This window comes from Camellia sinensis, chromosome 10, assembly GCF_055761805.1.
Source record: "Camellia sinensis isolate YWXY chromosome 10, ASM5576180v1, whole genome shotgun sequence".
Lineage (NCBI taxonomy): Eukaryota > Viridiplantae > Streptophyta > Magnoliopsida > Ericales > Theaceae > Camellia > Camellia sinensis.
Genome location: NC_138970.1, coordinates 162,948,189 through 163,020,277, shown reverse-complemented (window position 1 = coordinate 163,020,277; position 72,089 = coordinate 162,948,189). Strand labels below are relative to the sequence as shown.

At 38.8% G+C, this 72,089-nt stretch overlaps 1 protein-coding gene, 1 long non-coding RNA gene and 1 other non-coding gene across 3 annotated transcripts; 2 read left to right on the top strand and 1 right to left on the bottom strand.

The window, feature by feature from the left end:
• Positions 1-12,412: 12,412 nt before the first annotated feature.
• LOC145801810 (small nucleolar RNA U49) lies at positions 12,413-12,478 on the top strand. The gene has a single exon (XR_014343460.1). It is a non-coding gene; the product is annotated as a small nucleolar RNA U49 (small nucleolar RNA).
• A 20,120-nt stretch (positions 12,479-32,598) lies between these two features.
• On the top strand, positions 32,599-63,881 carry LOC114272737 (uncharacterized). Its single transcript, XR_014342838.1, has 4 exons — positions 32,599-32,982; positions 62,136-62,246; positions 63,515-63,654; positions 63,737-63,881. It is a non-coding gene; the product is annotated as an uncharacterized LOC114272737 (long non-coding RNA).
• A 5,513-nt stretch (positions 63,882-69,394) lies between these two features.
• Positions 69,395-71,820, bottom strand: LOC114272730 (replication factor C subunit 5-like). Its single transcript, XM_082890573.1, has 4 exons — positions 71,641-71,820; positions 70,959-71,038; positions 70,723-70,836; positions 69,395-69,461 (listed from the first exon to the last, which is right to left on the bottom strand). The coding sequence occupies exons 1-4, from the start codon at positions 71,818-71,820 to the stop codon at positions 69,395-69,397; spliced, it is 441 nt and encodes a 146-aa protein (XP_082746699.1).
• Between the last annotated feature and the right edge of the window lie 269 nt (positions 71,821-72,089).

The following is a 72,089-nucleotide window of genomic DNA, read 5'->3' as shown; positions in this document are numbered from 1 at the left end:
TCATTACAGAAAAGCTTCGAAGGATAACAGCATATTTTCAAGGCAAAGCCAATGATTCACCTTAGCAAATTGTTACACATGCTAAATAACCATCTTTGAAGGTGGTATAGAGGACCAAAATCATCATTCGAAGGTCAAAAGTGCTGACAAATGACAAATTACATCTTTGGAAATACTCAGCACAGCTTCGAAGGTTCATAACCATCACTATTTTTTCTTCGAAGCTGTTGTTGATGCAAGATGAAGTGCTTTGAAGCTTACAAAATTACAGTAAAAAGGGATTTCGAAGCAACTTTTGGCCAACATTGAAGATTCACAACCACCAATATATTTCTTCGAAGCTGTTGTTAATGCAATACAGAGTGCTTTGAAGCTTAAAAAATTATGGCAAAAGGGCTTTCGAAGCAACTTTTGGCCAATATTGTGGTTATTCAAATTTTGTATATTCTGGTTCACACATAATTAATGAAAATATTAATTTTATGCTTTGAACCAATTATTAATTCTCTGAAGACACCAAAACCGTTGTTCTTCAAACCAATTTTTGTAGAATACTAGTTACATTTTCATGTAACAAATGCCTATAAAAATGTTTATCAGTAAAGCCACTAATTATCATGCTAAAATAGGCATTATTTGACAATTAATCAATTGTCATTTTACATAAATTTGAAAGGAGGTACACATTTCGAAAGCCTTTTCGTTTCATGTTACATTTCGAAGGTGTTTATTGATGACAAAACCACCATTCAAAAGTCACGTATGTTACTAAAGGATCAAAGTTGTCATTCGAGAGTGCTCACGACATCCCTTCGAACCAAATCCAAATAGTTGGATTAACAACCCTCACATATTCTTAATAACATGTTTCGAAGTGTCTTGGGACATGCTTCGAAGGTAACCACAAAACTAAATGGTGATGGTTTTATGGATCAACTAATAACTATAATTTTGGCCCAATATATTACAATAACAAAATATTATTTGTTAGCCATTCCATCAAAGTTAACGTTTGATGTGATCCACAAATCTAAAATGGATTTTGAATAACAAAAATTATGGTATAGTGTGATCATGAAAATTCATACTTTTTGACATTTTGAAAAATGTCAAAAATTTTGAATTCATGAACAGTGACTTGTTCATTCTTCTTGACCATGTTTGGTTTAAAAACATGACTTTCGCCGAATTGATCTTCATAATTATTTAGCAAAGTGGGTTGTTTTTCCATGTTAACCATTAATGACTTATGAAAATCCCCAATAGGTATTCTATTTTCATGACTTGACTCTTTAAAAATTAGTTTTTGGACAACTTGAGCCATGCATGGAATATTATTCTTAGCCAAATTTGGCTCAAGAACGTGCTCTTTCGTTATGTTAATTTCATAATTTGGCTCATTTAACGAGGGCACTTGAACCCCCCAATCCATTGATGAAATTAACTCTTTACTTTTGCTATTTTTAACCATGAAATTTTTTTGAAAAATTTCACCAATTCCGGCCATTAAAGCCTCAGTTAAAGACTTGGTAGTGAGAGTTGATAACTCATCATTCCATTGGCGAATTTTCATATCAAGTCGATGAATTTCTTCAATTAAATTGTGTCTTTTTTCTTCCACCAAATAATATTATAAGGGATGAAAGTTTATTTCATTAAGAAAATAGATCTCTTCTTGAAGACCCAAAATTTTTTGTTTACGCCAATAGATTTCATCTAGGCTATTTGAAATGGACAAATCTAATTCATTTTTCATTTCTTACACTTGACGTCTCACTGGGCGTGCCAAAAATATATGTTGGCTTTTTGACTTTCAAAAGTTAGTATTGTAATTTTAAGCGTACCAGTAAGGATCAATCAGTCCTTACAGAAGATTAATTGTTAACCAATTATCAGACGATTGTGTTTTAGTTCTTTTAGCCTCAATGAAGAGGACTTTTACTGATGGCTTATTTAGGAGAATTTTGTGAAGCCCCTGAAAAATGTTTTCTCTTTAAAAACCCTAATGTTTAAATTATTTTCTTAAAGCCCTTAGTTACTTGAATTATTTCGAATCTTGTCGGTTAGCATTTTTTTTTTTTATCAAAACTGGAATATCCTAGCTAGATTAGGTTCCTTAGACTAATTTAATTAAATTCTACATAAGTAAGGTTCCAGTACATGAATTTAACTTCAAGCCCTCACTTCTTTATTTAAATTCAAAATTTCCCCAAAACTAGTACATGTACCTTATACTATAAGTACCATCAATTAATTGAGATCTATATAAATATATACATTGAGGAATGTGCTCCTAGTACCTAGATTGATTAAAAAAAAAAAATGGCCCCATCACCCTTCCCAATGGCCGGCCACCCTAGAGAGAAGTGAGAAGCCTATTTTCAAGATTTATAATCATGGTATTCTAGAAATCAAAAACAAAAAACTATTCAACTAGGAATTAACTAGGTGTTGTCTAATCCCAAGGTTAAGCTCCCTAATCACTCCTAATTTATTGAACTTCCCAAGGTTAAGCTCCCTAATCACTCCTAATTTGTTGAACTCCGAGTAAATCCTACCTTGTCTATTCAATTCCAACTAGTGGGCTTCTATGTCATTTTACACCAAATTTGCCTATAAATATCATCACTCCCTAGCATGGCAACCACAAGCATCACACTCACACACACTTTCGGCTAGAGGAAGAGGAAGGGAGAAGAGAGCCATCTTGTTCAAAACTTAGCAAGTAAGCCACAACACAACTTTTTCTTTCATTTTCCTTTTTCAAATACATGTTCTTAAGGGTTCTAAATATTGTTTTCAGATGTGTCATTGATATATGTTAGTTAGCATGTTTTCATCATAAAAGAGATGAAAATTTTCCCTTATGCTGTGTTTGGTTGGGGGATTTGGAGAGGGATTTGGAAAGGGAAAGGAAAAAGGTGTGTGAAACTAGGTGAAATGTAGGTATATTTTTTTCACATTTCACCTACCTTTCCCATTTCCCTTTCCAATTCCCTCCTCAAATCCCTTAACCAAACACAGCATTAGTGGATCCCTTTTCCCATAAATCTTCTTGTTTTGGGCATTGTACCTTAGAATCTGTTTTTGCAGCCCACTTTCAAAAATTCTAGAAAAATGTATAAAATTATTCTGGACCTTTATTTTATGTCAAAATCCTCCTTAGGGAGTTAGCTTTAAACTAAAATTAGTTTCATGGAAAAACAGTGAGCGATTTGCAAGAAAATCAAATTTTCGTAACGATCGACGAATTTGGACAGCGCTGGAGTGTTTTCTAAATAACTTAAGATCTAGAAAAGCTATTCCATTTCTGAAAAATGTTCTAGAAACTAGATTAGATTCTCTACGAACCATAGGAAGGCCGAGTCCAGTAAAAATTCTAAAATAGCCCTTCTATTCTAATCCTTATGTGATATCAAATCTGGAAATCTTGTTATGCATAGGTGTTTTATGCTCTTGTATTCATAAAAATGTTTATTAGCGTATGATCATATCTTGGCATGATGTTGTACATATTATGGTTATGTTTTTATTCTCTTTCATCTTAATGATGCATGCTTATGTGGATATTATTATCTTGTTAAGATTGGTTTAATCTTGTTTTAAAACATTTAACTCAATGGGAAACTTAAATGGGATGGTATTGGGTTTTCGAACACTTGAGTAATGATGATAATGTGTGATGTGTGGATTGTTGGGATGCGTTCCCTACTTGGAAGTTAAAGTCTTGCGCAAGTGGTTTTCAGAACCCTTGAACGGAACGGTTGTATTCGGACCCTAGGTGGTTTGGTGTGAGGAGGGATTTGGGTAAGGCCCATTATTACCGACTCTTTTGAGGCCCTGCGGTTGGCGCTACGCGGTATATAACCGATGGTAGGCATCCAAGGTTAGTTCTACAACAAAGAAGCAAAAGATGGGGGCATACCGAATAATTCGAATCCAATTCTTGTGGTTGGGAGGATGAAATCTCTTTGGGGATTTCTAGTTTACTAACATATAACTTGTAACCCTTTGTTTATCTATTTTGAGTATCGTGCTTTACTACTTGTTGTTATTTGAGATTGTGTATTGGACTGGAAAAAAAGACGAGGTGTGTGTGTGTTTACTGGGCATTCAAAGCTCACGGCGTATTATGCCAGGTGATGAAAATGAACTTATAGCTAGAGACGATGAGCCTGAAACCTTCGAAGACTTTTGGTTATCTTAGTAAAGTTAGAAATTTCCTTTGATGTTTTGTAAGACTCATGTGAAAATTTAAATTTTCTTGGAATGTAATGTAATGGAACAAGCTTTTGAATTAAGGATATATTCGTGGTTGTTATGTATTTATATTTTACTTATATGTATGAACTTTATCGTTGCTTATGAGACCTTGCGTCAATGCCTTTTAAGATCTGTAAAAAGGGTAGTGCGCTGCCTAAGAAAACCGGACTTAGAAGGGAGGCTAGTTTGACTCTTCCAGTGAACTGGGATCTTACTGGTTATTGACCACAGGACTCATTCGTGATTCTTCCTTGACTACAACCAATAGTGTAGAATCGGGGTCACAACTTAGTATCAGAGCCTAGGTTCAACCCTTAACCCGTGCAACCCAATATGCGACTCTAGAGGCCCTTACCTCTTTATCACACTATTATATTTAAAGAAGACTAAGAAATAAAAAAAAAAAAATTCCACCTTAGGATGTCAGCAGGAGATTATCCAGGATGCGGCGTCAGTCTCGACTCGTGGGGTACTTCCCGTATGCAAGGAAGGAGGGCCATGTCTGTTAGCCCCTGCTTTAGCCGCCGATGCTGTACAAGTGTCGCCGAGGAAATGATTAGAACTTAGATATGCAAGGTGGAAACAGAGCACTCCCACTATATGAGGGAGCAGAAAAGGTCCCTGGTGCGGCACCACCTACAATTTTTGAGTCGGGCAGCGAAGAAGGCGGTCCAAAAAGAGCAAGATGATCAGAGGATGGACTCCTTGATACACCGAGCTTTGACCACCATAACATACCACCGACCACCAACTCAGGTTGAAAGCTACGCATCCTGTTATCAGGGGCCAGGCAACAATCAACCAATGACTATGGAGCAGCCACCAGAATAGCAAGGAGCAACCCCAGCCTACCCTATAGAGGTGTCATCTGAACATAATTCCCCCTCACCAATGTACACCCCCTACTCTCCGGACCAAGCTATTAACTCCGCTGATGAAGACCCAGAAGAAGACTTTGATTGGTCGGGAAACGAGAACTAGTTCGAGGAATAGTAAAACTAGACTTTTGTAAGATCCGTTGATAGGGATCCTTAGAATAAGATAACTTGAACTTTGTAATGCGTCGATGCCCTTGGAATGTAACTCCGATTTAGGAGCCCTTTTGTAATGATGCCTATTATAAGATATGAATGATTTGTTGATCTATGTTGTTGACTGTTACTTGTTTTAGTACACCCTAAGGAAACTGAACCTTCATTTCAAATTTAAGAGTAAGATTATCTAAAACTGGAAACCAACTCACCACGTGCCATGAACAGAATGGTGGACACGCGAGCTAATAGCTATACCGAAACCAACAACAACGCACAGAACTGCCCCAGAAACCAACACAGACCTGTCCCCACAAGGGCTGACATTCCCAATAATCTAGGACATCAAATTTTGGAGGAATTAGGGCAATTAAGGAACCATCGGCAGAATGAGAGGACTCGACTCTTTTTTGAGTTTCGAAAGCAGAGGCCCCCAAAGTTCACAGGTGTACCAGACCCAAAGGTAGCTGAAAATTGGCTTCGGCAGATAGAGAAAATGCTAGACACCATGGGCATAACCAAGGCCATTGATAGAATAGCTTTGGTAGTAGTCGAGCTTGATGAGGAGGCTGACCACTGGTGGGAGTTAATCAAGAATATTCATGACATGGCGAGCCTATCATGGAACCAGTTCAGGGAACTGTTCCTAAATAAATATTTTCCAAGTACGGTCCGCCGAGAACGAGTCAAGGAATTCCAAAACCTGGAACAAGGAAATATGACCGTGACCTAGTATGCTGCAAAATTTGAAGAGTTAGCCCGTTACGCAACTAGATATGTAGCAAATGATGAAGAGAAAGCAAGGATGTTCGAGTGGGGGTTGGACCTTACAATCAGGGGAAGAGTTCTTCCGCAACGACTCCCCTCATATGCCGAGGTGTTGGAAACGGCATTAGAGTCTGAAAGGGAAGTAACCGATGCTAGAAAGGCTTGGAACAAGAGGAGAGGGAGTCAGACGTCTATTGGACCTCAGAGGAACCAGAAAGGAAACATGACCCCAAAGCCCTACTCTAGACCACAACCACGACAGCAACCGCAGCAACAGATCCAGAAAGGAGGCTATCAACAAAGGCCGACGAGACAAATCCAGTGCTTTCATTGCCAACAATTAGGGCACAAAAAGAGCGAATGCCCCTAACTCCCTCCATCTGGGTACCAAGGAGGAGGTTCCGGAGCAAATGCCCAGGCATTAGATAGGCAGAAGCCTTGGACGAACAAGATAGGATCGACCGGGCAGCAGCACTAGAAGAGTGGGGAAACTCAGAACGTCAAGACCAGTGGCAACCAGAAGGCAACCGGCATAATCTTTGCCTTGCAAGAGGAGGAAGCAGACCCATCTGTAATTGAGGGTAATTTAGTGCTATACAATTCTTGGGTGCATGTTTTATTTGATACTGGTGCATCACATTCTTTTATATCCTCTGCTTGTGCTAAGTCATTAGAACTTACATGTGAACCTTTAGAAACTGCCTTAAATGTAATGTCACTTATGGGAGGATGCGTTCTTATAGGATTGATCTGTACGGACTGTAAGATAGGAATGTCGAACCTACTCTTAACGTGCGACCTTTGTGTCATGGAAATGTCGGACTTCGATATCATTTTGGGCATGGACTAGTTGTCTGCCCACTGAGCAGTGATCAATTGTCATCAGAGGAAAGTGGTAGCTCACACGCAAGATGGAACTCGTTTTCAGTTTAAGGGGGATAGACAAGAACCCATGGCTTCAACAAAACATAGGATGTAGTGGTGCGATCAAATGGCGGGTAGGATAGCAAGTCTAATTTTAAATAAGGAGGACCAAGGAGAATTAGAACTTCTGCGCATATTATGTGAATATGCAAATGTATTTCCAACGGAGTTACCGGGTTTGCCACCAACCCGGGAAATAGACTTGAGCATCGAGCTACAACTTGGAACTACCCCAATATCCATGGCCCCGTATCGTATGACACCAGCATAACTACGAGAATTGAAGACACAACTACAGGAATTACTCGAGAGAGGATTCATTAGGCCAAGTACTTCGCCATGGGGAGCATGCGTGTTGTTTGCTAAAAAGAAGGATGGGTCATTGAGGCTATGCATTGATTATCGTCAACTTAATCGAGTCACGATTAAAAACCGGTACCCACTCCCAAGGATTGATGACCTTTTTGATCAACTTAGAGGCTTAAGGTGCTATTCAAAGATCGATCTCAGGTCAGGTTACCATCAACTACGAGTCAAGGAGGAGGATGTACCAAAAACTGCCTTTCGTACTAGATATGGCCACTATGAGTTTGTAGTAATGCCCTTCGGACTAACCAATGCACCGGCAGTATTCATGAGCCTAATGAATAAGATCTTTAGACCATACCTCGACCAGTTTGTAGTAGTGTTCATTGATGACATCTTGGTATATTCAAGGTCTGAAGAAGAGCATGAGCAACATTTAAGGATCGTCCTTCAAGTTCTTAGAGATAATCGGTTATATGCCAAGGCAAGCAAATGTGAGTTCTGGTTGAATGAAGTAAAATTATTAGGGCACGTAGTGTCGGAGAATGGGATTGCGGTGGATCCAACCAAGGTGAAGGCAGTATTAGATTGGAGACATCCGAAGACTGTGTCAGAAATCCGCAGTTTCTTAGGATTGGCTGGTTATTACCGGAGGTTCATCCAAGATTTCTCCAAACTATCTAAACCAATGACTCATTTGACGCAAAAAATGAGTAAAGTATGAGTGGGACGAAGCTTGCAAAAAATCCTTCCAAGAGCTAAAGAAGAGATTAACTAGTGCGCCAATTTTGACCATCCCAGAACGAGAAGTGGGGTATACTGTGTATTGCGATGCGTCTAAAGAAGGGTTAGGGTGCGTGCTCATGCAAAATGGAAAGGTAGTCGCGTATGGATCCAGGCAGTTGAAACCTTATAAGCGTAACTACCCAACACATGACTTGGAGTTAGCAGCCGTAGTTTTTGCCATAATGCAATGGCGACATTACCTGTATGGGGAACAATTTGAGATTTTCATAGATCACAAGAGTTTGAAGTATCTATTTACACAGAAGGACCTCAACTTGAGATAGAGACGATGGATGGAGTATCTTGAGGATTTCCAGTTCACTCTCTTATATCATCCCGGTAAAACCAATGTAGTAGCAGATGCTCTCAGTCGCAAGAGCAGGGGGATGATGGCTAGAATTTCTGTCAAAGAATGGGATATGGTTAAGACACTCAATGAATTCAGGATCCAAATAGAATCTCAAGATACAAAAGCATATCTTAGTGCACAGAAGGTGATGCCTAAGTTGATGAATGAGATCATGGAGGCCCAGAAGCACGATCAAGAGGTAGTCTATATCAAGGGACGTCTGGAATTAGGAGAACCCATGCTCAATTGGGTAATTCACCTCGATGGGAGTTTAAGATACCAAGGTAAATTATTTGTACCAAGTGACGAGCTGCTTAGAGAAAAGGTACTTAAGGAATGTCATCATTCTACATTTGCGGTACATTTAGGAGGGACTAAAATGTACCAAGATTTGAAGAGGCAGTATTGGTGGAATGGAATGAAGAAGGAAGTGGCTAAATTTGTAGCGAAATGTCTGACATGCCAACAAGTGAAGGCGGAACATCAGAAACCAGGGGGAATGTTGCAACCTCTATCAATAGCCGAATGGAAGTGGGAGTTTGTGACGATGGATTTTGTGACAGGGTTGCCTAAGTCACCTAAAGGATGCGATGCTATATGGGTAATAGTGGATCGCCTCACCAAGTCAGCATATTTCTTACCCTATAAGATGACCGACACGTTAGAGTCTATGTGTAGGCTTTACATTGGGGAGATCATTTGGTTACATGTAATTCCGGTGTCTATTGTATCAGATCGTGATCCACGGTTCACCTCTCGATTTTGGGAAATCCTGGAGGAAGCTCTTGGTACGGAGTTGTGTTTTAGCACCGCCTTTCACTCGCAAATAGATGGACAATCTGAACGCACAATCCAGACACTCGAAGATATGTTGAGAGCTTGCGCAATGGAATTTCAAGGAAGCTGGGAACGACACCTACCCCTAATTGAATTCACCTATAACAATAGCTTTCAAGCTAGCATCGGTATGACGCCCTTTGAAGCATTATATGGACGACCTTGTAGATCGCCGATTTGTTGAGCGGAAGTGGGTGATGCAAATCTGATAGGACCCGAACTTGATCTAGAAACTACTGAGAAGGTCAAATTGATCCGACAACGGTTAGAGACTGCTCAAGACCGTCAAAAGAATTATGCAGATAGGAGAAGAAGGCCATTGATGTTTGAAGTAGGCAGCCACGTGTTCCTAAAGGTGCAACCTAGGCGTAGAGTCGTACGTTTTGGGGAATTGAGGAACCTACTTGGGAACGCCAGGATTGGGTGAAGGCAAATTGCCCCAAACTTTTCGAAGGCAGTATGAAGTTGAATTTCGGAGATGAAATTGTTTTAAGGGGGATAGGTTGTGAAGCCCCTGAAAAATGTTTTCTCTTTAAAAACCATAATGTTTAAATTATTTTCTTAAAGCCCTTAGTTACTTGAATTATTTCGAATCTTGTCGGTTAGCATTTTTTTTTATCAAAACCAGAATATCCTAGCTGGATTAGGTTCCTTAGCCTAATTTAATTAAATTCTACATAAGTATGGTTCCAATACATGAATTTAACTTCAAGCCCTCACTTCTTTATTTAAATTCAAAATTTCCCCAAAACTAGTACATGTACCTTATACTATAAGTACCATCAATTAATTGAGATCTATATAAATATATACATTGAGGAATGTGCTCCTAGTACCTAGATTGATTAAAAAAAAAAAAATGGCCCCATCACCCTTCCCAATGGCTGGCCACCCTAGAGAGAAGTGAGAAGCCTATTTTCAAGATTTATAATCATGGTATTCTAGAAACCAAAAACAAAAAACTATTCAACTAGGAATTAACTAGGTGTTGTCTAATCCCAAGGTTAAGCTCCCTAAGCACTCCTAATTTATTGAACTTCCCAAGGTTAAGCTCCCTAATCACTCCTAATTCATTGAACTCCGAGTAAATCCTACCTTGTCTATTCAATTCCAACTAGTGGGCTTCTATGTCATTTTACACCAAATTTGCCTATAAATATCACCACTCCCTAGCATGGCAACCACAAGCATCACACTCACACACACTTTCGGCTAGAGGAAGAGGAAGGGAGAAGAGAGCCATCTTGTTCAAAACTTAGCAAGTAAGCCACAACACAACTTTTTCTTTCATTTTCCTTTTTCAAATACATGTTCTTAAGGGTTCTAAATATTGTTTTCAGATGTGTCATTGATATATGTTAGTTAGCATGTTTTCATCATAAAAGAGACGAAAATTTTCCCTTAGTGGATCTCTTTTCCCATAAACCTTCTTGTTTTGGGCATTGTACCTTAGAATCTGTTTTTGCAGCTCACTTTCAAAAACTCTAGAAAAATGTATAAAATTATTATGGACCTCTATTTTATGTCAAAATCGTCCTTAAGGAGTTATCTTTCAACTAAAATTAGTTTCATGAAAAAACAGTGAGCGGTTTGCAAGAAAATCAAATTTTCGTAACGATCGACGAATCTGGACAGCGCTGGAGTGTTTTCTAAATAACTTAAAATCTAGAAAACCTATCCCATTTCTGAAAAATGTTCTGGAAACTAGATTAAATTCTCTACGAACCATAGGAAGGCCGAGTCTGGTAAAAATTCTAAAATAGTGCTTCTATTCTAATCCTTATGTGATATCGAATCTGGAAATCTTGTTATGCATAGGTGTTTTATGCTCTTGTATTCATAAAAATGTTTATTAGCGTATGATCATATTTGTTGGAAAATTTGAATTTAAATTTACTCAAATGGTTGTGTCTCTTGAGATGAAAGGGTGTGTCCTTTTGAAGGATCACAACCTTTCTAAAGAGTCACTTAGAAGTCCTTATATTCCATGTCCATCACTTCATTTTGGATGGTGAATTGTCATTTTCTTCTTCACTTTGTATTATTCTTCATATTTCCTGAGTCTAATTTTCCTATTAGAGAGTACATACACAGCGAAGTTCGCTAGGCTTACAATAGTAGTGCTGCTAGTGTAAGACATTGATCGTTGTATCCTGGGAGATAGACGTCCATTGAATCTTAAGTACCGATGGGAGGACGAATCTGTCTTAAGGAAAGAGTGTCACACACTCGACTCGATCAAGTTTTATCTGTTTATGTGCTGTAAGTTTTATCACGTTATTATGTCGATTTATTTCAGTTTTTTTTGGTTTTGCCCAAAAATCGTTTGCATAATTTTAAATTATATTTTCTAGATAGTTTAGTACTATTTTATCCAACAATCTTAAGACAGACTCTATCATGTTTATGGTTTTAGGAAAATATAATTATTTATTATTGTAGAACTGGAAACTTGCAGCATGAATAGATCTTACCATGATAAATATTTGTTTATGTGATGTTAGTTAGTCATCATTCGAATATATGATATTAAAAAAAAAAAAAAAAAAAATGATTTGTTCAAATCACTTATGTTTTGTGCATTGTTTATTTGGAAAACAAATGGTGTTTTTGTGTAGATAATTGTTTGAAATTTACTTCCATGCACCTATGAATTTTGAAAACGGTTTCAAATTTTTTTTAAAAAAAAAAAAAAACGTTGAGGGTGTGCCTGCAGTTCCCATCACTGCTTTAATCAGGGAAAAGTGCACACAATTGCAAAGTGCACGTTGACTTGCTTATTGATTCATGGAAAGAATAAGGACCAATACCTCTTTTTCAAAATCATGATTGGTGATAATTTTTTCAAATGTTCTGGTATAGTTATATTTCTACAATTCCTTGTAAGTTATTTTAAAATACTGTTTCTCTAACACTTTGGTGTCGGTTCAAGAAGTTTTGGGTTTGGTCCCAACACCTTTACACCCCCATTCCCAAAATGTATGGTAACTGCATACTTCTTAATCTAAAAAAAAATACCATGTTTCCAAGGGTCTGTTTAGGATGGGTGGTCTTTTGGGGTTTGGAAGTGTTGAGAATTGATGCTGCAATTTTATTTGTAAAATGTTTGAAGGTTATGTTTTGAGATTCGGTTTCCTTCAGAAATTTTCCCCTATGAGGAAGAAGATCCATATGATAGGAAGTGCCATATGACACTCCAAACAGCAGTAGTATACAATGGTCTCTCCAGATTGTAGTTTAATGGGTTGGCCCCACTGTTATGCTTATTTATTTTAAAATCCTTGTTTTGGATTTAAGAAAAGACCCACATGATTTAGTATACAATATTTGTGGAAGTTTCATAAATTCTATTCTACTAAATTCTGATTCTAGTATTAATTTTTCAAAATACTGATTTTTGAGAACACGGTTGTTGCTAATATGATTTTCAACCTAAATACAAATTTTATTTTTATTTTTTCTGTGCATCGTTTCAGTCAAGCCGTATTTTCTGTTTCCATCTATTTGTTAATGTATGGAAAATAGAATTAGTTTTTTTTTTTCTTTCCTTTGTGATATGAATTCTTATTCAGTGCTACTCATTTGCAAATATGATTGAATTGTTTTGTATCATAAGGCAGTTAAACTATTATGATTGGTTTATCAAACATATATAGTACTTTGATGTCGAATTATTATTTAATTTTGACAACTTATGGACATCATGTAGTCATGAAATTATTATGGAAAATTGTGTGATATATGTGTTAATTTTTTGATTGATTTATTTTCAGTGACAAGTCTGGGATTTAAATAATATTTTGTTTAAAAGTTTGTGAAATTTTAATTAATTTCTGATTGTGATGATGACATATCAATGGATCTTTTTTGAAATATTATATGTGTAATTTGATTGTGCTAGTAATATTCTTGTAACATCAAAGCAATTATTAACACTGAAAAATTTAAACATGATATTTTCAATTAATTGAAAATAAATTGAGGAATCTTTTGTGTTGATTATTATTTGTTAATAATCAATTGAAAATTATTTTTAAAGTAACTTTAAATCTTGTGAGATAGGATGTCTTCAATCTTTATTTCACTTGTGTGGTAGGCTTGGTTGACCATGAATCATGTTTTTAATGTGGGAATTTATCTTTTGAATTAAAAGAGAGAATTCCATTTTTGTCCTATATATATATATATATTTTATGAGTTATTATTTGTGACTGTGTCACTTGTGTGGAAATGAATCATGTTGTTTGTGCTAATTTATGCATTATCACAAATGTGGGGGAGAGAGATCAATGGGAAAATTATGTAGTATGATTATGCAGTATGATTGACTTGTTAATCTTGTCCATGTCTACATATGTTGTAGAGTTGACAATCAAATTATGATGCCATTAATATCAATTTGGTATGTGGTGTATTATAAATGGATGTCAATTATTTATCAAAGTATTAATAAAAAATGTGAACTTATGTGTTTTGACATAAGAGGAATTCTAATTATTCTTTGGAATAATGACTGTGAAATTGGTGTGGTGACCGATAACTCCATAATGAAGTATTATATGAGTTAAAATATTTTATGGGTAAAAAATACTTTGGTAATTGTCGACGTAGTCACCAACATTGGATAAGACAAATAAGATGTAAATGCATTTATACAGTGATATTTATATTCCATGTTGAGATTAGATTTAAAGGGTTGCAGTAAACAAAAAGAAATTAATTATGGCTAAAGAAATGTTACTTGACAAAGTATTGTGGCCACAACAGTATTAGTCATTTCTTCTTTGTACTGCAAAATCAAGTTATGAAGTCTAATTGTATTTTAGACAAATTAGTATTGTGATTATATTCACAAAGCAATTTACATCTTGTTATTTAGTTCAAGCATGCCAATTAATGATATACTCTGATTTATCTCAGAATTGTGGGGGTGTATTAATATTTTGTATAATTATACACGAGCAAGAGAAATTAAGTTTCCTTGGAATGCTTAAAATGTGGGGGTGCTTGGAAGGTTTTACCAAAGTAACGGTTCCAATAATAAGTCTACAAAGAATCTCAATTCTTTGTATGGGACAAAGTTGGAGTTGAAACAATAATGGTTTCATTAACTCCTAAGGAACAACTCTATATTTATTATTTAAATGGGAGTGACATAGAGTAATGATAAGTCTCGATGTAATCAAAGACTTAACACCGTATGACATTTGCTTTTAGTTGTGAATATTGTCTAAGGATAATATAATGGATTCACTAACTACTCAATGATATTTGACGAAGAAGGTCAAACGGAAAAAATAGCGGCCGCTAAACAAAAAGTTTGACCAAAAAGCAAAGGAGGGAAAGTTCATCGATTAAAGCCTATTACATCAAAGTCATCATAATGGTAACCCTACTTAGATGACTGGAGATCCCAAGAACTAAGTTCAAAGGGACAACTAAGTTATGTGTGGCTTGCCAGAAATCACTAAAGGGGTCTAACTCCTATCCATTCCTATGATGAGAGTGATATCTGCAACATGTGTTGTATGCAGGGAACTTAGGGTAAGCTATGCTTTTAATGATTACTTATATCTTGGAAATCCTAGAGGGGTATCTTTCAAGAGGAGTATTTAAGAGACTCGAAATAAGGATCACCTATATGAGTGTGAAGGGGCCGCTTCTATGAGAATTGATAAGGCTAAATTCTCTAAAGCACTCAAGAAACACCAGGACTTGCCCAAGGCCAAAACGGGCACAACCGTGAGAACTAAGCTGTGTTTGAAGATATTCTGTGTGAATTCTATTGTCTTGGCTTACACAAACGGCTGAATAGTTCAAGGCATCACGTCCACTGATTAGCTAGTAAGTCCAATAGGCCTTCACTAGGGAAGGTTCAAAGCCGAAAGCTACCTGTCCCGATGCAGGATATTTCCATACTGTACTCTCTCTTTGTCTGCATGTTGTTGCATGTCCTTTTCGTAAATTTCATTCATGTGGGGGATTGTTGGAAAATTTGAATTTAAATTTACTCAAATGGTTGTGTCTCTTGAGATGAAAGGGTGTGTCCTTTTGAAGGATCACAACCTTTCTAAAGAGTCACTTAGAAGTCTTTATATTCCATGTCCATCACTTCATTTTGGATGGTGAATTGTCATTTTCTTCTTCACTTTGTATTATTCTTCATATTTCCTGAGTCTAATTTTCCTATTAGAGAGTACATGCACAGCGAAGTTCGCTAGGCTTACAATAGTAGTGCTGCTAGTGTAAGACATTGATCGTTGTATCCTGGGAGATAGACGCCCATTGAATCTTAAGCACCGATAGGAGGACGAATCTGTCTTAAGGAAAGAGTGTCACACACTCGACTCGATCAAGTTTTATCTGTTTATGTGCTGTAAGTTTTATCACGTTATTATGTCGATTTATTTCAGTTTTTTTTGGTTTTGCCCAAAAATCGTTTGCATAATTTTAAATTATATTTTCTAGATAGTTTAGTACTATTTTATCCAACAATATCTTGGCATGATGTTGTACATATTATGGTTATGTTTTTATTCTCTTTCATCTTAATGATGCATGCTTATGTAGATATTATTATCTTGTTAAGATTGGTTTAACCTTGTTTTAAAACATTTAACTCAACGGGAAACTTCAATGGGATGGTATTGGGTTTTTGAACACTTGAGTAATGATGATAATGTGTGATGTGTGGATTGTTGGGATGCGTTCCCTACTTGGAAGTTAAAGTCTTGCGGAAGTGGTTTTCGAAACTCTTGAACGGAGCAGTTCTATTTGAACCCTAGGTGGTTTGGTGTAAGGAGGGATTTGGGCAAGGCCCATTATTACCGTCTCTTTTGAGGCCCTGCGGTTGGCGCTACGTGGTATATAACCGATGGTAGGCATCCGAGGTTAGTTCTGCAACAAAGCAGCAAAAGAGGGGGCATACTGAATAATCCGAATCCGATTCTTGTGGTTGGGAGGACGAAATCTCTTTGAGGGATTTCTAGTTTACTAACATTTAACTTGTAACCCTTTGTTTATCTATTTTGAGTATCATGCTTTATTACTTGTTGTTATTTGAGATTGTGTATTGGACTGGAAAAAAAACGGGGTGTGTGTGTGTTTACTGGGCATTCAATGCTCACGGCGTATCATGCCAGGTGACAAAGAGGAACTTATAGCTGGAGACGAAGAGCTTGAAACCTTCGAAGACTTTTGGCTATCTTAGTAAAGTTAGAAATGTCCTTTGATGTTTTGTAAGACTCATGTGAAGATTTAAACTTTCTTGGAATGTAATGTAACGGAACAAGCTTTTGAATTAAGGATATATTCGTGGTTGTGATGTATTTATATTCTACTTATATGCATAAACCTTATCGTTGCTTATGAGACCTTGCGTCAATGCCTTTTACGATCTGTCAAAAGGGTAGTGCGCTACCTAAGAAAGTCAAACTTAGAAGGGAGGCTAATGTGACTCTTCCGGCGAACTGGGATCTTACTTGGTTATTGACCACAAGACTCATTCGTGATTCTTCCTTGACTACAACCAATAGTGTAGAATTGGGGCGTCACAGTAGACAACAATTAAGTGAAGAAAATTACAGAATTTCATTAAGTAAAAATGAAGAAACTTACAATGATTTGATCCAGGCTCATAGAGGTTTACAGCAACAAGCTATTCGAAACTACTCCTATGAATGAAATGCAATACAAGAATTTGAAGTACAGAAATGTAAAGAGCTGTGAAAACTGGAAAGGGAAATAAAGTAGATAAAATTAATTTCTGAATCTGAGTCTGGATCTTTTACAATGTAGCCATGAATAGTTATTTATAGGCAAATATTTGTAGGAAAAAAACTTTCAGCAATAACTACCGAATAACCACCTAAAACTACCCACTCTTCCATCTTCATTTCCACAATGCCACATATCCTTTCATGTCTTCATAACTTCCTTTAACCTCTAATTCATGCTCCATGTTGTCCACTTTATTCTCCATCATCTTTTCACATTTCATAACTTCTCATAACCTCCACATGAGTAGGAGGATGTCACATGTCCTGCAATTATATAAATAATAAATAATAATAAAAATTACAGATTTATGGTGCCAACAAATATATAAGAGTCTTAGAGATCAAATATTTTGATCTTTAAAAGTGAAAATTTTGTTGCAAAATACATTTAGGGACCAATTTCCATCGTCATGAGGATATCGCTAAAAGGTCGTCCCAAAAAGTCAAAATAAGACATTTAGCGACAAAATTTTAAAAATGTCACTAATAAATAGAATTTTAGGAACAAAATAATTTGGTCTCAATATGGTTTATTTTTTGAGATAAAAAATTTAGTCCCAAAATGATAATAATTCGTCACTAATATCTAATTTTTATTGTTAAAAATATAATAATGACATTTTTGGTAACAAAATTATTTGGTCCCTAAAAAATAATTTTATTTTTAAATTTTGATCACTAAAATTTTAATTTTTTATAGTGACATGGCCAAAAAAAAAATAAAAACAAAAACAGAGTTTATGGGCCCCAATTCAAAGGCATGCATTCCACATATATTGAACCCATTCAAACCAATTAAAGATCAACAAATTTCATTTATTTGTTGTTAGATGAAATATTATGACGAATCTACATGATTAAAGTTGCATTCAAAAACATATTCTTAAGAAACCAACATAATGAGACCTGCTTTTTTCATGGTTGTATATACATGAACAATCAATTCATGAGTATACCACTATTTCTGAAGCTTTTCCGAATGAGTATTTATGTTACCGAAAGAGTATTTATGTTAGCACCACAGTGTACCACTATTTCTGAGGCTTTTCCGAATGAGTATTTATGTTACTGAAAGATTTATGTTTGCACTACAGTATACCACTATTTCTGAAGCTTTTCCGAATGAGTATTTATGTTACTGAAAGATTTATGTTTGCACTACAGTATACCACTATTTCTGAAGCTTTTCCGAAGGAGTATTTATGTTACTGAAAGAGTATTTATGTTAGCATCACAAGGAATTAAGGTTTTAAAGCCAAATTTTTAAGAACAAAAATAATTTATCTATAAAAATTATATTTTTAGAGACAAAATGAAAGAGTTTAAAAAAAAAAAAAAATCATATTATTATATTTTTAAGACAAAAGGGAAAATTATATATACCTATCTTGAGATTTAGTTAAATTATAGGTACCCTTGAGGTTTCGAAAATTACATTCCGCCTCATGAGATTTATATTTTCATAACAAATTGTCCCTTGAAGTTTATATTTTCATAATAAATTACTCCCTAATTTGTTATGCAAAACAACGTTCAAGGAGAAATTTATAATTTCTCAAATCTCAGAGAGAATCTGTATTTTAATTAAATCTCGAGGAGGTGTTGGTAATTTGCCCAAGACAACTATTTGGTTAAAAAAGAGTTAGGGGCCGTTTGGTAGTGTAAACAAAGTATAACGCAGCGGAATAAAAATTATGGTCATACCTTTTAAACAGAGTCTGAATTCAAGGATCTCGTGGGTAAATCACGTGCTTCCTGAATCTGGTCAATCAACCCAGCAATAGGGTGATATTACAATAGTGAATATCACCCACACAAACAACAGTGCAAATGGCTTTTTTTTATCGTTATTTTTGGGAGAGAGTCAGTATATGGGAAAAACTCAAACATACGTTATTTTTCCACTTAATCACCCATATCCTATATATCAGATATATAATCTATTTATTTCATTTATCCATATTTGTTATATGAGATAATATCTGATATCTATATCATCTATCCATATCATGATATGATAGATATATATCTTGAGTGGCTATCCAAATAGGTTTGAATTCAAATTCAAAACCCATTTGGATAAGGTTCAAAAGGTTTAGGTTCAAAAGGTTCTGAGGGTCATGCTACATGGGGGCCCAATTTCTAACATCTCCTACTCGGACATGAGTTGGCATGACACTGCCACGTCTCTATCTTAATCTCCCCAAAAAATAAACAATCTCATACTAGCCACTGCACCGTGCGACTGCTGAGAACACCTGCATGTGGGAGCTCTATACTAGAAACTCAAAATGAGCCAGCATAGAGACATCAACCCAAAAAGAACAGAAATAGTGTCTCATATACCCCAGACCCATCTAGTTACACCAGTTCAAAAAAAACATCTCTAATCCCTCAAAAAGAGCATGTTTGACCCTCTCAATTCTTGCAATATATTCACACTCAATTCACCTCTCATACAGAGCGATGTGAGTTGCCGGCAGTGAATATACAACAGTGGTGTAATACTAGATGATCTTCCCTTTGTACTCATGCCATTTAGTTTAGGATTGACCGCTTTCCCAGTGATGTCCCTTAAGGCCGAATCATGCATGACCTCAGGCAACATACCAAAGTAGCAGAACATCAACCCCTTACCTTATGACATAGTCAAAAGTCACAAAAGGGTACATAAATGAAAGTCATATCAATAATGACACGTAAGACTCACACGGTGAGGAAGCAGGGATCCATTCTCTCACCTAATTACTCGGTCGCCAAGCACATATAGTATGAATACATGCTACGGTGGAGTAACTCTTCCATAAAGAGTGACGTCATACTCGATACACCGTACAGATATTAGTCTAGTCACTTTCTAGCGCCTAACCCGAATTCTCTATTTGCTCGCCTTCTAGGCGCCAAATGAGATCTCGCATCTGGCTAATCATAACAGGCACAACATGGAAAATGGGTACTAACATCCATGTTTGGTCCTTAACATGACCTCATCTTGGTTATAACCAAGGCGACATACATAGTGGATGATTTAAGCCTCTCTTGGCTCCAAATAAAAATATCACTAGTCTCATCCTTGCTCGCTCCCAAGCGCCAAGGGCGATTGCTCGTGCGAGTGAGCCAACCTTGCCTGCTGACATCATCATCTGCTAATCATTATGACACAAACCATAATAGTGTCAACATCCCATCATCTCAAAATAAGTGATCGATTTAAAAAAAAAAAGACCACAGCTTGCGCAATTATAGATTCCAAACATAAGCCTTATCAGCACCTCTTGCGATAAGTATATACAACGGAATCCACCATGTGCGTCTCACATGAAGTAATTTAAGATCACTACCTCTTGCACAATAACCTCTCTAAAGATATTTTGGTGACCAATTTGCGTTCATTCTTAATGCGCCCAACTAGCACAGATGCGCCCAACTAGCGCATTGAATCTTACAAGGAGCAAATTAATATACTACTAGTACAGCATTTTATCCACAGTCTAATGAGCAAAGTCAATGTCTAAACAACTCAGTTGACCATTTACCAAAGATAACACTTATCATGCCGAATACGCCCACATAGCGTACTTTAGGTTCCCACAACAAAGAAAAGATCAAGGAATATAGGTCATCTATTTCTCTCAAAGACAACCTGAGGATTCACTCAATAGCTAAGGCTCTGGCTTTTACCGATAGATAAGTCAATGGGTTTGCAATTTTGCATCTAGAATCGTTCTAGGATATTCCTTATGTAAGTCATCGAAGACAAACCGAGAATTTTCCTAAAACAATCCCTAAGGATCGTACATCCAAGCATATAAATTACATCACCCATGTCCATCATATCTAAAATAGAGGACTGCCCACCCTAGGTGGCGACAACCTTATAAATTCCTGGCTCCATAATGACTAAGTAAGGAAAAAACTTCTTTTGGACCATTGATCATGCCTCAGTGGTCTTCATCGATCATCGTTGGCCTATCATGGCTTGACGAAATCTAAGAACCACTGTTTGGATAACTGCTTTAGGCTGTAAAAGATTTATTAGAACTAGCAACCTTTTTGCGCTCCTAACTTTTCACCATAAAAGCAGAAGGTAAATCCCTACGGATCTACTTATCCAATTCTCTAATGAGAAATCGGGTCACAATGTCCACAAATCAATGTTCTGAACTTATGTCAATCATAGCCTAAGTCGAAATAAACTCACTCTCCAGGAGGAAGTCTTCTCACGGTCTACACTTTTCTCAATGGTGCGACTTTTCGGTATCTAGCGAGCCTTATGCCTCAACAATGACTATCCAAATTACGTATAAATTTAGAACAGTTTTGCATCATAATGGAAAGTCAACCAAATTATAGAAATGGTTAATCCTCAAAGACTTTGTCTTAAACTGCGCAACATTGATCCACTTTTTAAAAATAGGGGATTAGAGCCTTTGGCATTATCCTAGGCTCTTTATCATCTTGCGGAGCAATCATGAATGTTTCCCTCTCAATCACCCAGTGATGACGTGGAAAATTTTCACATTTGCTACCACGCAACTAAGAATGCAGAGTATTCTTCTCTAATGAAGTAATCCATTAGTAGGCACATCGCTCCCATTGTCCCTAGGATATTGGAAATTTCTTTCCATTCTCAACTAGGCTACATAGAGCGCTATGCTTAGAATTCTCTATCTTATAGAGTTCCAAAAACTCTATTCACGTCACCTTTACTAATAAAACTTTATGTGACTTAGTTACACTACCACAAAGCTGCTTACCTATATGCACATGACCCAGAGAGTTTGCATGACCGCATACAATAATGCGGCACACGACCCTTTGTGTTTACAAGACAGCATACAATAATGCGCTATAGAACCCTAGGTCTTAACTTTACAATCTTATGAGAAGTAAAATAAAGATAAGCTGCTTAATAGTTACAGATCGCCCATAGATGGCTCTCCGCTAACCTATTACTCAAAATTGGAGTGTAAAATCTGACATGGAGGGCTCTTAGTTAGGGATATAGGCAACAAACTAGTGCAATTTCCAATTGGGAAACACCTTGCGCCATTATCCACCTAACATTAACAATATTTAATTCCTTATCTCTACTACACCATTATGTTGTTGAGTACTAGGAATAATCAATTTTCTAAGCATCCATCTCTCTTTACAGAGTTTTCTAAAAATAACTCAAATAGATACTCGCCACCTTGATCAAAACTAAAAGCATGAAAGCTGTTATCTAATTAATCTCAACCTCATATGTGCAATGTCAAAAATCATCTCAAAACTTTTGACTTATGGGAGATCAAATAGTCTTGACTCAGATGTGTATCGTAATCTATAAATGTGTCGAGATGGAGGCTTAGCTATCATACCTTTACACATATCTAGTCACAAATATCATAGTGGACTAAATGCGCCAAAACAAATGACCTTCTACGACTTTCCTACTTATTTGTGCGCACCCATTGCGAACAAAATTACACATTCACATGAGAGCAGGATGTCATAAGCGAGTGGGCCCGAGAAGGCCTACTCAAACCATCGTGTCATCATCTCATTAATGTGATTAAGTATAATAAGCCACTGGTTCATGACCAATGTCATAAACTAATTCCAATCATCTTAATGTGTGAGTTCTCGAAGACAAGTTTTAAAGGTTTAGGCTCAACTAGGTAATGACTCACGACTAATTCATATTCACTAGATCATAAAAGGATGTCATGGAGATATCAAGTGCGCCAAAGTCGTAAATTTAACTAGTAAGTGCTAATCCCCTGCACCTTCAAGTCAATTTTATTCTCCATACACTTTATTGCATCTAGTTGAAAGATGACGATACTCTTCTTGCCATATCTATTTCTCGCTTCATAGTTACTTGCAATTAATTCTACTATCCACAAGAAAGAGAGAATAAGCTATCAACTATGACAGTTCCAAAGTAACTTAAGCGCGAATTAGGCTAAAGAGTCTAATTCAACACAATGCTCTCACAAGCGATGCGTCAAATTCTTAGAGTCATAACAACCTTGTCGGCCTTGACCTTTTCATCACTATGCCGCAACATTTGCACTTAGTGCTAAACGTTATTCAAAAAAAAAAAAAAACGTTAGCCTAGCTAAGGAATCATACAAAGAAGCCCCTCCTCATGTCTCACACTCAAGTGTGGAAATAGTAAGTGTCCAGACTTAGACAAGTTGGCAATGCTAATAGATTTTGCAGCTTCTAAGCGCTAATCTTTTCACTTAGTGTTAATAGATTTTGCAGCTTCTAAGCGCTAATCTTTTCACGTAGTGTTAATAGATTTTGCAGCCACTAAGCGCTAATCTTTTAACTTCACGTGATATTTCAACGCACACTATTATAGTGCATGAAATTTTGCTCCATCCATTCCCAATAATTGGGTAGAGAGCAAAACACTACTCAAATTGGCTACTCGTCTTACACTTAATGACTAATTTATTTAAGCTCGCATTTCTTGGATGACGTCACTCTTGAATGTTACTTCATCCAATGATGTAACATTATTTACAAGTCAAATTACAAAGTCAATCCGCGCAGCTCAATAGTCAAGATCATATACAGATCTATTGAGGGCTTACTAATTTCATAACTCCAAAACTCGCCAACCAAAACTACGTAGCGTGCCGCTAACCATAGCGTACACATTAGTTTTTATTATGCCAAACAAGGTAACAAAACCACGACGACTTTGAGTCATGTTTCCTTACTTTGACTCAATTAAGACTTGACCTAAAATCTCCAAGACTTTTGCTCATCTAAGGAATGGGATTACATTGTTCACATTTGAACATCTTTACTAAGTTTAGGTCAACCAATTGACTTCCATAAGCTAAGTCAATTTAGAGAGAAATTCGCATTGGGATTAATTTGATTAGCATAATATAATTTTGCCACAAAAATCTAAATTAAATAGTGACAATATTACACAAGTCGCAAGATCGAAAATCCGCTATGCTCGTAATCATCTCTTGCGCCACAGGTGACAATTATCCAAAATATAATTTAATTTATGCGCAAAATATTGGTTTTCGGGAGTAAATCTACAAAGATTTCTCTCAACCGAACAACCTCCCACTGACTATGGCATGTCAAAGCATGATAAATTCCATACAATAGCATCTTAATGTAAATTTACAAATAACTCATGCTATATTCATTTAATAATGGAATTCAAATAAATAAATAAATAACTAATCATGCTTTTCTAATTACAATATATTAGAAACTCTAAAAAAAATAATATGCTGTATTAAATATTCAAATTATGCCATAACAGAAAGTACATCATCTTGAAATTTTTCTGAATTTTTCTAGAATTTTAAATAACTAATAAACACACATAAAAATATTCCAGAATCTGGTAAAATGCTACAACTATACCAGTAAATAGTAAACCACAACAGTAGTCTACAAAAACAAATTCAGCCCTAGAAACTTAATCATGCAACACCAGATGCATTTTAAACCAGAAATAATGAATTATTATTTCAGGAAAAATATTTTTTATTTTTATAAAATTTTCAAAATTTTACAGAAGATAAAAAATTTAATTCTAAGTCTAACAGTACCAACCATGCTTAAAACAAAGCTATAACGAATTAATTATGGCAATTTAACGCGATTCAGAATTAAAAATAAAACAAACAGCGCCTAATACATTAGTAACCAAGCCAGCTGAGCCGGCGGAGGAAAACGGCGCGGCTCAGCGAGCCCGGCTCAACGAGCGGCTCGGTGCGGCTCGGAGCGCGGCTCAGCCTGCGGCTCAGAGCGCGGCTCAACTCGCGGCTCAGGGCACGGCGAGCGCGCGTGGCGCAGAGGGCGCGCGCGTGAGGGCGCGTGCAGGCGCATCGGCAGGGCAGCTGGCGCGTGGGAGCGCGTGGGAGCAGCTCACGGCGTCAGGTGGCGCGTGCAGACCACGCGCCGCCTTCCAGGGTGTTTTCTGGTTCGATTTTTGTACTACCGGACTCATTTTTTCAAAATAAAACCATTTATGGTATTAAAAAGGATATTAATTAACATAAAAAAAAATATTTATGTTCTTAATCTAATAAAAGTAGATTTTTTTTTTCTCCTTTACAAACATTCATGTATATAATGTATACATATACATATAAAAATATATACATGATTAAAGGAAGCACGAAAATATCCGTCATCGCTCTGATACCAATGTAAACAAAGTATAACGCAGCGGAATAAAAATTATAGTCATACCTTTTAAACAAAGTCTGAATTGAAGGATCTCGTGGGTAAATCACGTGCTTCCTGAATCTGGTCAATCAACCCAGCAATGGGGTGATATTACAATAGTGAATATCACCCACACAAACCACAGTGCAAATGGCTTTTTTTTATCGTTATTTTTTGGAGAGAGTCAGTATATGGAAAAAACTCAAACATACGTTATTTTTCCACTTAATCACCCATATCCCATATATTAGATATATAATCTATTTATCTCATTTATCCATATTTGTTATATGAGATAATATCTGATATCTATATCATCTATCCATATCATGATGTCCATATCATGATATGATAGATATATATCCTGAGTGGCTATCCAAATAGGTTTGAATTCAAATTCAAAACCCATTTGGATAAGGTTCAAAAGGTTCAAGTTCAAAAGGTTTTGAGGGTCATGCCACATGGGCGCCCAATTTCTAACAGGTAGAGCTGTGAGAAAGTGATTATAACTTATAGCTTAACAGATTATAACTTATAGCTGTGAACATAAGCTGGTAATCTGTTTGGTGCAGCTGTGAGATTATAGTTTTAAGCAGCAGAGTAGTGTTTGGTAAATAAGCTGCAAAATAGCGTTTTGCTGTGTAATTGTCATTTTTGCCCTTATAAGATATAAAATTTGTGATTTCATTTATAATACATTTTTTTCTTTTTCTTTTTCTTTTTCATTTTATTTTATTTTATTTTCTTTGTCACCTTATTTTCTTTTCTTTTCTTTTTTTTAATTTTTTTTTTCTTCCCTTCTTTCTTTGTTAATTTTTTTAGATTTATTAATTCATTAAAGTTAATATTCATGTTCTAATTTATATTAATGTTGTGATTTCATTACATATTATTTTCATATATTCATTTTTATTATTTATATCTATATTTATTTTTTTTATTATTATTAATTGTGATTTTATTATAAAAATTATCAATTGCTCATCAATTATTAAAATTAGTATCAATTATTATTATTATTATTATTATTATTATTATTATTATTATTATTAATTTGTTCATCAATTATTAAAATTATTATTATTAGTGTCAATTAATGGATTAATTATTGTTATTATTATTATTATTATTATTATTATTATTATTATTATTATTATTATTATTATTATTTCCATTTTTAGTATCAATTAATATTAATAATCAACAATTGTTATTAATTAGTATCAATTAATATTAATTAATATATTAATACTAATTTATTAATATTTAATATATTTATATTAATATATTAATACATTAATTTAATTTATTACTTTATTAATACATTGGTATTTATTAACATTTTAGTTTATAAATATTTATTTTTTAATACTAAAATTATTTAATTCTATCAATTATTTTTTATTAACATTTATTTATCATCAATTGTCCATCAATTATTATTATTATTCATATTATTATTATTCTTAGTAAAATTAGTAAAATTATTATTATTAGTGTCAATTAATGGATTAATTATTATTGTTATTATTATTATTATTTTCATTTTTAGTGCCAATTAATATTAATAAATATATTAATATTAATTTATTAATATTCAATATATTAATATTAATATATTAATACATTAATTTAATTTATTAATACATTGGTATTTATTAACATTTTAGTTTATAAATATTTATTTTTTAATACTAAAATTATTTAATTCTATCAATTATTTTTTATTAACATTTATTTTTTTTTCTACAATTATTTTAATTATTTAATACTAAAATTATTTTTTAATTCTAAATTTCCTTCTCCTCTTTGTCCGTACGTCGCCGGTGGCAAAACGAGGAGCTAATCACCTCTAGTTTAGATCGAGGAGCTTAATCGCCTTTGGTTCGTGCAAGAGAGAGAGAGAGAAGAGATCGCGATCGCGATCGCAGCCGGGGCAGATCGCGATTGCGACGGGGCAGATCGCGATCGCGGCGGCGCTAGGGTTTTCTCTGGTTCGTGCCAGAGAGAGAAAGCAAGAGAGAGAAAAGAGATTGCGACCGGGAAGATCTAGATCGCGACGGGGAAGACCTATATCGCGACGGCGTAGGGTTTCCAATCGATTGCGAGAGAGAGAGAGAGAGAGAGAAGAGAGGTCGCGACGGAGCAGTATGGATGTTGTGCTGTGCAGATATGGATGTTTGTGCTGTGTTGAGGTCGCGACGGAGCAGCTATAGACGTCGCCGAAAATCGCTTCTTGCCACCTGTAGACGTCCCTGAACGCCCCGGGAGGGTTAGCTCCCGTTCTGTTCATTTTGGGGTCACTACAGCTCAGGACTCTCAAATTTTTCACGGTTCTAAGTCTGAACCAAAGAGTCCAAATCCGGCAAATCGTTTTGAGAAAACAGATTTTGAAAGAAGTGCCAAACATGGACTGCTTTGCCAGATACAGAGTCGCCACCTAAATGTTTTTTTAATGGGAAATTTAGGAAACCCTGATTCGGTGCCTAAGGCCACGTGTCCGTCATCACCAAAGTTGCCTCGGCTCGGGAACTTGGGTACGATTGGGGAAGGTCACTTCGTGAGCACCCCCGCTCGCCCGGTCAGAGACCGGCCTCTACTAACCATGATATCTATTTTTGAAAACATTGTATGTTCTTATTCTGGTTATTAGCCTAGGTTACTATGTGATGCGCACAGCATACAAGTATAGACTGAGTCGCCTGAATTGGAACAAAACATTTCATGTTTATTTTTTGAAAGATGGTTTGCTACTCGCAAGTAGGCTTAAAATGCAGATTTTGCCACCCTCGGGTGGGCTTAGTAAAAAAATGGTTTTGCCACTATCTAGTGGGCTTAAAACAAACAGTTGATGATTTATTCCAATCCGGATAACCCAACCTTCACCCACAGGCATTCGGGCAGTTATATCACATAAGCAATTAGCCTCATGGTAAGCATGCTATTCATGGCAGCACTCACACGCATGCAAGGATGCTAAAGCATAAAACTTACCGGGTACTCCAAGCCAAAATAGAAGCTATATTAGAAATTATGCATGATCCTAAGTATACAGAAATGCCCAATGCAGCGCATGCAAAATGCAACTATAGCAGGCTCGGCTATTCTAAACATGGCATATGAAATGCTACAACTAACATGTATTCAATTTGGATTTGAAAGTATGATGCAGTTAGTATGGTGCGACGAGCCCGGTGCATGCAAAACAGATGAATGAATGCAAACATGCTATCATACTGTATGCTAATTGAAATATGCCCTAATCTAACCATCATAAGTGGATAAATAAAAGGGAGAAAGACGTGGGGTTGGAAGACATACAACACACACACGCACACTTATTACAGTTATGCCCTCGCGCAGAGGGTCCGAATAAATATACAGTCCTAAATAAAAGAATATTACAGTCCAAATATTACAGTCCGAATAATATACAAATTCCTAATTAATTAACAAATTAACTAAGAAAACTGTAAAACTGGCGTGCAAGCCAGGGACTGTCTGGCTTCTGATGAATGATGCATGTCTGGGTTGCCTTGCGCGGAAATCCACCGGGATGCCCCAATTAGCCTCTGTTTAGCAGTTATTCTTGGAAAGCGTGCCAGACTCTGAAAAGTTGCTGATTCTTCATTTTGCTGCAACAAAGAGCAGGAAAGGGGCATAGCAATGTATTTTCACAAATATATGCATACCTCGATCCTCGTGCCACCAATCACGCATATCGAGGCATGATGGCCGAGGAATCGAATTGCACAATTTAATATGGGATGAATGCACATGAAAACACAACAAGACCTAACTCCATCATGGATGATCCGGAGTGTCGGTGACTGGGGAATTGAGATACGTTCCGTCACTCGGAGTACGGAACGTACCTCGTTTCCTGTGCCCGGGCTAACTCCTACCCCGAACACGATGCAATATGCATGACATGCATGAAATGCAACTAAGATACAATCCTAATATATACAATGTTATGGAATGGCATACACGCTATACGAGGTAATACACAACCGGGCATACACAATGCTATGGATGAAATGGCACACGCAATGCAATAATGGGCTTACACCAACATGAGAGAGCCTCAACCGCACTCACATAAGAGGCCGATGGATGAAAATGAAGTGCCTCGAAATGCGTGCACACGGGCACGCAAACCAAGGCAATGGCATACGCAATGCAATATGGCTAAAATGGCATATAGAATGCAACATGGACTTATACTAACATGAGAGAGCCTCAGCCGCACTCACATAAGAGGCCGATGGATGAAAATGAAGTGCCTCAAAATGCGTGCACACGGGCACGCAAACCGAGGCAATGGCATACGCAATGCAATATGGCTAAAATGGCATATAGAATGCAACATGGACTTATACTAACATGAGAGAGCCTCAGCCGGACTCACATAAGAGGCCGATGGATGAAAATGAAGTGCCTCGAAATGCGTGCACACGGGCACGCAAACCGAGGCAATGGCATACGCAATGCAATATGGCTAAAATGGCATATAGAATGCAACATGGACTTATACTAACATGAGAGAGCCTCAGCCACACTCACATAAGAGGTCGATGGATGAAAATGAAGTGCCTCGAAATGCGTGCACACAGGCACGCAAATCGAGGCAATGGCATACGCAATGCAATAGCATGGAAAATGATATGCAAACATGCTAATGGAATTTCAGCACTGAAATGTGGGGGAAAACAGCCCCGAAATGAGGCGAAAACACACCCGATGCATGGAATAGTCCCGAAACATGGACTTTGGCACCCGAAATGGCCTATAGCTATACCAAACATGCACAATATGGACATGAAATGAATAGACAGTAGCAATGCAGCCCCAAAATAAGCATTTTTCCAGTTCAAAGCATGGCCAAACAGCAAACATAAATAGGGCAAAACTAGTATGCAAAAATGGCCCAAAATATGAGGTTATGAAGCAACTCACAGCTGCTGACCCCAAACAGGTTAGGGCCCTTCAACAACATTGAAGAGGGGCCCACAATAAGCCACTTTACAGAACTGTAAAAACCCCAAAAACAAACATAGGTATGGCTAAGCTTTTATGCAAGAATTGGACCGAAAAATGGACAAAGAAGCAAGTGGTAGATGCAAAGCCCAAAAAGAAAAAGAGTCTTCTATAACACTGAAGAGGGGCCAAAAATATGCACATTTACAGTTTATGGTAGCCCCAAAATCAGTATACAAACATGCTAGAAATGCAATGCAAAATGAGGCTCAAAAGTGGCTATAACATGAGGTACACAAAGCATTCACCAAACAAGCAAAGACCCTTAATAAAACATGTTAAGAAGGTCAAAATAAGGCCACTTTCAGTTCTGATCATGGTCCAAAAATTGAAAAATGATAGGCTAGTGAAGCATGCAAGAATATTGACATACAAAGAGATATTGAAACAAGTGTGAGATAGGGTTCTCAAAGAGGGTTGAGCCCTTCAACAAACATGTAGAATAGCTCAAAATAGACCTATTTTCAGTTAAGGTCGGAGCCCAAAACAATAAGCAACTTGGCTAAGAAATTGGCGCAAAAATGAGCTACAAAAGGGGGAAAGTCTACTTACCCTTGAAGACCAACACTTTTGTTGCTTCTTGGACCAGATTTGATGACTCTAAGCTGCTGGAATCCCTTCCTTTGCTGCTGGAATGGAGTGGTGATGGTAGAGCTTGAAGATGATGAAGAAATGGAGCCAAAACTTAGGAGTTTTCAAGGAAAATGAGAGAGATGGATGGAGATATGTATGTATATGCTTGAAGCAATTTTTCTAACCCCTCAAAACCAATGTTGGCAGCTGGTTATATGGACCAAGGAGAGGGGGAGCATGAAGGGAAAGGGTGGGGGAAAAGGAGCCAAGTTTTCCCCTAAAGGCTGTTTCCCTCGGATACAGATCTTTTTGGGGAAAGAAGTATACAGCTGTAAAGTGCACAACCTAGGGATTATGGCCGGCCACCTTCTGGAGCTGCAGGTGGCCCGCCGGCCACCTTCCCTAGCCGTCCGGCCAAGGGTCAAAAGGGCCAAGTTGAATTAGTGGCCGGCAGCTTCACATTGGTGTCCTCCCAGGTGCCCTCAACACAACCCTGTGATTCAAAATTGGAAACAGTGAAACAGGAGAGAGAACAAGCCATTTTTAGGAGGGGTTCAAAAGGTTCAATTGGAGTTTCTGGCTGGCCATATGATATTAGGATCCTCCCATGTGTGTACAATACAAATATGTGGTTTGGGGTTGAAGAAAGTGGCCCCATGGTGTTCAACATTGGCTCGGAAGTGAGAAAAACGGGTGTCGGAGGGCGAAAATGGAATATAACTGGTTGCCAAGATAATTACTGGCCTCCCACCCTTCTACGGCCTTCCTAGTGATGAAACAGAGGTACCTGCCAAAAATGAACGAAAACCGATGCAAAACGAATGCTCGGGGGCCAAAACACGCAGTTCGGGGTCCCGAAAATGGGCTGCTAAGCACCAAAAGTGGCGTTCGGCCACGAAGTGGGTTTCTCAGATCCCAGTGTCCCTCAAAAGGGAGTAAATAAGATGCACACCAAAAACCGGAACAAATGGAGGTGATTAAGTGGTCCCGAACCGAGGCACATGGCCTGACGGCTCCGAAAACTGGGAACCGGGCTCCGAAATGGGAAAAATGGCCTACAGCCACAAAATGTAGCCCACGGCCACTGAGAGATGGTCCACGGGACCTCTCCCTCCCCTCAGGAAAAGAAACAGAGAAAACCGAGTCTGGTTCGCAAACCGAAGCAAGGCACAGAAGAGGGTTCGGAAGTCCGGAGGCAGGGCTCACGGCCAAGACTCTAAAACTTCTGAACGAGCACATTATGCAATATCACCAAGCGCTCAACTGGTGACGTCTGAGTCTTAAGGTCGGTCAAAAATGGGGTGTCTACACCATCGGAAATTGCCAGAGTCCTTTGTTAAGAGAGAGAAAATGAGTGTATTTTATTTATATAGCTAGTTCACTTGTAAATAATGGAGATTAGGAGGGGCATTTACGTCATTTTAGCACCCACTAATGCAGCTGCGCGCTTAAGCTACAATTTTAAGCATCCCCAGACCCACTTTCCAAATAATTTAAAAATTAGCCTTATTTAAACTATAAGTTGGTGAAATAAGCTAAGCTAAACACATATTTTTAACTTAAATTAAGTGAAAAATTGAAATAAGCTACTTATAAATTTTGCCAAACAGGACTTTAATGACTTATTACCTACAATTTTGATTCCTCCCCTATAAACTCAACTCATACATTATTTTATTTTATTTTCGTTCTGTCGACTTCAATTGTCGGGATTTCATTTCCTTCTCCACACCAATCTCTCTCTCTCTCTCTAAGCCCTAATTTCATTGTTCTCGGTTGTTTTTTGATTTTAATCCCTCTCTCTCACGATCGAATCCCTAATTTCATTATTCTCGGTGGTTGTTGATTTCAATCCCTCTCTCTCACGATCGAATCCCTAATTTCATTATTCTCGGTGGTTGTTAATTTCAATCCCTCTCTCTCGCGATCGAATCCCTAATTTCATTGTTCTCGGTGGTTGTTGATTTCAATCCCTCTCTCTCGTGACCGAATCCCTAATTTCATTGTTCTCGGTGGTCCCTAATGGTTGTGAGCACAAACTGATCGTAGTGTTCTTCTGATCTCATTGATTTCAACAATTAAGGGATAACATAGCATCTCTCTCCACTGTGATTTCAGCATCCAGGTTCGATCGATTTCTTGATTTCAGTCGCATAGATTTGGTTTTTGATTTCAGCATCCACTGTGATTAATGATTTATCGGTGTAGTTTTTGTGTTAATGATGTATTATTATAATATGATTCGTTCTTAATTCGTATTTGTGAGTGTCAGATTCGGTAATTGTTGATTAAGGCCGAAATGTACGTCATTGAGGCCGTTAATTAGAATCTCTTAACTTCACTTGCTGGTCAAACTGTATATTTTATGTGTGTTGAGTGTCAATTAGGTTGTACATCGTCGGAGTATAAAATGAGCAAAAAGACAAAATTTGGGCAGAGTTGACTTTCCCGCACGTGCGTTGACTTTTCTGCACGTGCGTTGACTTTTTCTGGAAAAGTCAAACCGACGTTTTAAACCTGTTTGGACGAGATTGGAAGTATAAAAAGGCAAGTAAAAGGCTGGATTAGGGTTCAGAAGTTTTTTTGACCTAAAGAGAGAGGCTAGGGTTTGAAAAAGAGGAAGGAACAAGAAGCTTCAAAGACGTCTCCCATGGTGGTTCCTTCTCCATCTACCTCCTCTCACTCCTCCATGAATGGCTAGTCTCCTTTTCTAGGGTTTTGAAGAAACCCTAGCCATGTAATAGGTTTTTCTTTTTTGATTTTATATTATGTAAAGGTTTGAACCATTGTATGGTGTTTTAGAAATTCTTTATATATAATTTTCATTATCTTTTCAAATATTTGACTTTCTGTGATTGTTAAATATTATCCATACATGAGTTTTCTATTCATTCACATTCAAGGTATGGGACGAACCATGCTACGAGAAACGAGTCGTATCACTACCCTAGTTTAGAGTGAACGATTCGTATTACTTGAGATGGTTCGGGCTCGTACATTGAATGTGATGATCTTCTTATTAAATGCTTTAAGCTTGTAGTTGCGAAGCATTAATCCGTTCAAACCATAGCATAATTAATTTCAATTGGAAACCCTAATTATGTGGCTAGTGGTGAATTCTCTACCCTAGGATCTTTCCCCAATACAGTAAACCTAAATTCAATTATTCTTGATAATTTAATTCATTAGTTTAATTTATTCGTTATTAAATTAGGTTATAAACAACCAATCTTTTTATCAAAATTAATTTAGGAATTTGACAATTAAATTAGTTTAATTTCACAATAGTCCCTGTAGATCGATACCTGGACTTACTATTATTCTAATAGAATTCGGTATAGTTTAGTATTTAATTTTGGTGTGTTCAACGACCCATCAAATTTTGGCGCCGTTGCCGGGGACTTCTGGCGAAATTAGTTAATTTAAAGTTACATTCTTATTTTAATTTTTAGTTTAGGATTTTATGCTTTTGGTGTTGCTAAGTGTGCAGAGCGTTTGAAATTGGAGCTATCACTGAAGTGCAAGCGGAACGCAGCCGAGCTTCAAAAAAAAAAAAAAAAACTGCAGCGCTAAAGTGAGTAAACAGAAGCAAACACTCACAAGTAAAGCACCAAAGTGCTAAAACGGAAGTCAAAGCTCAAACAGAGGTTGGAGACAACGTCTACACGTCAAGCATCCGCAAGACGAGTAAAGCGTTTTCGTTAAACCGCTGTGAGTATTTCTTCCTTTGGTATTTTGCTTTCATACTTAGTGCACAGAGTCGGAACTTGTTGTGTGTTTGGGTAGTGTATGCACGGGCATCGTTCTTGTCGCCCTGAATTGTAGAGTTTGGACCTCGAACTAGAAAGGACCCTTAGGAGACTTAGGACTTCTGCCCGTATTCCTAGGCTTGAATATTCATATTCATACATTGAGCCATTAGAGATGGCAGATCCTAATGTCCCGAATGTGCCTTACACCCACCGCATACAAATCACCATCATGCATCCAATTACCCAACACCAATGCTGCTCATTATGAGATTAAGTCCAGCACTATACAAATGCTCCCATCATTCCATGGACTAACTCATGATGACCCTTATAAGCATTTGAATGAATTTTTGGAAATTTGCTCGACAGTGAGGATCCAGAATTTCACAAATGAGGCCTTAATGTTGCGATTGTTTCCATTCTCGTTAAAGGATAAAGCCAAACACTGGCTAAATTCTTTACCTGCTAATTCAATCACAATTTGGGACCAATTACAGCAACGGTTCTTGGAGAAGTACTTTCCCATAGGTAAAACCAACCAGCTTAGGCGAGCCATCACAAACTTTGCTCAAATGGATGGCGAGCAATTCCATGAGACGTGGGAAAGACTTAGAGACCTTCTCCAACAGTGTCCTCACCACCAAGTGCCTAATTGGCAACTTGTTCAAACATTTTATTATGGCTTAACTGAGCCGCACCCCCAAATGGTGGATTCGTCCTGTGGTGGAACATTTATGTCTAAAAATGATGCCGAGGCATGGCAATTGTTTGAGAACCTAAGTGATAATTCCCTTCACCATGCATCCGCAGCCCGGCAAGTCCGGCAACCCGTAGTTAGAGCCCCGAAAAGAGGGGGCATTTATGAGGTCGGGCAAAACCTAGAGTTAGCCCAACAAGTTGAGGCACTGTCCCGCAAGATAGACCACTTATTAGCTACGGGACATGCCCCTACCCAGCAAGATCAGCCTCAATTCCGTGAGGCATGTGTTATATGTGCGAGCCCTGCTCATGACTTGAGTGAGTGCCCTTCGGCATCACAATTTCCAGAGTTAGTCCAAGAGCATGTGAATGTGGCTCAAGGATTCTCCAACCCGGGTAATGACCCATACTTCAACACATATAATCCGGGATGGAGAAATCACCCTAACCTCTCATGGAGACCCCCTTTACAAGGCACTTCTTATAATCCTCCACCACCAAGGCAGAATTTCAATAATTTTGCCAACTAATCATCCTACCAACCACCGCAACCTTATCGACCCCCATAACTGTACCGGCAACCACAACCCCCGCCTGTTCCTCTGGGCAACTCTGTCTTTGAGACTCAGGTGTTGGAAGTTCTCTCAGAACTTAAGGGGTTAGCACCAATAGTTCACTCTCACACTCACTCTATTGCCAAGATAGAGACCCAATTGGGTCAAATAGCTAACTACATGAATCGGAGAGAGGAGGGAAAATTCCCAAGTGAAACTGTGGCCAACCCTAAGGGACAATACGGGGCAGAGAGTTCGGGTGGGAATGGTAAGCAACATGAGCAAGTGCAGGCGGTGGTTGCTTTGAGAAGTGGTAGGGAGTTAGAGTCTCAGTTGGTTGCGCCAGATGCAATTAGAGTTAAGAAGGGTGACATTGGGGGTACACCTAATGAGAGCAAGGGTGAGAGGAAAACACTTAAGAGGGATAAGTTAGTCCCTAGCACTCCATATGTGCCTAAGGCACCCTTTCCCCAATGCCTCGATACACCGTCCCCTTTTAATAAGAAGGCGGCATCTATGGAGGCAATGATGGATGTCTTTAAACAGGTAAAAATCAACCTCCCCCTGTTGGAGGCGATTAAACAAGTACCATCATATGCCAAATTTTTGAAGGACCTTTGTACGTAAAAGCGTAAATCTAGGACACATGTGTCCCAAAAGGTCCTACTCACGGAGCAAGTAAGCTCCATCTTGTTGAATGACACACCTCCTAAGCTTAAGGACCCGGGTGCCCCAACCATTGCATGCATTATAGGGGACCATTTCATTGATAGGGCCTTATTAGATTTAGGGGCTAGTGTCAATTTATTTCCGTACTCTGTGTACGAGGAATTTGGGCTTGGCGAGTTGAAGCCCACTACTGTCACTCTTCAATTGGCTGACCGGTCCCTCAGAGTGCCACATGGCATGATTGAGGATGTGCTAGTTAAGGTTGATAGGTTCTACTTCCTTGTTGACTTTTTGGTGTTAGATATGGAACCGGTAACCAGTTCTAAGAAACAAATCCCGGTGATCTTAGGTCGACCTTTCTTGGCTACAGCCAATGCATGCATAAATTGTCGGACCGGGGTTATAGAAGTTTCATTTGGCAACATGCAAGCGAAACTTAATGTTTTCCAAGCATCCCAACAACCTCATGAGAGAGAGGAGTGCTTATTAGTGGATGTTGTGGATGAGATTGTGGTGGAGGCTTTGCCCTCCATTCTTGTAGAGGACCCTTTAGAGGCTTGTCTAGGTCATTTTGGGTTTGAAAATTTTGATATTGATGGGTCAGTTAAGGAGGTTTTGAAATTGTTGGATGCGGGTATCATATACCCCATCTCAGATAGCAAGTGGGTGAGTCCCACACAAGTGGTGCCCAAGAAATCGGGCATCACTATTGTTGAGAATGAGGGAGGAGAGTTAGTCCCCACACGAACCACTACTGGGTGGCGAGGCTGCATTGATTATAGGAGACTAAATTCATCGACTAGGAAGGATCATTTTCCTTTACCCAGGGGTTTGATGGACCCATTTTATTATGATCGATAGATTGATTCCTTATTCTCTTTTCTTTCCCTTCTATGTTGTTTTGTTTTTCTTTGTTCTCGTCATGCTTTATTTGCGTGTAGGAGACTTTAAATCCTCTAAAGGTGTAATTCCTTTGGTGTTAGCCGTGCCCGAACGACATCTGACGGTCTGGTATAGCCACCTAACTGTGTTTGTAGTGAGTTTCTAGGAGACCAACTGAGACGGTGGAAACTAGAGTTCGAATGGCAAAGCCTAGAACACAAAGGTTTGGGATTTCCGAGACTAGAGTCTGGTTTAAATATCCAGGGGTGTGGAGATTGCTTCAAAACTACCTCGGCTTGAACTCTATATGGCAGCCCCATAGGTTGAGGTAGCTTTATGCGCCTCGATTCTGGATACTGAATCAACCTAGTCTGTCACTCTGTTGGAGAATAGGGAAAGTTACAAACACAGTTAGGGAGAAAAGTAGTACCCGTGGTTTTCGCGTGAAGATTATACCTTTAGTAGGCATTCCGTTATTTTCTTATGTGCTATATTTATTTCGGATGTCAATTGAAGGTAGAAATGCGTAGTTTTGATTTTAAAAAAAAATAAAATAAAAAAGAAGGGTTATACTTGTTCAATTTAAAAATATAAAAAAAATAAAATAAATAATAATAATAGTTTTCATACTTGTTCAATTTTACAAAGTAAAAAAAAAATAAAAATACAAAAATAAAAAATAAAAAAAATCTGTGTTATACTTCAAAAAAAAAAAAAAAATAAAAACAAAAAGATGGCCCGCATGTGCGGCACTGAGCACGCACATGGGAAAAAAATTTCACCAAAACATAGTTGCACTCTGCTTAATAAGCAGGTGCGGAGGGCAGCTGCGTTGACCAAGCCGCACGTGCGGCTTGGGCCCCGCACGTGCTGGATGCCGATTTAAAAAAAAAAAAAATTCGCGTGGAGTTGCAAATCGCCGCATGTGCGGCCATGTGCGGAAAAGTTGTGCATCTGGTTTTGTTTTTCTTATTTTTCTTATTATTTTTTTCTTTTCTTTCATTTTTAATTTGTTGAAGTAAATAAATTTTAAATAAATACATAAATAAATTTTAAAAATAAATAAAGAAATATACAATTATTTATTTGTAATTTTTTATATAAAAAAAAATCGACTTTTATTTATTTTTATTTTCTATTTTCTATTTTCGAAAAAAAAAACTCAAAAAGCATGGTGCTAACAATAATCTTAATTTTTTTTTTATTTGCTATATTTGTTTAGTTTAAATTGCTTTGTAGTGATTCTGGTTAGTTTAATTAGTTAGTAGATTTTGGTTTTATTTTTATTTTTATTATACTTGTGTAGTTAGTGATGTTATTTTTATTTTTCTTCTATACTGTAATTGTTCATTTAATTAATAAGTAGTTTAGTTTTTATTTTCTTTTATTTTTTTTTAATTTTCTTCTCTTTTATTTTTCAAAAAAAAAAATAATAATAAAAAAATAAAATAAAAGAAAACAAAAAGAAAAAGAGAATCGGTTCGTTTAGGCTATTTTATTCTATACTTTAGTCTCTTTTGTAGTTTAGTTATTTTATAGTTTAGTTTAGTTTAGTTTAGTTTATAATTTAGTTAATTTAATTTAAGGTCAGTTTTATTCATTTATTTAATTATTTTCATTTTTATTTAAAAAAAACAAAAAAAACAAAACAAAAACAAAGGAATTGCATATGGGACATTAGTGGGCCAACTTGTGCTTTCATATTTTATTTTATTCTCATGATTGGTTCTACGGTTTTGTGTCTATTTGCTTTTGGTGTGTGCCGGCTATGAGTCGAACGTGTATCTGCTCGGACCTCCAAAAAGGCCAGAGGTTCCAGCATTTCCCACCACCATCGCCACCGGCTTCCTCGTAGTACCCACCTGTACACTGCTTTGTCTCTTTTATTTTTGTTTTTATTTTTCTTTTTCTTTTTAGTTCTTTCTTTTCTTCAAAAAAAAAAAAAAAAAAAACAAAAAAGACAAAGAAAGGTGTGAGTGTATATATGTTACTCTCTGCTTACCTGGATGTGCACCTACAATTCTGGTAATTTTCTCTCATTTCTCTTTACTTTTCCATTGAGGACAATGTCATATTCAAGTTGGAGGATGAGGGTTATATTTTATTTTGTGCATTCCTATTTGGCTCATAATTCATACTTATACCTGTTTCACTTGACTGCATTACTTCACCTGATGTGACTTTTTGCTAGTAGGGTGATAATATTTGCATATGTTATTTGGAGATCATAGTAGACTTGTATGAAAAGGGTTTATTGGGTAGATACTTGCATGTGATGTTTGCACAAGGAGAGTTGTCTGTGTTTGTGATTTTAGTACACTTGTCATGAGTATGTCTTAATTCACATGAACACACTATCATAGCGGTGATCTTTTTATTATAATCCCTAGTGTACATCATTGATAATAGCTATAGTTGCAGAAAAGAATAAATGAGGAGCCAAGATTCTTATTAAAAAAAAAAAAAAAAAAAACACAAAAAACACTTGACTGGTTTGGGTTCGTAGCCTTTTTAACTCGAGTTATTAAGCCCGTAGGGGTGTCTTTACACCTAATGCCCTAAAACCGTCTGGTTTGGGAGTCATTGGCCCAAAACTTGCTACATGGGTCAATTAGAAAGCTTAAGGGACTTGGACATTGCACAGTTAAGGAAAAATAAGAAGAATGACTTGTTCGGATTCGTAGCCTTTTCAACTCGAGTTATTAAGCCCGTAGGGGTGTCTTTACACCTAGTGCCCTAAAACCGTCTGGTTTGGGAGTCATTGGCCCAATGCTCGTTACTATAGACACCCAATTTTTGACCGTCCTCAAGACTTGGACGTCACCGTTGGAACAGTTGGTGATTATCCATGTTTGTGTTCGTTTGGAGTTCCCGGAGGTCTCGGCTACGCGCCTTGCCTCAGGATCTCCGAACTTGACTGTTCAGTGTCTGGTTTTGCACCAAACACTTGCATTTTGCCTTGGAGGGGCAGAGAATGCCTTGTGAGGCATCCCCACACACCATCGGCCATGGCCAGAGGCCACTGGCTGGTTTTTGCTGCCATCGGCAATGTATATTGCCGGTCGGCACTATTTATTGCCGGTCGGCACTCCCTTTTGCCAAAATGGCATTTTTGAGTAGCCGACTACTGTTCATCTGCTTTTGCAGATATTTTATTACAGCCGTCTTGCATTTGGCTCCCCTCTATACACGTGTATGGTGGGATCTCCCTCTTTAGAAGCTTGTCTTGTAAGCTTTACAAGACAAAAAGCTCTATAAGAGGAGCCCCCCTCTCCCTTGCTTAGGGTTAGACACTTTAGAGAGTTTAGATAGCCATATTAGGGTTTTGAGTTCTAGGGTTAGGATCCATACACATTCTATCTCTATACCTCTCTCTTTTTACCTTTGTGTGTGTTTAATTGTGTTTGTGTCTTACTATTGCACACAAACACATAGTGTTTCACCTTCCCTTAGCTACTGAGGTTCTAAGAGGCTGGTTTTGGTGTTTTGGAGCTGGATTCAAGCCAAGGAGGGCTGTTGGAGAATCATTTGTGAAGGTGATCTACAAGGGTGAGAAACTTCCCTTTTATTCCCCATTTTTGCATTGCTTTTCTACCCATCTTAGAGCTATTTTCGTGCTTATTGTATAATACAAAAAAGTTCTATTTTTTAGCCCTTTTGATTGTTTATTAAGAGTGTTTTGTGGTTTGGGTTTTTTTGATCCCTCCTAAGCCTTGTAAGGCTCCTTTTTGTGCTATTTTTGTGCAAGTTTCGAGACTTTGGTGTTTGAGCCTCTTCACCATTGAAATCTTGAGGGATTTCAGTGGCGGAGATGGTGCCTTGAAGTCTCCAAAAGGGGAGGGCCACCCCCCTCTCCTTGTTGTCCTTGAAAGGGGACCCTTTTTGGCCTCTTGAGGGAGCATCATGTTAGAGTGTGTATTGATCATGTCTTGGCTATTTTCCATGCTTATTATGCCATGATATAACCTTGTTGTGTGTTGGTTTTGGTACACCATGCATACTTAGCATACCTACCATGTAATGCCTTGTTATTGCCTTAATATGCCTTAGGTTGTTAGTCTTTGCTCTAGCATGTTTTAGGTTTAGCCTTGTGAAGGTTTTGTGCTCATTTTGCCATGTTTTAGGTCTGTCCATAATTGTTTGGGTTGATCTTGGCATGCGTAGTATAGCTCCTTTGTATTTGAGCTTGTATGCTTCAAGTATGTGAATGTGTAGTATGTGTTGCTTGCATCATTTCGGTGGTTTGGAACCACCCTACATGTTATTTCAGTCCCTTTGACATGCTCATATGTTTGCCTTGGATGCCTCTTTGAAGCTTTGGAAGCTTGCCTTGCTTGCTCCATGTTTTAGCATTTATGCATGCCTTTAAATTCAAACCATCTAGATGCTATCTAGTTGGTCTTTTGGGCTTAGTTTCATGTGTTAAAACTCTGTTTTTGGTTGCCTAAGTCCTGCCATGTGTGGTTGTACTAAGTGTAGTCCATTGCCTCTTTGGTGAGCCTTGAATGCTTGGACCATTGTTGCATGTTTAGCTTGCCTTGTTGCTTGGTTTGGCACCATGTTTTAACATGATTTTCAGAGCTTATGTTGCATGCTAATTGTCCATGATATCCCTTTTCAAGTGTGCCTTAGAGTTGCTTATTTAATGCCTAAGTGTTGGTCCAACTTACTTGGATGTGTGTATGTATGTTTGATCCCAATTCCTTGTTTTTTGGCCACTGTTTTAGGCCTATTTAGAGTTTCCTAAATCATGTATAAGTCCACCTTTTCATCAGTTTGCATTGCCTCATGTTTGCTTGTATGCTTGCATAAGTGTCTTGCCATGCCATGTTGCATCCTTAGCTTGCATGCCTAGGTTGCATTGTATCTTGCATGCATGCCTTGTTCCTTGACTTGGTGATAGGAATTGGGCCTTGGTTCGTTTGTTTGGTTTGCATTTCATTTGACATGAAAGTTGCACACTTGATTCTTTGGGCCATCATGCATGGAAATGCGTGATTGGCGGTCCGAGAATCGAGACACATGCCCTTTTGAGTCACAAACATGATAGGGGACATGATTGGTGCATACATTGCTTGAATTGTATTGCCATGCAAGTTCTGTCCTCTGCTGCTGTGAGTTGCAGGTTCTGCAGACATTCTTTGTCGACCGGCAGTATACATTGCCGACCGGCAGTAAATCACCAGCCGATGGATTCATTTTGTGCCGGTGACCACAATTCACTGCCGGTGGTAATTCTACTCAGCCGGTGGTGATTCCCAGTATCCAGAGAGGCATCCTTGAGACTTTGGCAGTCTTCAGAGAGGCAGAGTAGGGAAAACAGAGGCGGACTATGCATGGTCGTGCACTTCCGAGTAGGACCCGAGCATGCGCTGCATCTGGCTCTCCTCCCGAGGCGGTTTACTGCTTTTCCTAGTTTAAATTAGTTTGTTGACTGATTAGGCAATTTGTAATATTTAATTAGCTTGCGTAGTTAATTAATTTGTATTATTTATTTGGTCCCTCCGGGCGAGGGCAAATCTGTAATAAGTGTGTGTGAGTGGTGTGTATGTCTTCCAATCCCCACTTCTTTCTTCCCTTTTATTTACCTGCTTTGATGGTTAGTATTAGGGCACGTTTAAATTAGCATACCTCATGCAATGCATGCGTGCATTCATTCATTTGTCTTACATGCACCGGGCTTGGCGCATCATTCTAACTGCATTTGTATTTCAATTTCCAAATTGAATACGTGTTAGTTGTAGCATTTCACATGTCATTGTAGATTAGCCGAGCCTATCCTAATCACATCTTGCTTGTGTTGCATTAGTCATTTTAACATGAACTAGGACATGCTTGTTTGCTAACTAGCTTATTGTTTTGGCACGGAGTACGATGTAAGTATTTTCGCTTTAGCATATTGCATGCGTGTGAATGTTGCCATGATAGTATGCTTACCATGTGGCTAAGTGCTTATATGAGATAAACTGTTTGAATGCCTGTGGGTGAAGGTTGGATTGTTTGAGTTGGAAAAACTCGTTGAAATCCGTGTTTTAGCCTACTTGCGAGTAGCAAATTCCAAAGCGCTTTTTAAAACAAACGGATATGCAATGCTTGTTTCCAAATTAGGCAATCTAGTCTATACTTGTTTGCTGTGTGCATAACATATTAATTCTAGGCTAATAACCGGAATAAGAACACATGACGTTTTCAAAATCGGATATCATGGTTAGTAGAGGCCGGTCTTCGGACCTGGCGAAAGGGGGTGCTCATAGCTGACCTTCCTCGATCGTACCCAAGCTCGCAAGCCAAGACAACTTTGGTGATGACGGACATGTGGCCTTCGGCACCGAGTCAGGGTTTCCTAAATTCCCCCATAAAAAATATTTAGGTGGCGACTCTGTATCTGGCGAAGCAGTCCATGTTTGGCACTTCTTTTTAAAAAATCTGTTTCTCAAAACGATTTGCCGGATTTGGACTCTTTGGTTCAAGATTAAGAATCGTGACGATTTGAGAGTTCGAGCTGTAGTACCCCCAAATGAACAGAACGGGACTCACCCTCCCGGGGCGTTCGGGGACGTCTACAGTTTCTGACGACTCCGCTAGGGATTTTAGAGAGCTTGACTTGAACTCGTGATATCTTATTTTGATCTCATTTATGTGTCTCTTTGCATTGCATGTGCATTGGTGCGCCTAGGACACCGTGTTTGCCATTTGCCATTCCTGAATGGTTTGCTGAAGGCTTGTCTTGTCAAGGCATGACCATAAGGCTGACCGGTTATGGGCTCTGACAGTATGGGAACACAAACCTCGGTTTTTACCGTGGCACCCTTTTGACCATTCGACCTAGTGCATCTTCGGAATCCATAGTGACCATTCCAAGCTAGGACAGGTTGCTTACCCGATTATAGGTTGTTTGAAACTGCTGCGTGCATAGTGAAACCCTAGCTCTTGACAAAATAGGACAGGGAAACCCTACCTCAACATAGGGGTGTTTTGGCTCTCTTTACTTGCTATGTGCTTTTAGAATGTATCTCTACAGGAACGTATATATCAGTTTGCAAGTTTGAATATCGGGCCCGAGGGCACCAGTATCAGTGTTGTTGAGAAACCAGTTATCTGCGGGCATCAGGTTCAGTTTTTGGGAACAGTGATTTCTGGGGAACAGTGATCAGTAGTAGAGTGCAGTCGTTCGGCTACACCCGTGTTTGGTCTGTTTGGGCTGAAATGCTGTTTGTTTCTCCTTTCAGTTCAGAGTGTCCAGAGAATTGATACAGAATAGCTAGTGTTCCCCCTTGCCGAGGCAAGACTTGTGATGACGCAGAATTCAGAAGAGATCGTGGTTATGACAGCTGCATTAGAGCAAGGGATCACTTTGCAAAGTGAGACCAACATTGATATGCCACATCCACCCAGGTCGTCTGTTGCGCACCCGGTTTGGGCCCCCCAACTATACCAGGCTCGCGAGCCTACTACATTTGAACTAATGGGGATGATAGGTGATCTCCAGAGGTCTGTGGCGGATCTCGCCTACGGAATGTCAGCTTCACCTCCAGCCGCACCATATGCCGGGAGTTTTGTACCCCAGGAGCCCCCGCTGTTGGGGTGAATTGTGATCGAACTTAGCCAACTGGAGATGGCCTCCAGTTACGGCAATGACATATCAACATCAACCCAAACCCTCGATCAGGCTGAGGCCAGAGGAAAAGACAAAATGAAGGCAGATGCCGATCCCATTGAACAACTGTTGGGGGCAGTCGAGGCTTTGAAAGCCGGGGGAATGAACAAGCAACAGATATCCGTGGTTGTGGCAAAAACTGTGGAGGATGCTTTCCCCACTCCACCTGAGGGTAGTTCAAGTCAGTCGGAAAATCAGGATAGGCCCCGTCGTGCTAGAACAGTTTCTCCTATTCCCGCCCCCGCACCTGGGAAAGATCAAAAAGCTAAGGTGGCGCCTGCCGACCCTTTCGCTTGTGCGGCTAGTAAGAGCGCTCAGACTCCAAAGTACCTGCCCCGGGGGCGCAGGACCTTTCATGCTCTCTACATGCCTCTGTCCAAGGCACTTCAGATCCTTGCTGAGAGTGGACACCTTAAACCCTTGGAGCCTCGGCCTCTACCGAAGAATCTCCCTACTACGCATGATGCTGCTCAGTACTGCGCGTACCACCAGCAGACAGGCCATGCTACCGACAATTGCTTCCGCCTCCGTCATGAGGTGCAAGATTTGATTTACAACAAGGTTATCCTCCCGCCTACCTCAGCCAAGTCCGTTACCACCCAGTTATTGGATTTTGAGGACACAGATACTGCAAGTATGTAATCAGAACGTGAACCACCTGCGGGTGGCATTTGGTATATTTTGGATGTGGCGTCTGGCACGCATTTTTGAGCATTTGTGAATGCTAGCTTTGTAAATTCTGGCTTGGGTATCGAGTCAGTCTTTTGTTTTGAGTCTGTCTCTTTGTCTTGAGTCAGTCTTTTTGCTTAAAGGTCTGTCTTGTTGTAGCGAGTCAGTCCCCTTTGTATAGAATACCAAGTGATTCTGGGGTTGTTGTCCCGAACATCGTTTTGTCTTGTAATTACCTATTTTTGTTTTTGAGTCTGTTTCTGCCGAGGGGCCAGTTACACCAACAAATCTGAATGAAACAGCTGTTGCTATCTCACTTTCATGCTTGCTTTCAGTATAAGTGCCAGAGAATTTGATTGGGCTGACAGTACATCTCGCCTGCTCTCCTGCGCGCCAAACTCATTGCATTAACCTAAGTTTTTCAAAAAAAAAAAACCTCTTTTGAGCATTGCGGTGATAAAAACAAAGGGGAAGGAATTCCTCGAGTTTTGCAAAATTTTGATAATCTTAAGAGAAAGAGAGACGTGCTAAGTCTTTTTATGAATGAAATCATGTTTGTCAGCATGAGTACTGGGAAGGACCCTGGCTTGATCCAGATTGGTTCCACACTATCTTCGGCGCGAGTGATTTGTCGTTTTCTTAAAAACTTTCAAAAACAAATGTTTTACGCGGCCCTGTGAAGACCTGTGTGGAATCGCTCTTGAGATTGTGCAGCTTAGGATCGCTCTCAGCCTCAAAATTCAACCGGTTTGTTTTCAAACCTTGAACCCGTTCAGAAAGTTCAACGGTCAAACGCCATGTAAGGTCTGTATGGCCAGATCAGAAGCAGCCCTCGAGCAGGAGGCATCAAAGCCGAATCAAAAGATTAGCTCTCACCAGAAGAAGCTCGTGCAGTAACCATGATGGGTTCTTCTGCAAATCATTGCAACAGCCGTTCTCCTGAATACAGAGAGGCTTCTACTCCAAAAACCATTTGGCATGGACTTGTTACACTTTTACCCTTTGAGAGGCTCGCTGGGCCGAAAACCCGGAAGGGCGACCCAGGCAAAAGTTAGAGCAAGAGAAAAATACAAAAAAAAAGAAGTAAAAAATACAAAAAAGAAAAGACAAAAAAAAAAAAAGAAGCAAAAAATACAAAAAAGAAAAGAAAAAGAAATGAAAAAAAAAGAAAAAGAAATGAAAAGAAGCTCACAAGGTCGAAAACCCGCATTGGGCACCTTGGCAAAAGTTAGAGCCTAAGAAAGTGAAGGTTAAAATACCCAAGTGTACCTTAACCGGAACTACGTAAGGCTTGATTCCCATGTTTGGGATACGTAGGCAACTTCATCATGAAGTCCAGCCCCCAACGCTTTCATAGCGTCTCAGTCCATATAATAGTTTCGATTTCATCCCAAAGTCCAGTCGCCGACGCCTCTAAGGCGACTGTGTCCATATATTTGTTATGACCGTCTTCGTCATCTCTCTGTCCAAGAGTTCGACCACCACCAATGAAGACTGTTTGTAGACTGCTGCGGCACCATCCAAACAAGGGGCAACTTTCCATTGCCACGAGTCGTCGCGAGTCGCCATTCAAACCAGGGGCAACTTTCCGTTGCCATCCACCCCCTTTTAAGCCAGGGGCAATCTTCCATTGCCTCCGATCCGAGGTTGCACATCTCAAAGAGTAAGTTCTATGCTCGTTAAGCATTGACTGTTTGAAAAATAGTTTTTGAAAATTTTTACTGAGGTTGATTATTCTCTCGAAAACTGTTCCATTTTCCAAAACTGGACCATTTTCTTGGACCCAAAAAGGAAAATTTTCAGTACTTACAGCCAGACTTGCACGGCTTTCAAATCAAAAGTCGAACAAGTACGTTAATCCGACTCTCATTTTGATCAAAACTATTTTAGTAAAAAGCAAAACCAAAAAATGGTCAAAGTGATGAACTAAGGGCACAGTTGAGCTAGGCGTTCTGTCTTCCCCCCGTCGTCAACATACTTGCCGGAAGGGCACTCTACCCACCAGGAGAAATAGCTGTGAGCTAACGACGTCGGGCATGAACCCACAACTTCCTATTCATTCATTGATCACCTCGGGGAGGGACGAAAAATGAGAGAATGAAGCATAGAGAGGTGTAAGTTGAGAGAAAAAGTGAGGAAAAGGGTTTTGAGAGAAAAACCGAGCCTGAGGGCCGAGTGATGTAAGAATCACAAATGAGAAAAGGGTGGGAAACAATACCCAGAGAAACTGGCTTCTCGTGATCTGAGGTCCCCCGTCTTCGTTAACGCGTCCGTATGTCGTGTCTTTTGTTTTGTTTACCTCAACTTTTGTTTTGAGTCCTTTCCGAGCGCGTCTCGTCGTGTTTAGGTCGTGTACCTTTGTTGAGTCTTTTTCCGCTGTATCCAGTTGTAGGCTCGACACCCCGGGTAAGAAAACCCCTTTTCCGAAAGTTAATCGTTTGTGCTCAGAATGCTGTGCCATTCTCTACATTTGGGCGAACCAAAAGAAGGAAGGGAAAATTTGGGGCATCCGAGCATGTTTCAACCCTAGTCGGTTTCACCTTTGAAGGCCGTCTTGTCAGATTGGGCTGTTTTGTTTAAAGTTTGCTGAGTGCAGAATAGACCAAGTGTCGGGTTATGGGCTGTATGCAGATTAATTCTCGGCAGAGTATGGACCGTGTGTTCAGGTTAAGCAGTGGTTTGTATGGGTTGCTTTGCTGTTACTTGGTTTGGTTACCTGATTATTACAGTGCAAGTGTTCAATTTTCAGACAACCAATCAATTTCATTTACATTGAGGTGTAATATGGTGTGATGCAATGCAAAGTATGGAATGTAAAGATATACGGATGTAAACACTTTTTCAGATAACAAGCCTGTTTCATTTCATCATCTTTTCAAGTACACAAGTTTTGGAAACAAAAATTTGCCGGCGGCAGTACAAAGTATCCTAACTACCAACAAAAAGGAAAAGTACAAGAAAGAAGAAAAACAACAAAAATCTGTATCCGTGTCAAGCGGCTCCGAGGGCTATCAGTCTGTCCTAGTCCTCTTCCTGGACGAAGGTCCAGGAGCATCATCAGCATCGTCATCAGAGCCCGAGCTAGAACCGCCTCCGGTCTCCTCCTCCGATGACTCTGCCTTCGACTCTGCCTTTGCCTCGGACCCATCATCGTCATCATCATCATCATCATCATCGGGGGTCGGCGCCCGAGAACTACTCCCTACATGAGTATGCCCTCCCCTGGTACGGGGACGTGCAGTGTCTCCGCGCCCTCCTCGAGCAGGAATAGAAGGCCCAGCCGGAGCACCACCCACCGGAGGGATCTGGAAGGGAGGCTGAAAAACATAAAAGGGCAAATACATCAGAATAATGTAAGAAGCATATCAATGCAAGATGCAGCATGCAGTGTATCAGAATGCCGTGAGCAATGTATCAGTGCAGAATGCAGTGTATGGGTACAGTGTGAGAATGCCGTGAGCAGTTTATCAGTGCAGAATGCAGTACACAGTGTGTGAATGCCGTGGGCAGTTTATCGAGTACAGAACGCAGTGTATAAATGCAGTGTATGCAGTGTATCAGATGCTGTGAGATCAGTGTGTTAGGTGTTGTGTCATGCATCAGATTATGTGAAGCAGTGTATGAATGGTTTGAGGCCATTGTCAGAAGGGCATACCGGAATGCTATAGAGGGCCAGAAGATCGAAGGTCCGCTGCAGCATCCCCATCATGGAGGCATTCAACTCCACGGACTGCCGGGTGTACTCGGAAGACGCCTGCAAGAGTATAAGATATATCAGTATTCTGCAGAATATCAAATAAACTGAAATCAAATGCAGATGCAAGATGCAAAATGAAGTAATACATACCGGAGGCAAGTCGGGGATACCGGCTAACTCATGACCAGCCGGGGGAGGAGCAAAGGGGATCTGGTAGGTCACCCCATCCTGCCCTCTATATGGCAGTACAGTGGGCAAGGCGGGCCAGCCAGTCCCCCGTCCCCCCTGAACTCCGCCCCTGCCACGGACCCGAGCCCTCCTCGATGCTCCTGCTCTTGCCCTAACCGTTGGCGCCACAGGCCTGGCTCCCTCAGCTCGACGGTCGCCACTCAGAGACCGCATAATGTACGTCTTATAATCGGCCATCTGCTCGGTAGTGAGCCTCTCGGTCTCCCTCATGTCCTCAAGAGGGTGAACCGGGACTATCTGCTCTGGTAACCCTAGGGTCTGACGTAGGAAACGCTCACCCAGGTACCAAGCCCGACAGACCGGGCCCTCCAGTAAGATCCGGAAATGCGAGGTCTCCACAGCACCGGCAAATCAGTCCCGAATCGTCGCCGGCAACGGAGCCCAAGGCCGCAAAGTGATCTGAAAGTGACATACAGTTTGTTATCCATCATTATTGAAGTATGCAGTGAAAAGAAAAGTTTAGATAAATTCTGAAATAAAACATACCTCGACAGGGGTGATAATGTCGAAGTAGCGGCGAAAGAAGCTAAATGTCTCTCGCGGCCTCCGCACGCATCTCTCGTCGAAGCGTCGCGAGAATGGGACGACGAGGGAGGTCTCTGTGTCTGGCACGGGTGCAAGCCTGGGAAAGTAGGCGTAGACCCACAACTGCAGAGAAAACATCAATATGATTATCAGATAAGAGCAAAATACAGAATAAAGCAGAAATGGCAAGACCGTGTGTTGTACAGTGTATGGTATATTGTGTACAGTGTGAGCAGTGTACAGTCAGTGTAAAGCAGAGTGTATGTGTGTGCCCCGTGTGGAGTATGCAGTTAGTGAAAAGCAGACTACAATATGTGCAATACAGAATACAGTACAGAGTACAGAAGACAGAAAAGCAGAAATGAAAAGCGGAAAAGAAACGTACCTCCCAAGCACGCCAGTAGCCTTCGAGCAACTGCCAGCTGCCACGGGAAGCCGAGCTCATATATCCGTAGAGTATGGCCAGAGCGGCGCCACCCCAATCATAGTGCAAGATCTGCCTGACGCCCACCAAAGCACTAAGCAGGTAGAGGGGCACAGTGTTCGCTCGGTCGGCGAAAGTAGTTGTCCCCAGCAGGAACATGAGAAAGCCGCGCGCATACCTCTCCACGGCCTCCTGAGTCATCTGCGCCTCCTCTATCAACGCGGGCTGGACCCTGAACTGCACCTCGAACCAGGAGTAACGAACAAAGCCTGGACGGGCGAGAGGTGGCACCTCACCAAGCAGATAGATCTGAGCGGCAGTCCACTCGTCCATGTCAGTATCAAAGGGGATCGGATCACCCCCTACCCCGATGCCTGTGAGCATCGAGAAATCGTAGGGAGTCATCGTCATGTCTCCCGTCGCAGATAAATGGAACGAGTCAGTGGTGTCCCACCACCTCTCCACTAGAGCGGCGAGCAAGGGCCTGCAAGTCGTGAGTCTGGATAGTCCCCTACAGAAAGCGCCGAAGCCCGCCTGGTCCATGATGTGGCGAACCGCATCGGGAAGCTCGGCATACCAGTCCCGAGCGCCGGTATTCCCATACCCGCGGATGGTATGGGAATCCCCCTATAATAAAAAACAACAATTACAAGGCAATATTCAAAATGCAGTTTTAAGAAGCTTACAGTGAACTACAACGTGTGATGTGTCAGCTTGTTCGGGTGGTTCAGGGCAGATATAGCATGCGTGCAAGTTTAACAGATTTAAACAAATACCGGGTGCCGGTGTGCTTACAGTGGACTACAACGTGTGATGTGTCAGCGTGTTCGGGTGGTTCAGGGCAGATGTAGCATGCGTGCAAGTTTAACAGATTTAAACAAATACCGGGTGCCGGTGTGCTTACAGTGGACTACAACGCGTGATGTATCAGCGTGTTCGGGTGGTTTAGGGCAGATGTAGCATGCGTGCAAGTTTAATAGATTTAAACAAATACCGGGTGCCGGTGTGCTTACAGTGAACTGTAACGTGTGATGCGTCAGCATGTTCGGGTAGTTCAGTACAGTATAGCATGTGTGCATATGTTCAGACTCAAGTAAATATTGGGTACCGGTGGGTATGCAGTGAAATACAGTGAGCGCCGTGTGTTCGGGTGATTCAGGGCTAGTGCAGTATGTGTGCATGTGTCAGTCTCAAGCAGATATCAGTTGCACGTATGTTTACAATCAACTACAGTATACAGGGTATCTGAGCTAAAGCAGTTAAAGAGCACAACTAGCTACGACAGTTTTGTATCCTACATTGCAGAAAGTAAAGCAGAGAAAGAGAGTTACCTCGGAAGCGCTGAAGGACAGGTGGGAGGTAGGCTCACGTAGTAATAGCTCGGGTGGCATGTGCCTGTCCAAACTCCTGAACTGGCGCAGTCCGTTAGGGGGTAGAACATGAATCGCCGGCCGGTAGGTCGTCGGGTCGAACGGGCGCTCGCTCAAAGGTAGGAGCTCGACCTCGGGATCCATCTCATGATCCGGGGAAGTCCCACCACGTGAAACATCGTCCGCCATGTCAAGAATGATGAGAAAATAGTCGGAGGGAGGAAAACGGGGCTAGAATATGGAAAGTCAACCGAAAAGTCAACCCCCGAGAAGGTCGAAAATGGCCGAAAAGGCCGGGATGTGAAAAGGGTATGGAAATCAAGAGGAAATCGAGGGGAACAAACCCCAAAAAGGTGGGAACGGCAAAAGAGGCACCGAAACAAAGATTTGTTCGGTTGAAAATGTCCGAAACGCGAAGAAAATCGCGAATCCGACGACGAAACAGGCGTAGAACGCGAAGAAACGGAGGAAAGAGGAGAGGAAAACACTCTAGAGAGAGAGGGTGTGGAATTTCGGCGAAGGAGGAAGTGAGAAATAGGGTTTAGAAACCCTATTTTAAAACACCCATGGTGAAATGTCGAATCTGCCCCGACTCAGGAACTTTTTGCCGGTCAGCAACATTTTGTGCCGGCCGGCAGAATATTGTGCCGATGAAATTATTTTGCAGCCGGTGGACAGCCGGTGGCTTCCCCTCCCGGCCGGTGGTGTTCCCACAACCTTGTTTAGGCCATATGAGTAGTTTTTGGTCTTCATAGCTCAAGAAAGTGTAAGAAAGTGTATCTCCGACGCTCAACCGGCCTCCGTTTTGACCTCGGACCGCGTCTTCTGTGCGTAGCACTCCAACTCATACAATGTTGTATCCTTTGGTATCCTTTTTGCCTTTTACAAGATCCAAAAGTTACCCCGTGTGCGTTACACGCGTTCATCGCACTATTTCGGTGCATTACATCGCGCTATCATGCGCCTCACAGTTGCATTGTTATGCACATACTACATGCGTTGTAACACGCACCCCTTGCATTGTCATGCACATCTCTCATGCATTGTCATTGCATTTTTATTACAAGCATTGTCATGTATTTCAATACATATATCGCCTCGCGCATCGTTCGCGTTGTCGTGCATTCCTTTACCATGCATTGTCATGCATTCCGAAACACGTGCGTTGTTACGCATTTAAGTCCGTTCGCATCATTTTACATTCCGTGCGGCATGCGTGTCACACTTGGCATCATTTTACATTCCGTGTGGCATGCGTGTCACACTTGCATCATTTTGCATTTCCCTGAGGCATGCGTGTCTCATTTACATTTTACATTCCGTGTGGCATGCGTGTCACACTCGTATCATTTTCCATTCCTATGAGGCATGCGTGTCTCATTGGTATCATTTTGCATCTTATGAGGCATCCGTGTCTCATTTGTATTATTTTGCATCTTATGAGGCATGCGTGTCACACTTGCATCGTGCCTCATTTGCATCGGCACGTGTGCCTCATTTTCATTGGCACGTGTGCCTCATCCTCATTCTCATTGGCACGTGTGCCTCATTCTCATCGGCACGTGTGCCTCATTCTCATGGGCACGTGTGCCTCATTTGCATCGACACGTGTGCCTCATTCTCATTGGCACGTGTGCCTCATCCTTATTTGCATCGGCACGTGTGCCTCATTTGCATTGGCACGTGTGCCTCATTTTCATTGGCACGTGTGCCTCATCCTCATTTTCATCGGCACGTGTGCCTCATTTGCATCGGCACGTGTGCCTCATTCTCATCGGCACGTGTGCCTCATTTGCATCGGCACGCGTGCCTCATTCTCATTGGCACGTGTGCCTCATCCTCATTTGCATTGGCACGTGTGCCTCATTTGCATCGACATGTGTGCCTCATTTGCATTGGCACGTGTGGCTCATTTTCATTGGCACGTGTGCCTCATCCTCATTTTCATCGGCACGTGTGCCTCATTTGCATCGGCACGTGTGCCTCATTCTCATTGGCACGTGTGCCTCATTCTTATTTGCATCGGCACGTGTGCCTCATTTGCATCGACACGTGTGCCTCATTCCCATTGACACGTGTGCCTCATTTCCATTGGCACGTGTGCCTCATTCCCATCGGCACGTGTGCCTCATTTGCATCGGCACGTGTGCCTCATTTGCATTGGCATGTGTGCCTCATTTTCATTGGCACGTGTGCCTTATTTTCATTGGCACGTGTGCCTCATTTTCATCGGCATGTGTGCCTCACTTTCATCGGCATGCGTGTCTCATTTCCATTGGCATGTGTGCCCCATCTTCGTCGGCATGCGTGTCTCATTTCCATTGGCAGGTGTGCCCCATTTTCTTCATCGGCATGTGTGCCTCATTTCCATTGGCATGCGTGTCACATTTTCGTTGGCATGTGTGTCATCATCTGCATTAGCATGCGTGCCTCATTTGCATTGTCTTACATTCCTTGCGACCTGCGTTGTCTTGCTTTCATTTGCATTGTCTTACATTCCTTGCGACCTGCGTTGTCTTGCTTTCATTTGCATTGTCATGCATGTTGCTAACGACATTGTACCTGTTAAGTTTGTTTTCTTTTCAGGCACAATATTGTATGTACGGTTCATTTGAGGCTGGAGTGACTAGACGAACCACACAGGTATTCAGACGGTCTAGGAGACCCTAAATCCTCAGAAGGTGCAAGTCCTTCGGCGTTTGTCGTGCTCGACGGTCTAGGAGACCCTAAATCCTCGGAAGGTGCAAGTCCTTCGGTGTTTGTCGTGCCCGAACGACTTTCGATAAGTTGTATTATACATGTATTTTAAAGCCGCGTGTTGTCGCGCATTCCATGCAACATGCATTTTATACATCATTTGCATTTCAAAAAAAAAAAAAAAAAAAAAAAAACATGCGTTGTTACGCATCATCGTAAATAGTTGCATTGTCATGCATCATTAGAATTTAGTTTACATTGCATTGTAGCTTGCATGCATTCACTGCATCACCTTCCATCTATGGCTTGTGCCTTTCCCTGTTGAGCTTGGTCTGGTATGTGCCCATACTTTTCGTGTCAAAGCATAGTTCAGTGGACCGTTCTATGTTAGCCGTGGCCTGTTTGTGTACATGCCTTTCTTAGGCAAGATTTGGTTTGGCCTGCGTGCCATATTTATTGCATTGTAGATCGCATGCATTCATTGCATCACCTCCACCTATGGCTTGTGCCTTTCCATGATTGAGCTTGGCCTGGTATGTGCCCATACTTTTCACGTCGAAACATAGTTCAGTGGACCGTTCAATGTTAGCCGCGGCTTGTTTGTGTACATGACTTTCCTAAACAAGATTTGGTTTGGCCCGAAGGCCATATCCATTATATTGCATTTCCATTCCATCGCATATTTGTAGATATTGCATTGTAGTTTGCATGCACTCATTACATCACCTCCGCCTATGGCTTGCGCTTTTCAATGTTGAGCTTGGTCTGGTATGTGCCCATACTTCTCGTGTCGGAGCATAGTTCAGTGGACCGTTCTATGTTAGACGTGGCTTGTATGTGTACATGCCTTGCCTAGGCAAGATTTGGTTTGGCCCGCGTGCCATATCCATTTCCATCTCCCCAGCATATCCATACATATATTACATTGTAGTGTAATTATCGCATCCGGCATTAGGATCGCAGTCCTTTCTTCAGCGGGTCGTTTCCCCACTTGTGTCAATCCCCCCCCCCCCAATACTTGTTCTTGTGTCTGCCTACGTTACTCATAGTTCAGTTGACCGTTCTATGGTAGGCGGACTTGTTACCTCCATCAATCTATTTGACATAGGTGTGGTTTCGAACTGCTCATGATTGGATCATGATTCAATGGCTTTGCATATAGTTTGCATTGTTTCAATTACATTGCATCTTTATTTGCATTATTTATACATTGTTTTGTATATATTGCATATCATTTTGCATCCATTTTTGCATTGTTATGCATGTTGCTAACAATATTGTACCTGTTAAGTCTGTTTTCTTTGTAGGCACGATATTGTATGTAAGGTTCATTTAAGGCTGGTGCAACCAGACGAGCCGCACAGGTATTGTATCCTCCGAGTGAGAAGTATCGAGAATTGCATAATTCTCTTACATCCTTTCTGCATTGTAGTGTAGTTTGGTGTATGCTAGCTTAAAGTTGTCGCATGTATGCTTCATTACAGCTTTCTTTGCATGATCATAAGTTATGCTCGGCTTCGTGCATTGTCTTGCATTTTGCCCCTGCCTTCGGGCGCATACCTTGTTTGTCTTGCATGTTTGTCTGAGTCTTCGGCCTTGTCAAAAATGGGTCGTCTCTGGGCTTTGACATTCACTCCCGTCATCGTTATGACTTTCGAGTTCTGTCAAGGAGGGGTAACTGTAGACACCCCATTTTTGACCGTCCTCAAGACTTGGACATCACCGTTGGAACATTTGGTGATTATCCATGTTTGTGTTTGTTTGGAGTTCTCGGAGGTTTCGGCTACGCGCCTTGCCTCAGGATCTCCGAACTTGACTGTTCAGTGTCTGGTTTTGCACCAAACACTTGTATTTTGCCTTGGAGGGGCAGGGAATGCCTTGTGAGGCATCCCCACACACCACCGGCCATGGCCAGAGGCCACCGGCTGGTTTTTGCTGCCATCGGCAATGTATATTGCCGGTCGGCACTATTTATTGCCGGTCGGCACTCCCTTTTGCCAAAATGGCATTTTTGAGCAGCCGACTACTGTTCATCTGCTTTTGCAGATATTTTATTACAGCTGTCTTGCATTTGGCTCCCCTCCATACACGTGTATGGAGGGATCTCCCTCTTTAGAAGCTTGTCTTGTAAGCTTTACAAGACAAAAAGCACTATGAGAGGAGCCCTTCTCTCCCTTGCTTAGGGTTAGACACTTTAGAGAGTTTAGACAACCATATTAGGGTTTTGAGTTCTAGGGTTAGGATCCATACACATTCTATCTCTATACCTCTCTCTTTTTACCTTTGTGTGTGTTTAATTGTGTTTGTGTCTTACTATTGCACACAAACGCATAGTGTTTCACCTTCCCTTAGCTACTGAGGTTCTAAGAGGCTGGTTTTGGTGTTTTGGAGCTGGATTCAAGCCAAGGAGGGCTGTTGGAGCATCATTTGTGAAGGTGATCTACAAAGGTGAGAAACTTCCCTTTTATTCCCCATTTTTGCATTGCTTTTCTACCCATCTTAGAGCTGTTTTTGTGCTTATTGTATAATACAAAAAATTTCTATTTTTTAGCCCTTTTGATTGTTTATTAAGAGTGTTTTGTGGTTTGGGTTTGTTTGACCTCTCCTAAGCCTTGTAAGGCTCCTTTTTGTGCTATTTTTGTGCAAGTTTCGAGACTTTGGTGTTTGGGCCTCTTCACCACTGAAATCTTGAGGGATTTCAGTGGCGGAGATGGTGCCTTGAAGTCTCCAAAAGGGGAGGGCCACCCCCCTCTCCTTGTTGTCCTTGAAAGGGGACCCTTTTTGGCCTCTTGAGGGAGCATCATGTTAGAGTGTGTATTGATCATGTCTTCGCTGTTTTCCATGCTTATTATGCCATGATATAACCTTGTTGTGTGTTGGTTTTGGTACACCATGCATACTTAGCATACCTACCATGTAATGCCTTGTTATTGCCTTAATATGCCTTAGGTTGTTAGTCTTTGCTCTAGCATGTTTTAGGTTTAGCCTTGTGAAGGTTTTGTGCTCATTTTGCCATGTTTTAGATCTGTCCATAGTTGTTTGGGTTGATCTTGGCATGCGTAGTATAGCTCCTTTGTATTTGAACTTGTATGTTTCAAGTATGTGAATGTGTAGTATGTGTTGCTTGCATCATTTCGGTGGTTTAGAACCACCCTACATGTTATTTCAGTCCCTTTGACATGCTCATATGTTTGCCTTGGATGCCTCTTTGAAGCTTTGGATGCTTGCCTTGCATGCTCCATGTTTTAGCATTTATGCATGCCTTTAAATTCAAACCATCTAGATGCTATCTAGTTGGTCTTTTGGGCTTAGTTTCATGTGTTAAAACTCTGTTTTTGGTTGCCTAAGTCCTGCCATGTGTGGTTGTACTAAGTGTAGTCCATTGCCTCTTTGGTGAGCCTTGAATGCTTGGACCATTGTTGCATGTTTAGCTTGCCTTGTTGCTTGGTTTGGCACCATGTTTTAACATGATTTTCAGAGCTTATGTTGCATGCTAATTGTCCATGATATCCCTTTTCAAGTGTGCCTTAGAGTTGTTTATTTAATGCCTAAGTGTTGGTCCAACTTACTTGCATGTGTGTATGTATGTTTGATCCCAATTCCTTGTTTTTTGGCCACTGTTTTAGGCCTATTTAGAGTTGCCTAAATCATGTATAAGTCCACATTTTCATCAATTTTCATTGCCTCATGTTTGCTTGTATGCTTGCATAAGTGTCTTGCCATGCCATGTTGCATCCTTAGCTTGCATGCCTAGGTTGCATTGCATCTTGCATGCATGCCTTATTCCTTGACTTGGTGATAGGAATTGGGCCTTGGTTCGTTTGTTTGGTTTGCATTTCATTTGACATGAAAGTTGCACACTTGATTCTTTGGGCCATCATGCATGAAAATGCGTGATTGGCGGTCCGAGAATCGAGACACATGCCCTTTTGAGTCACAAACATGATAGGGGACATGATTGGTGCATACATTGCTTGAATTGTATTGCCATGCAAGTTCTGTCCTCTGCTGCTGTGAGTTGAAGGTTCTGCAGGCATTCTTTGTCGACCGGCAGTATACATTGCCGACCGGCAGTAAATCACCAGCCGATGGATTCATTTTGTGCCGGTGACCACAATTCACTGCCGGTGGTAATTCTACTCAGTCGGTGGTGATTCCCAGTATCCAGAGAGGCATCCTTGAGACTTTGGCAGTCTTCAGAGAGGCAGAGTAGGGAAAATAGAGGCGGACTATGCATAGCCGTGCACTTCCGAGCAGGACCCGAGCATGCGCTGCATCTGGCTCTCCTCCCGAGGCGGTTTACTGCTTTTCCTAGTTTAAATTAGTTTGTTGACTGATTAGGCAATTTATAATATTTAATTAGCTTGCGTAGTTAATTAATTTGTATTATTTATTTGGTCCCTCCGGGCGAGGGCAAATCTGTAATAAGTGTGTGTGAGTGGTGTGTATGTCTTCCAATCCCCACTTCTTTCTTCCCTTTTATTTACCTGCTTTGATGGTTAGTATTAGGGCACGTTTAAATTAGCATACCTCATGTAATGCATGCGTGTATTCATTCATTTGTCTTACATGCACCGGGCTTGGCGCATCATTCTAACTGCATCTGTATTTCAATTTCCAAATTGAATACGTGTTAGTTGTAGCATTTCACATGTCATCGTAGATTAGCCGAGCCTATCCTAATCACATCTTGCTTGTGTTGCATTAGTCATTTTAACATGAACTAGGACATGCATGTTTGCTAAGTAGTTTATTGTTTTGGCACGGAGTACGATGTAAGTATTTTCGCTTTAGCATATTGCATGCGTGTGAATGTTGCCATGATAGTATGCTTACCATGTGGCTAAGTGCTTATATGAGATAAACTGTTTGAATGCCTGTGGGTGAAGGTTGGATTGTTTGAGTTGGAAAAACTCGTTGAAATCCGTGTTTTAGCCTACTTGCGAGTAGCAAATTCCAAAGCGCTTTTCAAAACAAACGGATATGTAATGCTCGTTTCCAAATTAGGCAATCTAGTCTGTACTTGTTTGCTGTGCGTATAACATATTAATTCTAGGCTAATAACCGGAATAAGAACACATGACGTTTTCAAAATCGGATATCATGGTTAGTAGAGGCCGGTCTTCGGACCGGGCGAAAGGGGGTGCTCATAGCTGACCTTCCCCGATCGTACCCAAGCTCCCGAGCCAAGACAACTTTGGTGATGATGGACATGTGGCCTTCGGCACCGAGTCAGGGTTTCCTAAATTCCCCCATAAAAAATATTTAGGTGGCGACTCTGTATCTGGCGAAGCAGTCCATGTTTGGCACTTCTTTTCAAAAAATCTGTTTCTGAAAACAATTTGCCGGATTTGGACTCTTTGGTTCAAGATTAAGAACCGTGACGATTTGAGAGTCCGAGCTATAGTACCCCCAAATGAACAGAACGGGACTCACTCTCCCGGGGCGTTCGGGGACGTCTACAGTTACATGGGTTGATTAGAAAGCTTAATGGATCAAGGCATGGCACAGTCATTTAAAAAAAAAAAAAAAAAACTTTGAGAATCTTGGCTGCAACAGGTTAGTTTTTCTATATTTGTTGGGTGTTATTATGAGTTACACTTGGCTATTATAGTGGATAGTTAACTAATATGGAGATTGCACTTTACACCGAGGGTACTCATGACTTGTCTACTAGCATGCACAAGTATAGGGAACTTTACTTTTGTATTAACTGAATTGTGGTTTTAGGTTCCTTCATGCTTGTCCACTGTGCCTTTAATGACTCATGATGTCTCAATATCACACTGTAGTGGTACATAAGTTGATTGTTAGGTGGAGTAGTGTGGTCATTTGTTATTGAGTATATATGAATATGTTAATGTTTGTGGGTATCATTTCTGGAAACCCTCACGAGACTTTACTCGTCCACCTGGGGTAACCTTGTGGTTTAAAGGCTTGTTGCATATGCTAAATGCAACTGTTTTCCCACGAAAGAGGAAGTAGATAGATTTTGTTTAATTTAATTTAATTTTACTTGCTTGAGGACTAGCAAGTGGTAAGTTGGGGGATGTGATTAAGGCCGAAATGTACGTCATTGAGGCCGTTAATTAGAATCTCTTAACTTCACTTGATGGTCAAACTGTATATTTTATGTGTGTTGAGTGTCAATCAGGTTGTACATCGTCGGAGCATAAAATGAGCAAAAAGACAAAATTTGGGCAGAGTTGACTTTCCCGCACGTGCGTTGACTTTTTCTGGAAAAGTCAAACCGACGTTTTAAACCTGTTTGGATGAGATTGGAAGTATAAAAAGGCAAGTAAAAGGCTGGATTAGGGTTCGGAAGTTTTTTTGACCTAAAGAGAGAGGCTAGGGTTTGAAAAAGAGGAAGGAACAAGAAGCTTTAAAGATGTCTCCCATGGTGGTTCCTTCTCCATCTACCTCCTCCCACTCCTCCATGAATGGCTAGTCTCCTTTTCTAGGGTTTCTTCAACCCTAGCCATGTAATAGGTTTTTCTTTTTTGATTTTATATTATGTAAAGGTTTGAACCATTGTATGGTGTTTTAGAAATTCTTTATATATAATTTTCATTATCTTTTCAAATATTTGACTTTATGTGATTGTTAAATATTATCCATACATGAGTTTTCTATTCATTCACATTCAAGGTATGGGACGAACCATGCTACGAGAAACCAGTCGTATCACTACCCTAGTTTAGAGTGAACGATTCGTATTACTAGAGATGGTTCGGGCTCGTACATTGAATGTGATGGTCTTCTTGTTAAATGCTTTGAGCTTGTAGTTGCGAAGCATTAATCCGTTCAAACCATAGCATAATTAATTTCAATTGGAAACCCTAATTATGTGGCTAGTGGTGAATTCTCTACCCTAGGATCTTTTCCCAATTCAGTAACCTAAATTCAATTATTCTTGATAATTTAATTCATTAGTTTAATTTATTCGTTATTAAATTAGGTTATAAACAACCAATCTTTTTATCAAAATTAATATAGGAATTTGACAATTAAATTAGTTTAATTTCACAATAGTCCCTGTGGATCGATACCTGGACTTACCATTATTCTAATAGAATTTGGTATAGTTTAGTATTTAATTTTGGTGTGTTCAACGACCCATCAATTGTGGATATGAAATAGCCATAATTGTGGAGAGAGATAGATGCAAAATTTATATTTGTGAGTGTTTGATTCAAATTTACTTCATTTTGAAAGTAATATTGAATTCCTGATTTGTCTTTTAGTCTTAATCATAATAAGACAACGGCTCTGTTTGGTTGAGCAGTTTTCAAAATCTGTTTGGTTTGGCGAAAACAAAAATTATCTTATAATAGCATGTATCATCTTATTTGCCATGATTTTCTCAGCTGAACTTTAAATGACTATACTGAGTCATTGATCCTGTTTGTGTGACGGTTGTCTATCTTTCCACAGGAAGGATGGCAAATTGAAAACTTGTGGTACGTTGTTGTGTTGTTGTCAGGACTACACCAATGACATCAGGTAGACTCCAAGAAAGAGGGTTGGGTTTGTCTGTCAATGGGGGTAGATTTTTTTTGTCAAATAAACACTGTTGAGTAGATTAGGAATTTAAATTGGTTTGCTTCAAAACTTGTTTCCTAGTCTGGCAGTGGGAATTTATAAATGTGTTAATCAAGAAGACAAATGTTAGGGAGTAGGGAGCTATTGTTTACATGGCTACTCTTCTTCCTCAAGTTATGTTCATTAATTTTTTATACCCTTGTGTTTAATGGAACTGTATGAGATATAAAATGACTATACATCACATAAGGATTTAGTTATAACTGCACGGATTCTAATTCTAATTTGATTCCTTCAATAAAAATCTTACTAGGGTGAATTATGTGTTGTTCTTACTTGCATGGGCCTAATTGTATTGCTCTTCTCTAGATCACTTTTTGCATCTCTGTATTTTCCCCAGTGATCCTCCCTAGTTTGTCGTAAACACTACCCTAAATGACTTCCTTTAAATGGAACTTATCAATGTAAAGTTGAGGAATTTCAGTAATGACTAGTTATCATGATATATGCTTCAATTTTGATGCTGCATTGTGCTGAGTAAGTGATGAGTTCTGGGTTCATATTCCTTCACATCTGTGTGATTAGTGGGAACTCTTTCTTGGGTTCTCACATAGTAAAGAAGCAATTGGCTCATGGTTACCTGGTGTGAGTCACCGTTCTAAACCAAGGTACTCCCTCCCCTCTCTCTCCCTCGGTCTAATTTGGAAGCTGAATAAATTGTTTTCTTGTGATAGGCCTTGGTTTCCCACCATCAACTGCTATTCAGACTTCATATTGCCTTGCGCTCTGTGACATCCATCAATAACACATGTATTTAGGTAAAAGTAATTTACAAAGTATTTGTTTTTTCCGTTTTTTTTTTGTTATTTGAACAGTAAGAAATCTTTCTCACAGTTGATTTTCAATATGTCCTCCATGAGAGTAGAACTCTTTTGTTTTCAAACGTCTCTTCGATATGTCAACTTCACCTTATTTGCCACCAGCCACCAAAATGGTTTGAAAGTTAGTAATTATGAATGTTGATGTTGGATAAGTTCATCAATCCACTGGCGGTTCCTTCAAATTGACTAAATCTCTTTCTTGGAATTATCTTATTCTGGATCTAAAGGATAATAGCATGTATGATTGTATAGTCCCAAATGGTTTTATTTGCTTAGCTGCCCTGCCCCTTTATACTGCTGATCTTTGTGTCAAATTACATTTAACTACCAATTTTTTTTCTTCTCTTCATATTCTGAGGTTTTTTCTCCTGTTACTGATTTTATTTGAAGTGATAACCACATTAAAGCGCTTCCACCTACGCTTTAGAAGTTTTCCTACAATGGAATCAGCCCTTGCGGATCCACTTGAAAATATGGAAAAAGAGGTGTGGAGGTTCTTGTGCGAAAAGTGGTCTGATAAGGACTATAAGGTAACTTTGTGAATCTTGTAGATGAGAAATGTTTAATAATAAAATAAATACTTTGTACTCTGACATATGCATTTAATAATAGGTGAGATGTCGCGAGAATAAGTTGAATTGCGAGAAGTTGAAAGTACTCCACACTGCTGGCTCGGCTCGAAAGCCTTCAAAAAAGTGCAATATGATGAGGTATTAATTATAGAATCTATAATTTATGTTTTGCAATTGTGATTGAACAATGTAATCTATATTGATGTTTAATATTTTTTTTTATCTAATTTTACTTGATGACAATATATGAATGGTCTAGATTGAAAATAAATTAAAATATTAGGATTTAAATTAATAAAATTAAAAATTCATACATTGTTTTGTTACAAGAGTCAAGCCTTAGGATTTTTATTTTAATTTTCCCACACATTTTTTAACACTTATACAAATTTTGACACATTTTTTGCATATATATACACCTTTTATACACTAATAGCATTTTTTATATTATATTAATTATATATATATGAAATGATGATATATATATTTAATTTGTTACAAATGTATTATCTGTCACTAATGATGTTGGCATCAAAGCACAACATATAATTTTGGGAAGATAACAAGTCAGTTGAAAGTTGAAAAAAAATAAAAAAATAAATTAGATTAATGGTAAAGTTTATAAACTTTAATTTTTAAAGTCACCAACCGTTCTATGTATTTGTAATTATTTTCGAAAAGTTACCCTGATTTATAATTTTTCCTATAATTTTTCGAAACTAGCACATCACCACATAAAATACTGCTTACTTAATTAGTCATAGCCTCAAAAGAATAACCTAATTTTTCAAATCAATTTGATTAAACCATATCTCTAAACTTGCTGTTATCCTCTCCTACACTTTTTTTGAGAAGTTATTTAAAGGTTTTGGAACAATATAATATGGTGTTTCAATTTAAATGCGATTGGTTCATCTCTATGTTACATTTTATTTTGTTGTTTCAATAAGGGTACATTCAATAATCTTCCTTCTTTTTGAATAAATTTCCAATAAGTGGAATGAAGGCATAAAATTACATATCCAAAATTTGTGTCTAGAAATTTAATTAGAAAATTAATGTATCAGTCAAATTCAACTCTTATATGTGGTGAAACACACCCCTTGCCCCGCTAGGCAAAGAGGAAGTACTGCTGCCCGAATTTTCACCAAATCCTGTTTTGGAGGTACTTAAGAAAATTTTACTTGCGACTTGGGTTTGACAAATTCCTGCTCGGGCATGTGTTGTTTGTTCTATAAATTCTTCCTGAGCAATTTATGCCATTTCCTGTTTCTGAGTGAATATTTTTACTAATTTGGTATTTTATTGGTTGGAGATCGCCTACAACAGCATATGAGTAAGATTTGGGGATAGTGTAACAGTGTTTTGCAACGTAATTTGGTTCAGAGGTATTGTCCATGTCAGTTAAACAATGTTGAGCTCACCTATGATTCCATGCAACGTAACCACTCTTCATCTTGTTTTCACAACATCAATGTAAACTATGTCTATCTTGGAGTAATTACTTTTAAATTTTCGTAGCAAGTTGATTTAGTTTAATCTTTGTTAACTCTTGAATATTGATAGTGAATTTTGGGCGGTTTTGTTACTAAGATTTATGTGCGATTGCTGCAGATACTACAATTGGCACATTAAATTGCAATCTATTAAATTAATCTATCATTGGATAATTTTAATTGGTAATCTATTTGAGAGTTTGGCCTATTCTGTGCAGGTCTTACAAGCTTGTGTCAATTTGAAGTTTGGAAGCTCTTTGTTAGATTTTGAATGACATTTCAATGAAACCATTGAGAAGAAGATGCGATGAGTTGAGTTGTTTTGTTATGTTGGTACATATAACTCCAATTACAATCTGTTCATTGAATAGTTGAATGTTACAAACAATACTTATGGCCCTAGCCTTATAAATTGGAAAGGATACTTTTGAAATCTCTGTCAGTTTATGATATACAATCAAGATATTACATACTAATGAATCAGAGCATGATATTTGTTTGTTATTGAAATATCTTTTGATTAAGCCTCTTTGAATGTATTAGTATTTTTTTTTTTCATGTAGTTGAATTTTAATTTGGAGATGAACAGATGGTTTGGTGATATATTTGATTTTTTTTTTTTGGTTTGGTTGTTGAGAAATCAAGAAAGGAATATAAGTTGATGTTCATACTAGTATTTTTAGAGTAATTGTTACCCAAAAAAAGAAGGAACTTTTACAAATCAATTTTAGTTGTCTCAAAAAAATTATAACCTTTATACACTAGTTTTATTTGTTCTAAAAACTAAAACTTTTAAAGACCACTTTCATTTCCCAAAAACTAAACTTTTAGAGACCAATTTCTATTGTTTCAAAAATTAATTTGTCTTAGACTTTTAGAGACAAATTTTAGTTGTCTCAAAATCAAAACTTTTTGCAACCACATATTTTTGTCTTTAAAAGTCTATTTATAGTAACAAATGTAAAATTTTGTCTCTAAAAGTCATTTTTTGACTTTTCTGGGTGGACCATTTGGGACAAATTTCACGACGGAAGAAATTTGTTGGCTAAAGGTTTTTTCAACAAATATTACACTTTTAGTAATGAAATAAATTTGTTCCTTAAAAGCTGATTTCTTGTAGTGTAGATACCAACATAAATTCTAGCATAATCTGCAAGTAAATTAACCAATGATAATATAAATCAATGCAATTTTGTAGAACTATAATTAAATCCTTTGCGTCCCGCAGATGAAGTTATGCCAATAACTAATTCTTCTTCATCCCCAATGGGTGTTTGACTTATTACTCAATAGCTATATGGAATATATCAGAATGAATACTCCATATCAATTTATGAAAAAGTTCATGAAGAAGGATAACTGATTTCTATGAACTACTTTTTAGCCCGGTAATAATCATGGGTTCGTAACATCATGGATGGTTTGAGTTTCTAATAGATTAAGACATACCTATTGATACACACACACACACACACACACACACAAATGATGAATTTTGCTTTATTCAACCAGAATCGATAGCTATGTGCTTTGCAGAGCAAAAAATTTAGTAAAAGACTTGAAAAAATCATTCGATTGGATGATGGGGATAAGCAGAGTTTTAAAAGGCTTTCCTGAGACTCTCTTGATGCTCGACTCGCCTTGAGGCTAAGGTAAAACGCATCAAGGCTTTGATTTTTAGGCATTACTCCCCAAAGGCTTGCGCATCACAGTTTGAGACATGCGCCTTAAGTGCGCTTTGTACGCTTTTTGCGCATAAGCATATGAGTAGTACGCACATGCAGAGGTTGTCTTGGGCTTTTGTTAAACTTAGTCTATTAGATTGTTTAAACATAAAAAAAACCCTTTTTGCAACTATATTCTATAGGGAAAATTAAGTAAATGATCAAAAAAAAAAAAAAAAAACCCACAGTTAATGGTCAAGTGAGAAGCTCAATCACTAAAGTCTAGAAAATCAAATTCATTTTCAGAAGGAAAACTTCCTTTTATGTAGTAGAATGTTCAAAACCTTAAGAAAAAAAGGATTTACACCTTTATATTTAATTATTTTTTATTTTTTTTACTATTTTAAAATATTTAATTTATTCACTAAATATTAAAATTTGAAATTTGAAATACATACACCTTGCCTCATGAAGGATAAAACGCCTCGAGGTACACATTTGTCTTTAAAAACTTTGGGATAAGTGAGAAGAAACTGATTCTTTGTTAATTTGATTATAGCTCAGTACATGATATTTACACAAGTCTCATTGTTGAAAATTAGACTTTTAGAGGCATTTAAAAAATGCTGCAATAGCTATAAAAAAGCGCCGCTAATTCTTTTTGTGACACTTAGTATCATACGTTGATGACGCGGCCATTGCTGTATCTTTATGGCGCTTTAAAAGCGTCGTTATATTAGTATAGACCCTAAATGTGTTACATAATGATAAAATGACGTCATACCAGTATTTAACGATGTTTTAAAAACGCTATGATAATTTTTTTTCTATTTTAAAATATAACCGTTGACACTATACCATAGTGGCGTTTGAAAAACCCCGTTATAGCTTCATTTAAAAAAAAAAATGTGCTAATTCTGTGAAATTTAACTAAAAAAATACTTGAAAAATAGCAATAATATGCTTTTTTCTCTTCTTGTTTTTATGTTCTTCAAAAACCACCATAAGGATACTGATTGATTGAATATAAGAGCTTTATGCTAATGCTCAAATTCCATAAGTTAGAGGCAGAAACAACGAAGAGGACACAATCCACAAAAGATGGGTAAAAAATAAACACCACATCTACATCACCAGAAATTTATTTAGAGAAATTGGTATATTGTTGACCTTAGCTCCAAAGTATGTGGCACATTATAAAGGATCCCCTTATAACTTTTGCCTTCCCTGAAAACATATACCTCTGGTACTCCATAATAAAAAGGGAAAATGGTAGATCACTTTATATAAAACCTATAACTGATTTGCTCAAGAAGCACAGTGCCTTGAATTAGAAAATACTATCAAGCTAATTTGGTGTCATCAGAAAACGTTTCCAAAATCTGATTAGAATAAAAACTACCATCAAAAGTCAAATTCTCATTTCCAGCCATTTAAAATGTTGACTTTCAGATCAATTAAGAACAGAGATCATATAGCAGTATCTACAATAACATATTTCCACAAATCCTACCATCAATCACAATATAGTATAATTTATCTAGTGTAATTGGTAATTTCAGCCTAGCCACCAATCCCGCCCTTCCAAAAAAGAGAAGGAAAGAGAAAGAAAAACCAAAGGAAAAAAAAGTGAAAACCTTGTTATATTACATAAGATGACATTAGATAAAGCAAAGCTAAGTAGTAGTTTACTATTTCTGATTCCAGGTAATGGAATCAACATACATGATACATGATACTCTTTCCAAACTTAAGAGAATGTAATCAACATACATAATACTCTATCAGATTCCAGACTTTTACAAACAAATAAGGTACCAAATTGGTGAAGTTCTAGATTATTCTTCATTGTATCACAGAACTACATGGTTCAACCTTCAATTAATATACACTTTAGTTAACAACAAACAAACAAAAAACTACAACACATTACGTCCACAATTCACATAGCATTTATTCTCAGGATGTGAAGAACCTGCATACTTCCTCCCCATTGCATAATTTATATATGTCTATATAAGCAAATACTTTTGGCACCAGACGATTTATATAGTGACCGAAAGACAAAAATCCTTAATTTTGTGATTGCATTGCCATAGGGAAGAATCATACCTGTTTGTGATCCTACTCAACAGTAAAATCCCCTGCAAAGTGTACCAAATCAAACACAGATTTTTAGGAATCATTTGTTCCACCAAATGACCGACCCTACACACATAATTAGGCATGCATGTATGTAAATAAAAAGCAAGAGAATAAAGAGTGAGCATAAACAGCATGCTAAGAAAAAAGGTGATATTTTGACATTTGTATTGTGCTACCAGTACTCATGTATGAAGTCATACAATGCACTAGAAAGGTGAAACACTTTACCAGTTTAGTTGTTGCAACCTCCACCATCTTGTTCAACAAATCCAATGTTCAATAGGTATACCTATATATAGAGAGTGACAGACAGGGGGACAGAGAGGAAAACATGTCAGAATATGAGCAGCCTACCAATCAAAGTATGCAAGGCTTGCATAGAACCCCAGATCATCAATATCTATCCTGAAAGTATCGAGGACCATGAGAAAAATTAATGCTGGATGCATCAACCTGGATTCTACAGAAAAAATTAATGCAAAAAATCCATAGTATGATAAGGGCAATCCAAATCTGAGAGCATAAACCAAAGGGGAAAAAAAAAAATTATCCCTAAGAGCATAAACCAAAAAAGCATTTTCCTTTGCAATATTGGCAGCTCATAGCTTCCCTGAAAAAAAATTAAAATAAAAATAAAAATAAAAAAATCAAATGATTTCTTGTATAAATTGTATATGGAATTGGCATGTAACCACCACAAAAGTAGATTAACAGCAAACACTCATTTTCTATGAATGTGGGTTGTCCTAGTTCAAGAACAAGAATAAAAAGTCAAGGTCCTCTTGATGATAGTAAGTTTACAGGTTTTGTCAAGATGACCAACAAAACTAATCCCTTCACTAAGAAAGCTAACAAATCAATCTCAATATGCACTTATCAACAACCACAGAGTCTAGCAATTAATCTAAAATAGCTATCTGCTACCATTTCACATCAAGTTAGGAAAACTACAAAAAAAAAAAAAAAAAAAAAAAAGAAGTTGTCCTTTCCCTTATCAAGTAAGAATGTCAATGCAGTATCAGTTTTCATAGGACATTGAAAGCAATGAAATCTTTGAGGTAGATGGTTCAACTTACTAGTCATGTAATACTCCAACAAGACCCCTATCAAGGATTAAGGGAAAGGAGTAGGGCCCAATTGTATGGACCACATTCATGAACCAAACGGATTTCCTATATTCCAATAAAGCAGAATTGAAGCCACCAAAACGGGCATTCACATCCAACACATTTCTAAGCATATTATAAGGTGGAGAAGGATCCTTATCACCAGGTCTCTTTGGATGATCAGAAAAAATTGTGGGCAATTTTGGATTGAATGGCTATTGACATTATAGATGACATGTCAGCAAAGAGGTTTATCATCTTGGATGAAGTCATTTTAACCAAAGTGTCAAACACAGTACCTGAAGAATCAGCTTGGGGTTAACAAAATCCGCGAGAAGCTTTTAAAACTTTCCCCGTATATAAAATAATCTAAAGAAGCATAAATGTGTGCTGTTAATCCCCATTTCATTACAAGCATTTCAAGAATGTCAAATTGTAATAAATGAAATTCTTCTTCTGTGTTTTTTTTTTCCCCCCAAGTGAATTTCTCATATCCAAATTTATGGTTTAAAAAAAATCCCAGAAACCCTGCATAACAAGCCCAAACCTTTCGTTCACACAAGCCAAAGGCAGTCATGAAAAGAAAAGAAAAGAAAATTTATGCTAGAGGTTTACCTCTTATGTGATGGATCAGCTAGAATTTCGACAGCAAGTTCATCTAGGACCACTTCCCAACCCAGTGGAATTGGTTGGTCATCAACAAAAGGATAGCAGTATGGGCATATTAAACTAAGTAAGTGGAAAAATATGTGTAAAATATACAAAGGCAGCAGATCTATTGTTCAATATCCTACTTGTGTGCTTCGTATGCTTCAAGAGCCATAATTGCTTTCCTAAGGTTTTTCTTTCACTTTGTAGCAATCTTAGCAGCGAAACTCAATGGTAGATCAAAGTCTTCCTTCCTTGCTATCTGAATAAGAACCTCCATGATCTGCAAAATTGTGAGGGAGAAGAGTCAAAGAAAATTCAGGGTACAATATGAGATTTTAGCCCCAGAAGATTCCCCAGCAGACTACATACACTGCACATAGTGAATGGACCTAAAGACCAACAAAATCCCTCAGTATTCCTATATTTATATATATTTGTAGTATTTGGATTCCTATTAACAATTCTATGAAATATTTTTGATTAAAAGAATCAAGATACCAATCGCAACCATGTTAGGAACCCATAAGAAATTAGATTAAAATCTTCTGAAAACATCAATTGACTCTTCATGGCTTCCCAAATTAACTCACCAATTTTTTTTCCTTGGAATAGTTTTTCTAGAGATTATCAACTATGTTTATAATATGTGTGCTGATTGCAGGTCTGTATATAGGTGTTGGATTCATTTAATTCCCATTTTTTTATTACAAAGGAAACATCGAATTGTTGATTATCCATTTTTTTTCAAAGTGATATGAAGTGTTCCTATGGCCATCAACCATGTACACCATAAAGAAAGAAGAGGCTAATAGTATAATGTAAGGAATGTCATAAAATGCAACCAAGAAACAACTACTATTCAATATCAATGAGCATACTTACTTCATGAGTCACAGGAGCATCAACCTCAATAACTTTGCAGCAATTTTTAACTTGTTCAAGAATGTCCACATCATCTTCAAAGCAGAGTATGAGTTTACATGAATTTGTGTAATAGTCCATGATCCATTTTATCAACTGCTGAATGTTCTCGGAAACTTTGTCAACATCATAAAGAACCATAACTGTAACCAACCAAACTAAATCTTGTAAGCTTCATATGATCTGCGTGACACTATTTTGGAGGAAACTATGTTTGCTAATAGGAGAGGACCTTTATAATCTGCTTTGAAATTCACACTGCCATCTATTGCTTAACATCATGTTTCCTATTTTGATCACTTAGTTAAATCAAAACTAAATAAAATATTTCAACTTTTTTTTTTTTTTTTTTGGGGTGATGTAAGGTAAATGTAAGATCAATACAACTCTTCTATAATTCTGTTGATTAT

What these genes read in the sequence shown, in the direction of transcription:
- LOC114272730 (XM_082890573.1), bottom strand. Translation starts at nt 71,820, where the DNA reads ATGGTTCTTTATGATGTTGACAAAGTTTCCGAGAACATTCAGCAGTTG. An exon ending in GCTGCTAAGATTGCTACAAA is followed by an intron (nt 70,837 to 70,958) that starts GTGAAAGAAAAA and finishes CCACTTACTTAG; the next exon opens with TTTAATATGCCCATACTGCT. An exon ending in GCTGATCCATCACATAAGAG is followed by an intron (nt 69,462 to 70,722) that starts GTAAACCTCTAG and finishes TTTTTTCTGTAG; the next exon opens with AATCCAGGTTGATGCATCCA.